This window comes from Aegilops tauschii, chromosome 3, assembly GCF_002575655.3.
Source record: "Aegilops tauschii subsp. strangulata cultivar AL8/78 chromosome 3, Aet v6.0, whole genome shotgun sequence".
Taxonomy (NCBI): Eukaryota; Viridiplantae; Streptophyta; class Magnoliopsida; order Poales; family Poaceae; genus Aegilops; species Aegilops tauschii.
The window spans coordinates 519,651,038-519,723,126 of record NC_053037.3 but is presented as its reverse complement, the minus strand read 5'-3'; positions in this window follow the sequence as shown (position 1 = coordinate 519,723,126).

Sequence of the window (72,089 nt, the reverse complement as noted above, 5' to 3'; positions counted from 1 at the left end):
ACAGTAAGTGAGACAACGGTCATGCACGTGTTGACGAGGCACTCCCTCTACTCTACTCAACGCAAGTACTGTATAAAATCAAGTTATGGGACAAAGCCAACAACCGTTTGTTTTTTCAGGCTATCGACTTACGCTTTGTAGTCCAGGTTGCCAGTTCGAATCTCGTCTTTCAGATTTGTTAGTTTTAGGTCCAAATTTGATTAATGACAAGTGGGACCCCCGTGTGTTGTTCCGATATTTCAATGTAGGATGGTTTTTTTGAACAAACACTTTGCGCGGTTAGACAAGTAACGGCATGAGTTACACGTATTTTGCAAGTTTATGAACAAAAATGACAGCGGCATAGAATATCACATCCACCCCGCAGCTTAGATACTATGGTGATACGAGTTTTTACACCGTTGGAAGTGAGATCCAATTGCTTGGGAGTAGTCTTTGTAATTATGCGCAATTTCCAAACTCTCCAAATGTTTTTTTGCAAATAAAACATTCAGGCCTCGTGTGTGCCGCTGCATCTTCGATCCAACGGCTCCCCGGTGCTCATATTAGGTGCTCCCCGTAGCTTAATTACCCGCTACGGTGATATGAGCATCTAGGTCGTATGATCAGTGATCAGATGGCACATGAGTAGTACTTGTACTTTCTGCGCATTTCCCAAACTCTATCAGCCGTATATTGCAAAAACATTCAAACCTCCTACTGTGGGCCGTTAGATCTCAGTGAACTCGTATCACCATAGAATCTACGGTGCGGGAGCACCTCATACTCTCCCGTGCGAGAAAACATAAGGTGCTATCGCAGCTTGGATGCTACGGTGATACGAGCTTGGAGGTCGTTTGATCTGAGATCCAATGGCATCTGAGTAGTCTTTGTGCTTGTAAGCAGTGGCCGAACTCTTTTGGGGCTTTTCTGCAAAAAACCATTCGAACCACCGAGGAGGTGTTGGGTCACAAATCCAACGCCTCCGAAGAGCTTGTATCACCAAAGCATCTAAGGTGTGGTAGCACATGATATTCTTACATACAGGAGAATATGATGTCCTCCTTCATCTTAGATGCTACGGTGATATGAGCTTCGAGGTCGTTGGATATGGGATCAAAGGGCATCTAAGTAGTTTTTGTACAAATTGTGTGTAGTTCTCAAACTCATCAAGGTTTCCTGCAAAAATATTAAGACACATCATGTGAGCTGCTATATCTCAGATCTACAAGCTCCAAGCAACTCGTATCGGCATATAGCATCTAAGGTATGGGGGCACATGATATTCTCCCAGGGAGGAGGGGTGGGGGTGCACAACCAATCGATGGTTGGGAGGGTGGGGACAAATATAATCTAAACAACCCCAAACAGAGCTCCACAATTTTATCTAAGGTCGAGGGGTTGACCCCCAACAATCATAGCTCCGCCTAAACACAACATTTGCATGTACTGTAGTACTAGACTTAATATTCATGTTTTAGTTTCATGTTCATTTTAAATATTGAACTGAGGACCATGGATGTCTTACATTTTACTCCTTTCGTTCCTAAATATTAGTCTTTTTAGAGGCTTCAAATGGACCGGCACATACGGATGTATATAGACATATTTTAGAGTCTAGATTCACTCATTTTGCTCCGTATGTAGTCACTTGTTGAACTCTCTAAAAGACTAATATTTAGGAATAGAAGGAGTATTTTTGAATTCGTGTCATACATGCATGGTTTGGAAAAATAGATGCACTATACTTATTGGATTGTTGTTGTGTTCGTGCGTGTGTGTCTGTGTGTGTGTGTGTGGTCATATGCTTGATACATACAAAGTTTTCTCACCTCCATATTGTTCATCTTTTAAATTTGAATTTGCATTGGAAAACTTACTAGGGATACCATGAAATGTGAAATCCACGTTGAGATCACTATATCACGAACTCACTCTAATTCAACAACTCGTCATAAATCAATTACCATGTTGAGATTAGTATTTGCCAGGAAAATACGGGTATTGTAATACACATAGATTCGTTCGGCAATTTAAAAGGTTACTTTCGTATTTTCGAATGGTAGGACCCAACGGCGTACCAGCCAGACCTTGGCTCGTGTTGATCCTAAAAAAACGGGCTCGTGTCCTTCGGTGGCGTGCGTGGTACGCACATTAGGCAACCCCAACCAGTCGAGCCTCAGCGTTTCAAGTCGAAATATCTGGCGGCCAGAATTCCAGCCCTAGGAAATTCCCCTCATGTCCCCGGTCCATAATGACTACCGATGAACAACAGAGGGATGCTTTAGTAACTAGACAATGTTACCTACCGTGCCGAGCACGGTTCAATTGCCTCGGTCGCCGCTCGTCAAGGTCAACCGTCAACTGCATTGCCTAGTACTACTACTACCCCGGGATGAGCACAGAATTGAGCCCGTTTGTTCGTGCCTAGTACTTGAGTTAATATATCAGGCAATGCACTAGTACCACAGGATTATCCTTTTACTCTGCATATATAACTTGTCTGAAGTCTAACCAAGCAAAATGTTTGACCAAATCCTTTCTTAAGAAATACAACAGGGCAGATGTACGGCTTGAAAATTTATTGCATGATGCAGGTTATGATATTGTTTCGAATCCTGGATCTTAAATTTCAGAAAATCCAAATGTGAGCATAAATTCTTGAAACTAAGCATGGTCACGTGATATGGCACAAATATTACTTCGTAAGTTTTTTCTTCAATTTGAGACAAGCTGCTTATGACAAGTTGCACAAATGAAGAACCAAGGTATTTTGGAACAAAGACCTGTCACGTTAAGGCGAACGCTTTAACTATTGAAAATGTGGGCGTTTACGTGCCGCCACGAGTCCCCGTTTCTCATCGGCAGGTGTCGTCCGAGCAAGCGTGTGAGTCGACCGGAGGCGTGCGAGCAGACCGCTGCTCCGGCTGTCAAGGAGGCGTGCGAGCAGACCGCGGTGTAGGCTCACCCGGGAGGTGAGCCCTTTGACCAGGCTCCGCCGCCCACCATCGTCCCAACTGCTCCCACTTTTAATGTCACCGGCACCGCAGTTTAAAATCAACCCCGCACTACCCAGTATCGCTACAATCCTCTCTCTTCCTCTCCGATTCTCCTGTCGTCTACCTCCAACTAGCCTGACCTAAACGTACGCCATGCCGCATCACGATGGTCTGCCCTTAGTGTTCCAGTTTCCTGAGGAAGACACCCAGCCGGAGTCTCAAGAACATAAGGCGCTTTGGGACGAGCTTGAACTGGCCTTGCGGGAAGACGTCGCGCCTGTCCCCGCTCCCTTTCTGGCTCCCGTCGCCCTGACTGAGCCAGCGCCCATCCCCGTGGCATTGATGGGCTGGGAGCCGCACATTGTCGCCGAGCTTGATCCCACAGGGTTCCACGAGGTCCCCGCCGACTTTCACGCGCCCGTAAACCTGCCCGCGCATGAGCCTGCGCGTGCACTGACGCGCACGCCCGTGCCGGTGCCCGAGCATCTGCCAGCACATGCGCCTACATGTGCACTGACGTGCGCGCCCGTGCCGGTGCCCGTGCAGATGAATGTCTCCGCCGCGCCGTTGACAGCGCCTGTCCCCGCGCGGGTGCTAGTGCCCCCCTCAGCGGCATGGATGGCCGCCATCGACCGCTTCCTTGCACCAACGCCAGTCGCCACCTCCCGCCAGTTGACTCGCTCTGAAGTCCTGAACATTTTGGCCTTCCTTGAAGCTAGGCCAACGTCCAGGAGTACGCCAACAACGGCACAAGACGCCGCCGTCGCCGTCGGTCAGTGGCCCGACGACACACAGTGCACAGCGGAGGAGCCGCTTCCCACCGCGAGACGCCCCCGCCGCCGCCGCGTAATCTAAATTTGCCATGAAAAACATTCGGATTGCCATGCTTAAAATCCGAACGTTTATCATTTTTGTTTATTTTATATCGATCGTCGTATAATTTAAAGTCGGAGTCAGACTGAACGAAATGTATGGTTTGATCGATTGAATGTTCTGCTAGAGCCGTATCAAATTAAATATAAAACGTCATCAAGCCACATGTATTCCTTGTCATCCAACGACCTAGACTGCTTCAATGTCGAGCGCTCAACACGTTTAGCGTGCAGTTAATTTCATGCCAAAAATAGTGCTAATCACATGACAACACGCAAATAATATCCTAGTAGTTAATATCCGCATGCACTTAATATACTTCAAAATTAACGTGCATTGCACTTACACACTGACTAGTGCTGCTAGTACGTGAAACTGGTACCGTGACTTTTGAACGCGTCCAGATATGGTCAACGACAACATTGCCCGCGAGTTCTTCCTGTTTGCCCGTGCATCTAAACGCAGAATGGGAGGAGAGAGAGAGCACACATGGAACCCACCAGTAAGTGAAGGTGAATAGTACTAAAAATAATATTACATGTTATCCATTAATTAGTTTGTGGTAATATAAAAACATTATGTGAACAAAGGGGGTACAACAAATATTGCTATTCTACGTATGTTGCCTATTAACGTGCGGCTTGAAGGCCCGGTCGCATGTTCGATCCTCGTCCTTTATTTTTTAATTTGTATATGCGTCCAAATTTGTTTCATGACATGTGGGCCCCTCGGTGTGTAGTTTGTAGCACTTTAATTTGTGGGTTGAAATTTGTTCCATTCCAAGTGGACTATCGGTGTGTAGTTTTGTAGCCTATTTATAATAATTAAAGAGAACAACATAGTTTTTTCAATAATACCATGGTGCGACGTTGAAGGCGAGAAACGACGTGCGAGAGAGCGATGACCGAGCCAGAGGGAAATCAACTAGGGGAGTTGCGTGGGTTGCAACGGTGTTTGGAGTAGTTGTAGGCCGAATGCTACGAAAATATAATCTAAACCGACCGGAATAAGTGCCTACACAAATTAATCTAAGGTTGGAGTGCCCCTCGCAATGTAAATAGCTTCGGCTTTGCGAGGGATGGAGAGGTAGTAGCTTCAACGCGTGGAAGATACGGTGTGAGAAAGCGAGGTCAATCGAGAGACATATAGATAGAGAGACAAAGTGAGTGTGGTCCGACATTCATTGAACAAATACATATGCTCTGGAGAGATATTGTCCGATTGAGCTTTTTGGCAAGGGTGAGGGCTGTAAGATAGAGCTTGAGAGATGATCCAGTCACAGACGTGTAGATATATTTTGTGCGTGGGAGCAAGCAAGGTCAACCGATCACATAGGGTCGCCGTGCGATCGAAAGAGTGAGACGGGTTGGAGAGAGTGACCTAGATAGACGATGTGCGTGAGAGAGTATACAATGTGAATAGGTCGAATTGGGCTCAAACATGGTGATATATCGTTTTTGTCCGAGAAAGAGCGAGGTCAATCGAGACATACGGAGAGAGAGAGAGAGAGAGATTGAGTTTGATCCAACGGTCATGTTGCGCCGAGACATGGACATGCCCATGCAGATGGCGCCTAAACACCACCGAAGTCCCTCTACTTCTCGAGGCACACGACGTTGGTGATGCAGGGTGCAACCGCCCGCAGAGCCTGCTCCTAGTCGATGGGAGCCAGCTCGTCAAAGGCGGCGTCCAATGGCACGAATGGATTCCGATGACGGAGCCCTGAAAGGATTCGCTCGGCAACGGCGTCGGCAACCTGCAACCCCTCCTTGTCCAGCTCAGCCCCCACCATCGCGCGGAGATGGCTCAGCTCCTCGGAGATATAGGTGAAGAAGGAGACCAGGTCAGGAAGCCGCAGCTCGTTGAAGTCGACCGGGTGGTCGAACGGGTTTAGCCCGACGGCCAGCATCGTCGCGCTGGCACGACGGTAGGCATCGCGCAGCCGCAACACATGCGTGGCAACTTGGTTCACCAAGTGGCTGAGGCGATCCTGGACCTCATCATGATCGGCCCGCTCGCGCTCCAGCCAGCTCCCCTGACGGCCTATCGTATCTCCCGCTTTCTGCAGCAACGCCGCCGACGCCTCGAGCATCTTTGTGGTGGACGCCTGCCGCTTTTGTAGCTCCGTGAACCCCCGCACATAACGGAGCAGCATGGCACTCCTCTCCTCCTTGAGCTCACGGAGCTCCACGTCCTTGGCCCTGAGCTCCGCATCCTTGGCATGGAGCTCCTGTGTCAAGTGCCTCACCTCGGACTACGTGATCTGCTGCGCCGCCATGGCACCAGGTAGAAGCAATGGGGAGAGGAAGCAAAGGGGGCGAAACGGCTGCAAGGCAATGCAATCTACGGGAAGGCGGAGGGAGCGGGGAATATTTTGGTTTTCACCACGGTAAAACACCAGTCGACGACTTCTCATATCAGGGAGCAGTGGGTTTTTACAGGCGGAGTCATCGTGACTAATTGCCGCCGCGCCTGCTCCCGTCAATCAAAAATTAAAAATCCTGCCGTGCCTGCTCCCGTCAATCAAAAAATTAAAAATCTTGCCGCACCCAAACACCAGAGCAACGCCGCGGTGGATATTTAAATTTACCTGCCGGCAAGTAGATAAAAAAGGGGTGAAAAACAAATGTGGCAGCGGCCTAGCTAGTCGGTCGAACTAGCCCAACTAGCTAGCCACCGTGCTTCACTGATGTACTCGGCGGGAAAGGTGGTCTTTCGTGATTTGACGACTCATTTACTTGCTTCGGCGCTACGACCGAGGAGGACCCAGAAAACGCGCGGTAGGGCGTCCCACGTGAGGAAGAATATATGCGTGCACCACCCGGGAGGACCCCGAAACCGCGCGGTAGGGTGTGCCACGTCTCGGCACGGAGGAAAAATGTGCTTGTAAAAATATACTGTATCAGACGTAGTACCAATGGTTCGACCTCGGGACCCAGCCAGTCGGTCGAAAACACCCCACTAGCCACACAGCTTCATCATGCAAACGTGGCACGGAGGATACATGTGGTTAGCTCCGTCTCGACCAGCCACAACGTCTCTTGTTCTAGGCGATTCTTCTATTTTCCAAGCTTTTTTTAGTTGTAATAACACCACGGCAAGCTAGCGCCGCTCTTCGTGTGTGCCCGTGCAAAGGGTAGACGATGGAGAGAAGAGAGATTGAGATCTCAGACCTGGGACCCACCAGTAAGTGAGACAACGGTCATGCACGTGTTGACGAGGCACTCCCTCTACTCTACTCAACGCAAGTACTGTATAAAATCAAGTTATGGGACAAAGCCAACAACCGTTTGTTTTTTCAGGCTATCGACTTATGCTTTGTAGTCCAGGTTGCCAGTTCGAATCTCGTCTTTCAGATTTGTTAGTTTTAGGTCCAAATTTGATTAATGACAAGTGGGACCCCCGTGTGTTGTTCCGATATTTCAGTGTAGGATGGTTTTTTTGAACAAACAGTTTGCGCTGTTAGACAAGTAACGGCATGAGTTACACGTATTTTGCAAGTTTATGAACAAAAATGACAGCGACATAGAATATCACATCCACCCCGCAGCTTAGATACTATGGTGATACGAGTTTTTACACCGTTGGAAGTGAGATCCAATTGCTTGGGAGTAGTCTTTGTAATTATGCGCAATTTCCAAACTCTCCAAATGTTTTTGTGCAAATAAAACATTCAGGCCTCGTGTGTGCCGCTGCATCTTCGATCCAACGGCTCCCCGGTGCTCATATTAGGTGCTCCCCGTAGCTTAATTACCCGCTACGGTGATATGAGCATCTAGGTCGTATGATCAGTGATCAGATGGCACATGAGTAGTACTTGTACTTTCTGCGCATTTCCCAAACTCTATCAGCCGTATATTGCAAATACATTCAAACCTCCTACTGTGGGCCGTTAGATCTCAGTGAACTCGTATCACCATAGAATCTACGGTGCGGGAGCACCTCATACTCTCCCGTGCGAGAAAACATAAGGTGCTATCGCAGCTTGGATGCTACGGTGATACGAGCTTGGAGGTCGTTTGATCTGAGATCCAATGGCATCTGAGTAGTCTTTGTGCTTGTAAGCAGTGGCCGAACTCTTTTGGGGCTTTTCTGCAAAAAACCATTCGAACCACCGAGGAGGTGTTGGGTCACAAATCCAACGCCTCCGAAGAGCTTGTATCACCAAAGCATCTAAGGTGTGGTAGCACATGATATTCTTACATACAGGAGAATATGATGTCCTCCTTCATCTTAGATGCTACGGTGATATGAGCTTCGAGGTCGTTGGATATGGGATCAAAGGGCATCTAAGTAGTTTTTGTACAAATTGTGTGCAATTCTCAAACTCATCAAGGTTTCCTGCAAAACTATTAAGACACATCATGGGGGCACATGATATTCTCCCGGGGAGGAGCGGTGGGGGTGCACAACCAATCGATGGTTGGGAGGGTGGGGACAAATATAATCTAAACAACCCTAAACAGAGCTCCACAATTTTATCTAAGGTCGACGGGTTGACCCCCGACAATCATAGCTCCGCCTAAACACAACATTTGCATGTACTGTAGTACTAGACTTAATATTCATGTTTTAGTTTCATGTTCATTTTAAATATTGAACTGAGGACCATGGATGTCTTACATTTTACACCCTTCGTTCCTAAATATTAGTCTTTTTAGAGGCTTCAAATGGACTGGCACATACGGATGTATATAGACATATTTTAGAGTCTAGATTCACTCATTTTGCTCCATATGTAGTCACTTGTTGAACTCTCTAAAGGACTAATATTTAGGAATAGAAGGAGTGTTTTTGAATTCGTGTCATACATGCATCGTTTGGAAAAATAGATGCACTATACTTATTGGATTGTTGTTGTGTTCGTGCGTGTGTGTCTCTGTGTGTGTGTGTGTTTGTGTGGTCATATGCTTGATACATACAAAGTTTTCTCACCTCCGTATTGTTCATCTTTTAAATTTGAATTTGCATTGGAAAACTTACTAGGGATACCATGAAATGTGAAATCCACGTTGAGATCACTATATCACAAACTCACTCTAATTCAACAACTCGTCATAAATCAATTAACACGTTGAGATTAGTATTTGCAAGGAAAATACGGTTATTGTAATACACATAGATTCGTTCGGCAATTTAAAAGGTTCCTTTCGTATTTTCGAATGGTAGGACCCAACGGCGTACCATCCAGACCTTCGCTCGTGTTGATCCTAAAAAAACGGGCTCGTGTCCTTCGGTGGCGTGCGTGGTATGCACATTAGGCAACCCCAACCAGTCGAGCCTCAGCGCTTCAAGTCGAAATATCTGGCGGCCAGAATTCCAGCCCTAGGAAATTCCCCTCATGTCCCCGGTCCATAATGACTACCGATGAACAACAGAGGGATGCTTTAGTAACTAGACAATGTTACCTACCGTGCCGAGCACGGTTCAATTCCCTCGGTCGCCGCTCGTCAAGGTCACCCGTCAACTGCATTGCATAGTACTACTACTACTACACCAGGATGAGCACAGAATTGAGCCCGTTTGTTCGTGCCTAGTACTTGAGTTAATATATCAGGCAATGCACTAGTACGGAGGGATTATCCTTTTACTCTGCATATATAACTTGTCTGAAGTCTAACTAAGCAAAATGTTTGACCAAAATCCTTTCTTAAGAAATACAACAGGGCAGATGTACGGCTTGAAAATTTATTGCATGATGCAGGTTATGATATTGTTTCGAATCCTGGATCTTAAATTTCAGAAAATCCAAAAGTGAGCATAAATTCTTGAAACTAAGCATGGTCACGTGATATGGCACAAATATTACTTCGTAAGATTTTTCTTCAATTTGAGACAAACTACTTATGACAAGTTGCACAAATGAAGAGCCAAGGTATTTTGGAACAAAGACCTGTCACGTTAAGGCGAACGCTTTCACTATTGAAACCATGGGCGTTAACGTGCCGCCACGAGTCCCCGCTTCTCATCAGCAGGTGTCGTCCGAGCAAGCGTGTGAGTCGACCGGAGGCGTGCGAGCAGACCGCTGCGCCGGCTGTCAAGGAGGCGTGCGAGCAGACCGCGGTGCAGGCTCACCGGGAGGTGAGCCCTTTGACCAGGCTCCGCCGCCCACCATCGTCCCAACTGCTCCCACTTTTAATGTCACCGGCGCCGCAGTTTAAAATCAACCCCGCACTACCCGTTATCGCTACAATCCTCTCTCTTCCTCTCCGATTCTCCTGTCGTCTACCTCCAACTAGCCTGACCTAAACGTACGCCATGCTGCATCACGATGGTCTGCCCTTAGTGTTCCAGTTTCCTGAGGAAGACACCCAGCCGGAGTCTCAAGAACATAAGGCGCTTTGGGACGAGCTTCAACTGGCCTTGCGGGAAGACGTCGCGCCTATCCCCGCTCCCGTTCCGGCTCCCGTCGCCCCGACTGCGCCAGCGCCCATCCCCGTGGCATTGATGGGCTAGGAGCCGCATATTGTCGCCGAGCTTGATCCCACAGGGTTCCACGAGGTCCCCGCCGACTTTCACGCGCCCGTGCACCTGCCAGCGCATGCGCCTGCGCGTGCACTGACGCGCACCCCCGTGCCGGTGCCAGTGCACCAGCCAACGCATGCCCCTGTGCGTGCACTAACGTGCGCGCTCGTGCCGGTGCCCGTGCACACGAATGTCTCCGCCGCGCGGTTGACAGCGCCTGTCCCCGCGCGGGTGCCAGTGCCCCCCTCAGTGGCATGGATGGCCGCCGTCGACCACTTCATTACACCAACACCAGTCGCCTCCTCCCGCCAGTTGACTCGCTCTGAAGTCCTGAACATTTTGGCCTTCCTTGAAACTAGGCCAACGTCCAGGAGTACGCCAACAACGGCGCAAGACGCCGCCGTCGCCGTCGGTCAGTGGCCCAACGACACACAGAGCACGGCAGAGGATCCGCTTCCCACCGTGTGACGCCCCCGCCGCCGCCGCGTAATCTAAATTTGCCATGAAAAACATTCGGATTGCCATGCTTAAAATCCGAACGTTTATCATTTTCGTTTATTTTATATCGATCGTCGTATAATTTAAAGTCGGAGTCAGACTGAACGAAATGTATGGTTTGATCGATTGAATGTTCTGCTAGAGCCGTATCAAATTAAATATAAAACGTCATCAAGCCACATGTATTCCTTGTCTTCCAACGACCTAAACTGCTTCAATGTCGAGCGCTCAACACGTTTAGCGTGCAGTTAATTTCATGCCAAAAATAGTGCTAATCACATGACAACACGCAAATAATATCCTAGTAGTTAATATCCGCATGCACTTAATATACTTCAAAATTAACGTGCATTGCACGTACACACTGACTAGTGCTGCTAGTACGTGAAACTGGTGCCGTGACTTGTGAACGCGTCAAGATATGGTCAACGGCAACATCGCCCGCGAGTTCTTCCTGTTTGCCCGTGCATCTAAACGCGGAAGGGGAGGAGAGAGAGAGAGCACACATGGAACCCACCAGTAAGTGAAGGCGAATAGTACTAAAAATAATATTACATGTTATCCATTAATTAGGTTGTGGTAATATAAAAACATTATGTGAACAAAGGGGGTACAACAAATATTGCTATTCTACGTATGTTGCCTATTAACGTGCGGCTTGAAGGCCCGGTCGCATGTTCGATCCTCGTCCTTTATATTTTAATTTGTATATGGGTCCAAATTTGTTTCATGACATGTGGGCCCCTCGGTGTGTAGTTTGTAGCACTTTAATTTGTGGGTTGAAATTTGTTCCATTCCAAGTGGACTATCGGTGTGTAGTTTTGTAGCTTATTTATAATAATTAAAGAGAACAACATAGTTTTTTCAATAATACCATGGTGCGACGTTGAAGGCGAGAAACGACGTGCGAGAGAGCGATGACCGAGCCAGAGGGAAATCAACTAGGGGAGTTGCGTGGGTTGCAACGGTGTTTGGAGCAGTTGTAGGCCGAATGCTACGAAAATATAATCTAAACCGACCGGAATAAATGCCTACACGAATTAATCCAAGGTTGGAGTGCCCCTCGCAATGTAAATAGCTCCGGCTTTGCGAGGGATGGAGAGGTAGTAGCTTCAACGCGTGGAAGATACGGTCTGAGAAAGCGAGGTCAATCGAGAGACATATAGATAGAGAGACAAAGTGAGTGTGGTCCGACATTCATTGAACAAATACATATGCTCTGGAGAGATATTGTCCGATTGAGCTTTTTGGCAAGGGTGAGGGCTGTAAGATAGAGCTTGAGAGATGATCCAGTCACAGACGTGTAGATATATTTTGTGCGTGGGAGCAAGCAAGGTCAACCGATCACATAGGGTCGCCGTGCGATCGAAAGAGTGAGACGGGTTGGAGAGAGTGACCTAGATAGACGATGTGCGTGAGAGAGTATACAATGTGAATAGGTCGAATTGGGCTCAAACATGGTGATATATCGTTTTTGTCCGAAAGAGCGAGGTCAATCGAGACATACGGAGAGAGAGAGAGAGAGAGAGAGAGAGAGAGAGAGAGAGAGATTGAGTTTGATCCAACGGTCATGTTGCGCCGAGACATGGACATGCCCATGCAGATGGCGCCTAAACACCACCGAAGTCCCTCTGCTTCTCGAGGCGCACGACGCTGGTGATGCAGGGTGCAACCGCCCGCAGAGCCTGCTCCCAGTCGACGGGATCCAGCTCGTCAAAGGCGGCGTCCAATGGCACGAATGGATTCCGATGACGGAGCCTTGAAAGGATTCGCTCGGCAACGGCGACGGCAACCTGCAACCCCTCCTTGTCCAGCTCAGCCCCCACCATCGCGCGGAGATGGCTCAGCTCCTCGGAGATATAGGTGAAGGAGACCAGGTCAGGAAGCCGCAGCTCGTTGAAGTCGACCGGGTGGTCGAACGGGTTTAGCCCGACGGCCAGCATCGTCGCGCTGGCTAGGCATCGCGCAGCCGCAACACGTGCGTGGCAACTTGGTTCACCAAATGGCTGAGGCGATCCTGGACCTCGTCATGATCGGCCCGCTCGCGCTCCAGCCAGCTCCCCTGACGGCCTATCGTATCTCATGCTTTCTGCAGCAACGCCGCCGACGCCTCGAGCATCTTTGTGGTGGACGCCTGCCGCTTTTGTAGCTCCGTGAAACCCCGCACATAACGGAGCAGCATGGCACTCCTCTCCTCCTTGAGCTCACGGAGCTCCACGTCCTTGGCCCTGAGCTCCGCATCCTTGCCATGGAGCTCCTGTGTCAGGTGCCTCACCTCGGACTCCGTGATCTGCTGCGCCGCCATGGCACCAGGTAGAAGCAATGGGGAGAGGAAGCAAAGGGGGCGAAACGGCTGCAAGGCAATGCAATCTACGGGAAGGCGGAGGGAGCGGGGAATCTTTTGGTTTTCACCACGGTAAAACACCAGTCGACGACTTCTCATATCAGGGAGCAGTGGGTTTTTACAGGCGGAGTCATCGTGACTAATTGCCGCCGCGCCTGCTCCCGTCAATCAAAAAATTAAAAATCCTGCCATGCCTGCTCCCGTCAATCAAAAAATTAAAAATCTTGCCGCACCCAAACACCAGAGCAACGCCGCGGTGGATATTTAAATTTACCTGCCGGCAAGTAGATAAAAAAGGGGTGAAAAACAAATGTGGCAGCGGCCTAGCTTGTCGGTCGAACTAGCCCAACTAGCTAGCCACCGTGCTTCACTGATGTACTCGGCGGGAAAGGTGGTCTTTCGTGATTTGACGACTCATTTACTTGCTTCGGCGCTACGACCGAGGAGGACCCAGAAAACGCGCGGTAGGGCGTCCCACGTGAGGAAGAATATATGCGTGCACCACCCGGGAGGACCCCGATACCGCGCGGTAGGGTGTGCCACGTCTCGGCACGGAGGAAAAATGTGCGTGTAAAAATATACTATATCAGACGTAGTACCAATGGTTCGACCTCGGGACCCAGCCACTCGGTCGAAAACACCCCACTAGCCACACAGCTTCATCATGCAAACGTGGCACGGAGGATACATGGGGTTAGCTCCGTCTCGACCAGCCACAACGTCTCTTGTTCTAGGCGATTCTTCTATTTTCCAAGCTTTTTTTAGTTGTAATAACACCACGGCAAGCTAGCGCCGCTCTTCGTGTGTGCCCGTGCAAAGGGTAGACGATGGAGAGACGAGAGATTGACATCTCAGACCTGGGACCCACCAGTAAGTGAGACAACGGTCATGCACGTGTTGACGAGGCACTCCCTCTACTCTACTCAACGCAAGTACTGTATAAAATCAAGTTATGGGACAAAGCCAACAACCGTTTGTTTTTTCAGGCTATCGACTTACGCTTTGTAGTCCAGGTTGCCAGTTCGAATCTCGTCTTTCAGATTTGTTAGTTTTAGGTCCAAATTTGATTAATGACAAGTGGGAACCCCGTGTGTTGTTTCGATATTTCAGTGTAGGATGGTTTTTTTGAACAAACACTTTGCGCGGTTAGACAAGTAACGGCATGAGTTACACGTATTTTGCAAGTTTATGAACAAAAATGACAGCAGCATAGAATATCACATCCACCCCGCAGCTTAGATACTATGGTGATATGAGTTTTTACACCGTTGGAAGTGAGGTCCAATTGCTTGGGAGTAGTCTTTGTAATTATGCGCAATTTCCAATCTCTCCAAATGTTTTTTTGCAAATAAAACATTCAGGCCTCGTGTGTGCCGCTGCATCTTCGATCCAACGGCTCCCCGGTGCTCATATTAGGTGCTCCCCGTAGCTTAATTACCCGCTACGGTGATATGAGCATCTAGGTCGTATGATCAGTGATCAGATGGCACATGAGTAGTACTTGTACTTTCTGCGCATTTCCCAAACTCTATCAGCCGTATATTGCAAAAACATTCAAACCTCCTACTGTGGGCCGTTAGATCTCAGTGAACTCGTATCACCATAGAATCTATGGTGCGGGAGCACCTCATACTCTCCCGTGCGAGAAAACATAAGGTGCTATCGCAGCTTGGATGCTACGGTGATACGAGCTTGGAGGTCATTTGATCTGAGATCCAATGGCATCTGAGTAGTCTTTGTGCTTGTAAGCAGTGGCCGAACTCTTTTGGGGCTTTTCTGCAAAAAACCATTCGAACCACCGAGGAGGTGTTGGGTCACAAATCCAACGCCTCCGAAGAGCTTGTATCACCAAAGCATCTAAGGTGTGGTAGCACATGATATTCTTACATACAGGAGAATATGATGTCCTCCTTCATCTTAGATGCTACGGTGATATGAGCTTCGAGGTCGTTGGATATGGGATCAAAGGGCATCTAAGTAGTTTTTGTACAAATTGTGTGCAGTTCTCAAACTCATCAAGGTTTCCTACAAAAATATTAAGACACATCATGTGAGCTGCTATATCTCAGATCTACAAGCTCCAAGCAACTCGTATTGGCATATAGCATCTAAGGTATGGGGGCACATGATATTCTCCCGGGGAGGAGGGGTGGGGGTGCACAACCAATCAATGGTTGGGAGGGTGGGGACAAATATAATCTAAACAACCCCAAACGGAGCTCCACAATTTTATCTAAGGTCGAGGGGTTGACCCCCAACAATCATAGCTCCGCCTAAACACAACATTTGCATGTACTGTAGTACTAGACTTAATATTCATGTTTTAGTTTCATGTTCATTTTAAATACTGAACTGAGGACCATGGATGTCTTACATTTTACTCCTTTCGTTCCTAAATATTAGTCTTTTTACAGGCTTCAAATGGACTGGCACATACGGATGTATATAGACATATTTTAGAGTCTAGATTCACTCATTTTGCTCCGTATGTAGTCACTTGTTGAACTCTCTAAAAGACTAATATTTAGGAATAGAAGGAGTATTTTTGAATTCGTGTCATACATGCATGGTTTGGAAAAATAGATGCACTATACTTATTGGATTGTTGTTGTGTTCGTGCGTGTGTGTCTGTGTGTGTGTGTGTGTGTGTGGTCATATGCTTGATACATACAAAGTTTTCTCACCTCCATATTGTTCATCTTTTAAATTTGAATTTGCATTGGAAAACTTACTAGGGATACCATGAAATGTGAAATCCACGTTGAGATCACTATATCACGAACTCACTCTAATTCAACAACTCGTCATAAATCAATTACCACGTTGAGATTAGTATTTGCAAGGAAAATACGGGTATTGTAATACACATAGATTCGTTCGGCAATTTAAAAGGTTCCTTTCGTATTTTCGAATGGTAGGACCCAACGGCGTACCAGCCAGACCTTGGCTCGTGTTGATCCTAAAAAAACGGGCTCGTGTCCTTCGGTGGCGTGCGTGGTACGCACATTAGGCAACCCCAACCAGTCGAGCCTCAGCGTTTCAAGTCGAAACATCTGGCGGCCAGAATTCCAGCCCTAGGAAATTCCCCTCATGTCCCCGGTCCATAATGACTACCGATGAACAACAGAGGGATGCTTTAGTAACTAGACAATGTTACCTACCGTGCCGAGCACGGTTCAATTGCCTCGGTCGCCGCTCGTCAAGGTCACCCGTCAACTGCATTGCCTAGTACTACTACTACTACCCCAGGATGAGCACAGAATTGAGCCCGTTTGTTCGTGCCTAGTACTTGAGTTAATATATCAGGCAATGCACTAGTACGGAGGGATTATCCTTTTACTCTGCATATATAACTTGTCTGAAGTCTAACTAAGCAAAATGTTTGACCAAATCCTTTCTTAAGAAATACAACAGGGCAGATGTACGGCTTGAAAATTTATTGCATGATGCAGGTTATGATATTGTTTCGAATCCTGGATCTTAAATTTCAGAAAATCCAAAAGTGAGCATAAATTCTTGAAACTAAGCATGGTCACGTGATATGGCACAAATATTACTTCGTAAGTTTTTTCTTCAATTTGACACAAGCTGCTTATGACAAGTTGCACAAATGAAGAGCCAAGGTATTTTGGAACAAAGACCTGTCACGTTACGGCGAACGCTTTCACTATTGAAACCGTGGGCGTTTACGTGCCGCCACGAGTCCCCGCTTCTCATCGGCAGGTGTCGTCCGAGCAAGCGTGTGAGTCGACCGGAGGCATGCGAGCAGACCGCTGCGCCGGCTGTCAAGGAGGCGTGCGAGCAGACCGCGGTGCAGGCTCACCCGGGAGGTGAGCCCTTTGACCAGGCTCCGCCGCCCACCATCGTCCCAACTGCTCCCACTTTTAATGTCACCGGCGCCGCAGTTTAAAATCAACCCCGCACTACCCGGTATCGCTACAATCCTCTCTCTTCCTCTCCGATTCTCCTGTCGTCTACCTCCAACTAGCCTGACCTAAACGTACGCCATGCCGCATCACGATGGTTTGCCCTTAGTGTTCCAGTTTCCTGAGGAAGACACCCAGCCGGAGTCTCAAGAACATAAGGCGCTTTGGGACGAGCTTGAACTGGCCTTGCGGGAAGACGTCGCGCCTGTCCCCGCTCCCGTTCTGGCTCCCGTCGCCCCGACTCCCCGTGGCATTGATGGGCTAGGAGCCGCACATTGTCGCCGAGCTTGATCCCACAGGGTTCCACGAGGTCCCCGCCGACATTCACGCGCCCGTGCACCTGCCAGCGCATGCGCCTGCGCGTGCACTGACGCGCATGCCCGTGCCGGTGCCCGTGCACCTGCCAGCACATGCGCCTGCATGTGCACTGACGTGCGCGCCCGTGCCGGTGCCCGTGCACACGAATGTCTCTGTCGCGCCGTTGACAGCGCCTGTCCCCGCGCGGGTGTTAGTGCCCCCCTCAGCGGCATGGATGGCCCCCGTAGACCGCTTCCTTGCACCAACGTCAGTCGCCACCTCCCGCCAGTTGACTCGCTCTGAAGTCCTGAACATTTTGGCCTTCCTTGAAGCTAGGCCAACGTCCAGGAGTACGCCAACAACGGTGCAAGACGCCGCCGTCACCGTCGGTCAGTGGCCCGACGACACATAGAGCACAGCAGAGGAGCCGCTTCCCACCGCGAGACGCCCCCGCCGCCGCCGCGTAATCTAAATTTTCCATGAAAAACATTCGGATTGCCATGCTTAAAATCCGAACGTTTATCATTTTCGTTTATTTTATATCGATCGTCGTATAATTTAAAGTCGGAGTCAGACTGAACGAAATGTATGGTTTGATCGATTGAATGTTCTGCTAGAGCCGTATCAAATTAAATATAAAACGTCATCAAGCCACATGTATTCCTTGTCATCCAACGACCTAGACTGCTTCAATGTCGAGCGCTCAACACGTTTAGCGTGCAGTTAATTTCATGCCAAAAATAGTGCTAATCACATGACAACACGCAAATAATATCCTAGTAGTTAATATCCGCATGCACTTAATATACTTCAAAATTAACGTGCATTGCACGTACACACTGACTAGTGCTGCTAGTACGTGAAGCTGGTGCTGTGACTTTTGAACGCGTCCAGATATGGTCAACGACAACATTGCCCGCGAGTTCTTCCTGTTTGCCCGTGCATCTAAACGCAGAAGGGGAGGATAGAGAGAGCACACATGGAACCCACCAGTAAGTGAAGGTGAATAGTACTAAAAATAATATTACATGTTATCCATTAATTAGGTTGTGGTAATATAAAAACATTATGTGAACAAAGGGGGTACAACAAATATTGCTATTCTACGTATGTTGCCTATTAACGTGCGGCTTGAAGGCCCGGTCGCATGTTCGATCCTCGTCCTTTATTTTTTAATTTGTATATGCGTCCAAATTTGTTTCATGACATGTGGGCCCCTCGGTGTGTAGTTTGTAGCACTTTAATTTGTGGGTTGAAATTTGTTCCATTCCAAGTGGACTATCGGTGTGTAGTTTTGTAGCTTATTTATAATAATTAAAGAGAACAACATAGTTTTTCAATAATACCATGGTGCGACGTTGAAGGCGAGAAACGACGTGCGAGAGAGCGATGACCGAGCCAGAGGGAAATCAACTAGGGGTGTTGCGTGGGTTGCAATGGTGTTTGGAGTAGTTGTAGGCCGAATGCTACGAAAATATAATCTAAACCGACCGGAATAAATGCCTACACAAATTAATCCAAGGTTGGAGTGCCCCTCGCAATGTAAATAGCTCCGGCTTTGCGAGGGATGGAGGGGTAGTAGCTTCAACGCGTGGAAGATACGGTGTGAGAAAGCGAGGTCAATCGAGAGACATATAGATAGAGAGACAAAGTGAGTGTGGTCCGACATTCATTGAACAAATACATATGCTCTGGAGAGATATTGTCCGATTGAGCTTTTTGGCAAGGGTGAGGGCTGTAAGATAGAGCTTGAGAGATGATCGAGTCACAGACGTGTAGATATATTTTGTGCGTGGGAGCAAGCAAGGTCAACCGATCACATAGGGTCGCCGTGCGATCGAAAGAGTGAGATGGGTTGGAGAGAGTGACCTAGATAGATGATGTGCGTGAGAGAGTATACAATGTGAATAGGTCGAATTGGGCTCAAACATGGTGATATATCGTTTTTGTCCGAGAAAGAGCGAGGTCAATCGAGACATACGGAGAGAGAGAGAGAGATTGAGTTTGATCCAACGGTCATGTTGCGCCGAGACATGGACATGCCCATGCAGATGGCGCCTAAACACCACCGAAGTCCCTCTGCTTCTCGAGGCACACGACGTTGGTGATGCAGGGTGCAACCGCCCGCAGAGCCTGCTCCTAGTCGACGGGAGCCAGCTCGTCAAAGGTGGCGTCCAATGGCACGAATGGATTCCGATGACGGAGCCCTGAAAGGATTCGCTCGGCAACGGCGACGGCAACCTGCAACCCCTCCTTGTCCAGCTCAGCCCCCACCATCGCGCGGAGATGGCTCAGCTCCTCGGAGATATAGGTGAAGAAGGAGACCAGGTCAGGAAGCCGCAGCTCGTTGAAGTCGACCGGGTGGTCGAACGGGTTTAGCCCGACGGCCAGCATCGTCGCGCTGGCACGACGGTAGGCATCGCGCAGCCACAACACATGCGTGGCAACTTGGTTCACCAAGTGGCTGAGGCGATCCTGGACCTCGTCATGATCGGCCCGCTCGCGCTCCAGCCAACTCCCCTGACGGCCTATCGTATCTCCCGCTTTCTGCAGCAACACCGCCGACGCCTCGAGCATCTTTGTGGTGGACGCCTGCCGCTTTTGTAGCTCCGTGAACCCCCGCACATAACGGAGCAGCATGGCACTCCTCTCCTCCTTGAGCTCACGGAGCTCCACGTCCTTGGCCCTGAGCTCCGCATCCTTGGCATGGAGCTCCTGTGTCAAGTGCCTCACCTCGGGCTACGTGATCTGCTGCGCCGCCATGGCACCAGGTAGAAGCAATGGGGAGAGGAAGCAAAGGGGGCGAAACGGCTACAAGGCAATGCAATCTACGGGAAGGCGGAGGGAGCGGGGAATCTTTTGGTTTTCACCACGGTAAAACACCAGTCGACGACTTCTCGTATCAGGGAGCAGTGGGTTTTTACAGGCGGAGTCATCGTGACTAATTGCCGCCGCGCCTGCTCCCGTCAATCAAAAAATTAAAAATCCTGCCGTGCCTGCTCCCGTCAATCAAAAAATTAAAAATCTTGCCGCACCCAAACACCAGAGCAACGCCGCGGTGGATATTTAAATTTACCTGCCGGCAAGTAGATAAAAAAAGGGGTGAAAAACAAATGTGGCAGCGGCCTAGCTAGTCGGTCGAACTAGCCCAACTAGCTAGCCACCGTGCTTCACTGATGTACTCGGCAGGAAAGGTGGTCTTTCATGATTTGACGACTCATTTACTTGCTTCGGCGCTACGACCGAGGAGGACCCAAAAAACGCGCGGTAGGGCGTCCCACGTGAGGAAGAATATATGCGTGCACCACCCGGGAGGACCCCGAAACCGCGCGGTAGGGTGTGCCACGTCTCGGCACGGAGGAAAAATGGGCGTGTAAAAATATACTGTATCAGACGTAGTACCAATGGTTCGACCTCGGGACCCAGCCACTCGGTCGAAAACACCCCACTAGCCACATAGCTTCATCATGCAAACGTGGCACGGAGGATACATATGGTTAGCTCCGTCTCGACCAGCCACAACGTCTCTTGTTCTAGGCGATTCTTCTATTTTCCAAGCTTTTTTTAGTTGTAATAACACCACGGCAAGCTAGCGACGCTCTTCGTGTGTGCCCGTGCAAAGGGTAGACGATGAAGAGACGAGAGATTGAGATCTCAGACCTGGGACCCACCAGTAAGTGAGACAACGTTCATGCACGTGTTGACGAGGCACTCCCTCTACTCTACTCAACGCAAGTACTGTATAAAATCAAGTTATGGGACAAAGCCAACAACCGTTTGTTTTTTCAGGCTATCGACTTACGCTTTGTAGTCCAGGTTGCCAGTTCGAATCTCGTCTTTCAGATTTGTTAGTTTTAGGTCCAAATTTGATTAATGACAAGTGGGACCCCCGTGTGTTGTTTCGATATTTCAGTGTAGGATGGTTTTTTTGAACAAACACTTTGCGCGGTTAGACAAGTAACGGCATGAGTTACACGTATTTTGCAAGTTTATGAACAAAAATGATAGCGGCATAGAATATCACATCCACCCCGCAGCTTAGATACTATGGTGATACGAGTTTTTACACCGTTGGAAGTGAGGTCCAATTGCTTGGGAGTAGTCTTTGTAATTATGCGCAATGTCCAAACTCTCCAAATGTTTTTTTGCAAATAAAACATTCAGGCCTCGTGTGTGCCGCTGCATCTTCGATCCAACGGCTCCCCGGTGCTCATATTAGGTGCTCCCCGTAGCTTAATTACCCGCTACGGTGATATGAGCATCTAGGTCGTATGATCAGTGATCAGATGGCACATGAGTAGTACTTGTACTTTCTGCGCATTTCCCAAACTCTATCAGCCGTATATTGCAAAAACATTCAAACCTCCTACTGTGGGCCGTTAGATCTCAGTGAACTCGTATCACCATAGAATCTACGGTGCGGGAGCACCTCATACTCTCCCGTGCGAGAAAACATAAGGTGCTATCGCAGCTTGGATGCTACGGTGATACGAGCTTGGAGGTCGTTTGATCTGAGATCCAATGGCATCTGAGTAGTCTTTGTGCTTGTAAGCAGTGGCCGAACTCTTTTGGGGCTTTTCTGCAAAAAACCATTCGAACCACCGAGGAGGTGTTGGGTCACAAATCCAACGCCTCCGAAGAGCTTGTATCACCAAAGCATCTAAGGTGTGGTAGCACATGATATTCTTACATACAGGAGAATATGATGTCCTCCTTCATCTTAGATGCTACGGTGATATGAGCTTCGAGGTCGTTGGATATGGGATCAAAGGGCATCTAAGTAGTTTTTGTACAAATTGTGTGCAGTTCTCAAACTCATCAAGGTTTCCTGCAAAAATATTAAGACACATCATGTGAGCTGCTATATCTCAGATCTACAAGCTCCAAGCAACTCGTATCGGCATATAGCATCTAAGGTATGGGGGCACATGATATTCTCCCGGGGAGGAGGGGTGGGGGTGCACAACCAATCAATGGTTGGGAGGGTGGGGACAAATATAATCTAAACAACCCCAAACGGAGCTCCACAATTTTATCTAAGGTCGAGGGGTTGACCCCCAACAATCATAGCTCCGCCTAAACACAACATTTGCATGTACTGTAGTACTAGACTTAATATTCATGTTTTAGTTTCATGTTCATTTTAAATATTGAACTGAGGACCATGGATGTCTTACATTTTACTCCTTTCGTTCCTAAATATTAGTCTTTTTAGAGGCTTCAAATGGACTGGCACATACGGATGTATATAGACATATTTTAGAGTCTAGATTCACTCATTTTGCTCCGTATGTAGTCACTTGTTGAACTCTCTAAAAGACTAATATTTAGGAATAGAAGGAGTATTTTTGAATTCGTGTCATACATGCATGGTTTGGAAAAATAGATGCACTATACTTATTGGATTGTTGTTGTGTTCGTGCGTGTGTGTCTGTGTGTGTGTGTGTGTGTGTGGTCATATGCTTGATACATACAAAGTTTTCTCACCTCCATATTGTTCATCTTTTAAATTTGAATTTGCATTGGAAAACTTACTAGGGATACCATGAAATGTGAAATCCACGTTGAGATCACTATATCACGAACTCACTCTAATTCAACAACTCGTCATAAATCAATTACCACGTTGAGATTAGTATTTGCAAGGAAAATACGGGTATTGTAATACACATAGATTCGTTCGGCAATTTAAAAGGTTCCTTTCGTATTTTCGAATGGTAGGACCCAACGGCGTACCAGCCAGACCTTGGCTCGTGTTGATCCTAAAAAAAACGGGCTCGTGTCCTTCGGTGGCGTGCGTGGTACGCACATTAGGCAACCCCAACCAGTCGAGCCTCAGCGTTTCAAGTCGAAACATCTGGCGGCCAGAATTCCAGCCCTAGGAAATTCCCCTCATGTCCCCGGTCCATAATGACTACCGATGAACAACAGAGGGATGCTTTAGTAACTAGACAATGTTACCTACCGTGCCGAGCACGGTTCAATTGCCTCGGTCGCCGCTCGTCAAGGTCACCCGTCAACTGCATTGCCTAGTACTACTACTACTACCCCGGGATGAGCACAGAATTGAGCCCGTTTGTTCATGCCTAGTACTTGAGTTAATATATCAGGCAATGCACTAGTACGGAGGGATTATCCTTTTACTCTGCATATATAACTTGTCTGAAGTCTAACTAAGCAAAATGTTTGACCAAATCCTTTCTTAAGAAATACAACAGGGCAGATGTACGGCTTGAAAATTTATTGCATGATGCAGGTTATGATATTGTTTCGAATCCTGGATCTTAAATTTCAGAAAATCCAAAAGTGAGCATAAATTCTTGAAACTAAGCATGGTCACGTGATATGGCACAAATATTACTTCGTAAGTTTTTTCTTCAATTTGAGACAAGCTGCTTATGACAAGTTGCACAAATGAAGAGCCAAGGTATTTTGGAACAAAGACCTGTCACGTTAAGGCGAACGCTTTCACTATTGAAACCGTGGGCGTTTACGTGCCACCACGAGTCCCCGCTTCTCATCGGCAGGTGTCGTCCGAGCAAGCGTGTGAGTCGACCGGAGGCGTGCGAGCAGACCGCTGCGCCGGCTGTCAAGGAGGCGTGCGAGCAGACCGCGGTGCAGGCTCACCCGGGAGGTGAGCCCTTTGACCAGGCTCCGCCGTCCACCGTCGTCCCAACTGCTCCCACTTTTAATGTCACCGGCGCCGCAGTTTAAAATCAACCCCGCACTACCCGGTATCGCTACAATCCTCTCTCTTCCTCTCCGATTCTCCTGTCGTCTACCTCCAACTAGCCTGACCTAAACGTACGCCATGCCGCATCACGATGGTCTGCCCTTAGTGTTCCAGTTTCCTGAGGAAGACACCCAGCTGGAGTCTCAAGAACATAAGGCGCTTTGGGACGAGCTTGAACTGGCCTTGCGGGAAGACGTCGCGCCTGTCCCCGCTCCCGTTCTGGCTCCCGTCGCCCCGACTGCGCCAGCTCCCATCCCCATGGCATTGATGGGCTGGGAGCCACACATTGTCGCCGAGCTTGATCCCACAGGGTTCCACGAGGTCCCCGCCGACTTTCACGCGCCCGTGCGCCTGCCAGCGCATGCGCCTGCGCGTGCACTGACGCGCACGCCCGTGCCGGTGCCCGTGCACCTGCCAGCACATGCGCCTGCATGTGCACTGACGTGCGCGCCCGTGCCGGTGCCCGTGCACACGAATGTCTCCGCCGCGCCGTTGACAGCGCCTGTCCCCGCGCGGGTGCTAGTGCCCCCCTCAGCGGCATGGATGGCCGCCGTCGACCGCTTCCTTGCACCAACGCCAGTCGCCACCTCCCGCCAATTGACTCGCTCTGAAGTCCTGAACATTTTGGCCTTCCTTGAAGCTAGGCCAACGTCCAGGAGTACGCCAACAACAGCGCAAGACGCCGCCGTCGCCGTCGGTCAGTGGCCCGACGACACACAGAGCACAGCAGAGGAGCCGCTTCCCACCGCGAGACGCCCCCGCCGCCGCCGCGTAATCTAAATTTGCCATGAAAAACATTCGGATTGCCATGCTTAAAATCCGAACGTTTATCATTTTCGTTTATTTTATATCGATCGTCGTATAATTTAAAGTCGGAGTCAGACTGAACGAAATGTATGGTTTGATCGATTGAATGTTCTGCTAGAGCCGTATCAAATTAAATATAAAACGTCATCAAGCCACATGTATTCCTTGTCATCCAACGACCTAGACTGCTTCAATGTCGAGCGCTCAACACGTTTAGCGTGCAGTTAATTTCATGCCAAAAATAGTGCTAATCACATGACAACACGCAAATAATATCCTAGTAGTTAATATCCGCATGCACTTAATATACTTCAAAATTAACGTGCATTGCACGTACACACTGACTAGTGCTGCTAGTACGTGAAGCTGGTGCTGTGACTTTTGAACGCGTCCAGATATGGTCAACGACAACATTGCCCGCGAGTTCTTCCTGTTTGCCCGTGCATCTAAACGCAGAAGGGGAGGAGAGAGAGAGCACACATGGAACCCACCAGTAAGTGAAGGTGAATAGTACTAAAAATAATATTACATGTTATCCATTAATTAGGTTGTGGTAATATAAAAACATTATGTGAACAAAGGGGGTACAACAAATATTGCTATTCTACGTATGTTGCCTATTAACGTGCGGCTTGAAGGCCCGGTCGCATGTTCGATCCTCGTCCTTTATTTTTTAATTTTTATATGCGTCCAAATTTGTTTCATGACATGTGGGCCCCTCGGTGTGTAGTTTGTAGCACTTTAATGTGTGGGTTGAAATTTGTTCCATTCCAAGTGGACTATCGGTGTGTAGTTTTGTAGCTTATTTATAATAATTAAAGAGAACAACATAGTTTTTTCAATAATACCATGGTGCGACGTTGAAGGCGAGAAACGACGTGCGAGAGAGCGATGACCGAGCCAGAGGGAAATCAACTAGGGGAGTTGCGTGGGTTGCAACGGTGTTTGGAGTAGTTGTAGGCCGAATGCTACGAAAATATAATCTAAACCGGCCGGAATAAATGCCTAGACAAATTAATCCAAGGTTGGAGTACCCCTCGCAATGTAAATAGCTCCGGCTTTGCGAGGGATGGAGAGGTAGTAGCTTCAACGCGTGGAAGATACGGTGTGAGAAAGCGAGGTCAATCGAGAGACATATAGATAGAGAGACAAAGTGAGTGTGGTCCGACATTCATTGAACAAATACATATGCTCTGGAGAGATATTGTCCGATTGAGCTTTTTGGCAAGGGTGAGGGCTGTAAGATAGAGCTTGAGAGATGATCCAGTCACAAACGTGTAGATATATTTTGTGCGTGGGAGCAAGCAAGGTCAACCGATCACATAGGGTCGCCGTGCGATCGAAAGAGTGAGACGGGTTGGAGAGAGTGACCTAGATAGACGATGTGCGTGAGAGAGTATACAATGTGAATAGGTCGAATTGGGCTCAAACATGGTGATATATCGTTTTTGTCCGAGAAAGAGTGAGGTCAATCGAGACATACTGATAGAGAGAGAGAGATTGAGTGAGCGTGGCCCACCATGAGGTCAAAAGCGTGGCGGCGGCTTGGATGGACTGACCTAGATAGACAATCTGCGTGAGAGAGTATAGAGTGTGTCGATCGAGGCCCGAACAGGGAGATATATCATTTGTGCGTGAAAGAAAACGAGGTTAAACGAGACTCAGATAAAGAGAGCGAGATTGAGCAAGTGTGGCCCGCCGTGCGGAAGAAAGAGTGAGACAGTCTCGAGGGAGTGACCTAGATATACAACGTGCGTGCGTGCGCACGAGAGGTTGGGGGGCTAGATAGGCAATGCATGTATTTAGCGCGAGAGGGTGAGAGGGAGAGGGGGGAGAGAGAGAGAGAGAGCTCGGCATGGGGTGCAATGGCGGGTGTGTGAGGTAAATACATTTGGTAACAGAGTGGAAAAAGGGGTTGTGTAGTTGAGAGACTTAGAGATCGAACCATGGAGAGAAAGAATGAACGTGTGTTGGAAACCAATAGCTTCCTAAGGTCGTTAGGAGAGGAAGATTGACCGATACAGGAAGTATGTAGCGTTTGTGTGGGGGGGGGCTAAAAACAACATTTGAATGTACATAGTACGAGACTTAATATCGATGTTTCAATTCGGTGTACATTGTAAGATTTGAACCGAGGACCAGGCATACGGGTAATTATTTCAAATTCGTGCCATACTAAGTTTTGAAAAGTTGACATCGACTCAGTTTGTTGTGCTATTTTGTAGGTCATATGTTTGAATCCATCCAAAAGTTTTCTCACTACCATGGTGTTCATCATATACATATGTATTTGTATTAAAAAAGTAGCGTGGATACAGTGAAATGTGAAATCCACGTTAGAATTGGAGATCGCTACATGACACACACTCTAATTCAAATAACTAACTACGTGACACACACTCTAATTCAAGTAACTAATTATGTGACACACACTCTAATCCACGTTAGCGTGGGTACCGTTTCGATTTTTTTCAAATAACTCCTCATTAATTAATTTATAGTACTCCCTCTGTTCACTTTTATAAGACCATGAAGACATTTCAGACAATGTGCAAAACAGTTCATTTTAAGTTGTCTGAAACGACTTACAAAAGTGAACGGATGGAGTATCTCGTTTCGAATGACTAATTATTGCAAGGAAAACACGGGCATGGTAATACATGCAGATTCGTTTGCAAATGAAAGAAGATTTGTTTGCATTCTCAAATATAGGCGCACCAGGCAGACCAAGGTCGTGTCAGGGTGGACGCTGCTTCTGTGCCTTAAAGGCAACTGCCTTTCGGTCACTGACATGTGGGCCAGCCACCTGTTGGGCCCACATGTCATGGACACAAAGGTAGGTGCCTTAAGGCACCGAAGCATAGTCCTGTCGGGGTGGTCGCGTGTGTCGGACGGACGCGTAGCACCCAGCCACCCACCCCCCTCCCCCCCCCAAAAGGACGACGACAATATAAGTTCGCGCTTCCACGTTTCGGATTGAAATATCTGGTGGCCCCAATTCCAGGCCTGCAAAATCTCTCTTCTCCACCGTCCCCTTCCGCGCCCAGATTGCTCAAATCCCTGATTCGCCGCCAACCCTCGAATCGCCCCTCGTCTCGTCTCCTTCCCCACCGTTCCCTACCTCTGTGCCGGACGACGACAACGAAGACGACGGTCGCGCTTCACCACCGCACCGGAGCTACCTCATCTACGCCCTCGTCCACCGCATCGGGTGGTCCACCGACAACGTCGGCCGCCGCAACCGACGTGCCTCACAGACACCAAGTTCCACCGCATCATGTGCGCTTCACCGACGCCGTCTCCTAGCTCAACGAGGCTACTTCACCGAGCACATCGTCGCACCTCCGCCCCCCGAGGCCGTTGGGGCTTCACCAACGGTCTCGTCCACCGCATCGTAGCGCTCCGCTGCCACTCAAGATCTGCATCCGTGCGCGGCCAGCCAACTCCAGCGCATCACCCTCAACGGCTCTGAAGTGACCCGCACTCTAGCTAGGCGAGCATGCCCAAACGCCGGCCCGAACTAGGTATCCACAAATCACTCCCTTGTGCACTGTTCCGACGATGTTTGGATATCCTTTCACTGCTCTCTTAGCTTACACGCCTATGCAACTCTGACTTTAACTCTTATTTCTTCTGGAGATATCATCTGAAACAAGCAAATCCATTTTTTAGCGACGCATGACGGTGCTACGGGATCTGGTACACATCCTGCACACCCGTATAACCTTGTACGTATCTGTCCTCCAGTACAACATCAAGGTCGATTCCTCTTATTTGATCAACCATGCGCCGTGTCAAAAATGCAGAGGGGGATGCAAGGAGCACAAGGCCTGCACATCCAAGCAAGTGGTAACATGGACTTGTACATAGAACATCCCAAGCACAAGCACGGCTGCAGTGAGCCTGTACAATGAGCTAGCGTAAGTCCCTGCATTTCATTTAATTCGTACTGGCATTCGTGTATGATTTGTGTGCAGTGGCTGATCCAAAAATTCAAGTTACCAGGGGCGAACATTTAACTTAAAAAATACGAAGGCACTTGCACTCCGGAAATCAACATAACTTGAGAAATGTGAAGCTACATGCACTTTGAAAACCAGCTAATGATCCAAAGTAGTTCAGATTATAAACACTAAATGATGCAAGCACCAAAAAACACAAAATGCAACATGGTGTACAAGGACTACAAACATGGTCTGTACCTGCTTGAATTATTCGTTCTCCCGCTGAAAATATCGAAGTGTAATTGCACGTATAACCAGTGCGCAAACTGCATATCAATATATCTATCCTGCACAAGTATGCCAATAGTTTCGAACAACAGATTAGAAAAGTATTTATGCTATGTTGTCATGATACGGGGACTTTCTGGTAGATGGCCTCGACGTTTCCTCAAGCTATGAAAATGCACTATAATTTGCTTGTCATCAATGCCTGCAAATCTCTGTCTCTCTCAACATAGTAGATCATCATTAGACACTAAATCCTTCAATGAGCTTGCAAAATGCTTGCATTAGATCCCTCATTAGACACTATATGTTCATCACCGGGAGCATGTAAAATGTTTGCATCAAATCCTTCATTAGCAGTCTGTTCATTAAACACTTCAGGCTCAAGAACAACATGAGCTTGTATGTTTGCACCGGAAACTTGATTAGATACATCAGATTCAGTCAGTTCAGTATTGATTGGGGGAGTTATAAAATAAGTAGAAATTGGTTTCATTTTCTCATAGATTCCCTACATACAAGCAGTTTTACAACACCGTCAGGTTTAACTATTGGCCAGAAATTGAAGAGTTGAATTAGATATAATCAGGGATATGATGTACTTGCTCGTTGCGCATGCTACTCTTGCAAGCTGTGACTGTCCGTTTGCGCAAGCTCGATGCCATGCCCGTGCAGCCGCCGCTGCCTCCCACGCAGGCTACACCCAAGGTTGGATCTTCATCTTCTTTTCCTTCCGTTTGCTTGAAGCCCGGCGACCGCCCTCCAACGAGGGCGCGAGGAAGTGATGTGTCGGTCTGTCCAGCGGCGGCTAGGTTAGGAGCAAACCAGACTGGAGGCTGGAGCGAATGAATTGGGATTTTTCCTGCTGTCGATCGATATGGGAGGTGCTCGTTTGGGCCGCGAGCCGGCTATAGGGCCTACCTTGCACTTATGTTATTGGCCCATCCAAATTGAAACATTTTTCTTCATTTTTTACATTGCCTGCTCATGTGTTGGGACGAACAAAACTAGCATGGGCCAACCTGGACGACTCAAACTAGGTGCACACTTTCCAGCCACCTAAGGCGGCCGCCCATACCAGCCCCTATGGTGGCGTCGCCCCTTTTTGCGTGTATGATTGGATAGTGAAAAATATTCCAGTGGCGCTTTTGATTTACCCACAGAATGGTTGAATTGCTTGTTTCTATGAACTGAGTTCGCCAATAATGTGAAGGATGCCAGTCTTTTCATCCTATTGTAGATTGCTTAGATCTCGATATGCCAAAAGTAATCGCATGAAATATACAGTAAAAGCCAGTGTGATGTGTTTGGCTACAACTAGTCTGACTACACGTCCTCATATAACATATCAAGGATGCACCATCTTACCAGATTAACCATTCGACTTACCCATGCAGTGTGGGAAGAAAGAAGTATTGGGACTGCGTATCCAAGCAATTGATGCCATGGACTCCTTCGTACAACCTTGTAAGCGAAAAAGAAGTTGCAGTGTGCCTGTACAAAGAAAAAGCGTAAGTTTAGTTACCTGCTTCTCGGAATTTTAGTTAGCCACTTATTGCAAAATTGTTCAATTATGTTGCTTGGCTTAATTTAGTTTGCTACTGATTACATAATGGCACAGCCTATTAATCATATTGTAGACTGCACCTATCTATGTGTTTGATACTTACTGTTAAGAATTACCTGTTTGCCTTAACTTAAATATCTACTTGTTTGTTTAACTGCTTTGCTGCTGCAACAGCGGGTTACAATGATGTTAATAACTACTTTTCAGCATCCAATTGAAACTCTTTAATTCCTTGTTTGTTTAACTGGTTTGCATTTATAACTCCCAGTTGAGATGTTTTGCTAACTTCAACTTTTTTGAATCCAATCGGAACTTTAATGGCAAAACAGGTTAGCCCAAGATGAAAGAGCGAGGTCCCCATGGACGTTGCATCATCCCATAGCAGTGGCACCGGCCCAATCGTGCATTATGAATTGCCAACTGCTGGTGCTCTAGAGGCTAAACTAGTGGTAGAAAGAGATTCTGCTTCTGCACTTAGAGATGAAGTTGACATGTTGAGGAAGCAAACAGCACAATCACAAGCAGTACTCAAGACAAACATTAAATATTTGGTGGATTTCAAAACAAAGCAAGCCGAGACTGACCAGATTGTTAAGGTCCTGAAGGAAAAAAAGGAAATTAAATTCCTACTTGGTAAATCATAGGTGAAATGTTCTTTCCATAGTTAAATAACCTTTGTGTTGTCTGTTCATGTAATCAATCAAACCATTTGTTTTAGAGATCATGTAATAATTGTTTTTTTGTTTTTTGGTTTGTAATTTTATTTGAGCACAAGTCTGTATTAATTGATAAGACTCAGAGACATTTCATTTGGATTGCTGTGCCAGACCTACAAATATGCCAATCGGGATGAATGTGCATTCAGCAATAGTAGTAGTATAGATGGACCATAAGTGGCACGCATCGGAAAGGGCCAAGATGTTGGCTAAAAAAAGGATGCCGTTGTAGCCAAAAAAAAGTACAGCGGCCTGGCTTATGTATGTTAGTTGATATTATTGATCCATATACTCTATAAGTGTTTATATGTCTGTTAGTTCTGTACATTCTTGGTTGATTGACTCAGTATTTGAATCTTGATACATCGCTTGTGTACATATCTAAATGGGAGTACACATTATGCTGCGTGTGACATTTGAGTTGGACATGAAGTGTTCCAAATATTCGAATTCACCTTAAACTGGATTCTAGTTTCTGAATTTGAGTATCAGTATTTGTAAACCATATTCATATATGACAGTGGAATACATCTTTGTCGTCCTTTTGAAGATATATAAAAACACATAGAATGATTTATAAAGATTCATATAGGAATACAAAATGGATTCGAATTTAGTTGCCAGGGTAAACGTGGATGCTTATTGTCCCAAAATTCGAAAGAAGCAGCAAAATGTCCACTCCGACGTCGGCTGCCCGAAGCCAAGTGTTTGGGAGATGGAAATTACTGTCTACCCATTACACGGACAATCCATCGGCCCGATTTCCACTGCTCTAAATAGGGGTAGGTTAGTAACTTCAATTAGACGTGACACGACCGCCTATGATCCCATTCCGACACGGTGGGCGTCAAAGGCGGCAAAACTCATTTGATTCAAGCTCGTCCGAAAGACCTCTGTTTCTCCCTCCATTCCCCATTCATACACGGTGGGCGGCAAAACAAACTCGACTCAGCCGAAATCGATGTAGGCAAATATTTTCAATAGGGGCAGGTTTGTAACTTCACTCAGACGTGACACAACCGCCCTACCTGTCAGCCCCGTTCATACACCGTCAATAGGGGCAGGTTTGTAACTACACTCAGACGTGACACAACCGCCCTACTTGTCAGCCCCGTTCATACACCGTCAATAGGGACAGGTTTGTAACTTCACTCAGACGTGACACAACCGCCCTACTTGTCAGCCCCGTTCATACACCGTGGGCGCCAACCACCCTCTCCTGGCCCGAAATCGCTCTGGGCAAATATTGGCGAGATGCGAGATTACCATCCTATCCCCAACCGACGAGACGTCCATATTTTAAACGGGGGCTAAGTTCATAACATTTCCCATATTTCAGACAAGCGCGTCCCAAAAACATGGTTCCCCGTACCTCTCCCTCCATTTTCCCATTCATACACCGTCCGCGCTAGAACACCCCATCCCCACACCAGCCTCCGTCCGCCACCCCATCCATCGCCGTCGTCCTCCACGACATCCATCGCCACCGTCCTCCACCATGCCGGAGCGCCTACCAAGACCGCGTCGTCCACTGCTAGAGATGGACGTTTCTCATCCACGGCGACGGCCCAATAGCCTTGCATCGCGTCCTCTCACTTCATCGGCGCCGTCGACCTCTTTGTCGGGGCCGCTCACACGACCTTCTCTTCCACCGCAACGGGACTTATCCCCCGATGCACCCGTCTACCGTCGCAGATCTGCTTCAACGCCACCGACAGCCATCGCACCCCCGATGCCTACACGGCGCCGCAAGAGAGGTGGTACTTCAATCTCCTCAACTTTTTGATCTCAACCAGAAAACAGATCTTAACTTGGTTACTCTACTTTCTTTTCAGCTCTTAGAATTTAGTTCTTAGTTCGAAGCAAACAATGGATGCTAAATATCATTTCTCCGGTTTGCAGCTTCAAATCTGCCATGGCACAACCATAATACGGTTTAATTGATCATGCTTAGGGTTTAATTGATCATGTTGGTTCCGTGGTGGTTTCTTTAATAGAAATCGGAGGGGAAACCCTCTTTTGCTAAAAAAAATATGCTTAGAGTTTCCCCCTTTTATGATCACTATACGATCAGAATACGTGCTTCGTGTCATAATAACACTGCTCCACCCATCAAGCTAAACAAGCTTAGTTGTTCAAATACGAATCTGATATTATTAAAACAGAGTTGTTTAATTGGTCAGCTAAATGTTCCTAAATTAGTTTCAAAAATGCATGTTCGCCGCTCGGGTGTGTATCTCTACAGGGTGCCCAAGGTGGGCCGGCCCACCCTAGGATTTTGGGTCGTCCCAGGCCCCGATTCCCCTCTATTCTGCTGCGCGCTTCCGATCTCTACTCGCCCCCAGCCGCCTACCTCGCCGGCGACTTGCCGTCCCCGGACGGCATGACTCTAGGAGGAGACGCCGGACTAACAGGAGGCCAGGAGCCGCTCGCCCAACAGCGTCACCGCTGCCCGGGCGCGCCGCCGTGCCTACCTTCCCAGTCTATTCAGGGCTCAGGCGTGCAGCACCCACCAAGCCAACCCGATTTATCCTGAGATACATCCTCAACACTCAGCAGCCACTCCTCATCACCCATTTTCTAATTGATTCATTACTCATTAGGTAGGACTGTCATTACGGTTTGTTGTGTGCTCAGTGCTACCTACACTTAATGGTTCAGATGTATTTCGGTAATCTTTAGTACCTCTAAAGTTCACAGGGTTTTCAAAATTCCGGCCCTCGGAACAGAAACCAGTCATTTTGGATTGTTGGTCGTAGTGACATTGACCCAGATTACTACTGCAAGCCAGGTTTGTTGACAATTTTACTTGTCTTTCTTACTCATTCGATATAATATCCAATTATTCACATCGATTAGTTGCAAACAATAAGTGCTAGACAAACTTCTTCATTCAGATTTTGGACGGTCTCTTACTGCAGTTACAATTCTGCATACTTGTCCTAGCGAGCTCACAAGTAAATGATTGATTCACTACATCTATGCTTGCCTTATCATATTTGTTGTCAATATTCTTTTAGGGTGGACCACCCTATTTCTAAATACTAGAACCGTAGACATGAGTGAATAGTATTTCTCCATGTGATCTCTTCCATCATGTGTGGGTAACGAACACTGCATTGTATAGAAAGAAAGTGTCATTTCCAGCTTTTACATAGGTTTCGATCTTTTACATGGAATACAATCTGCCTACTTGCTTTGTGTCGCACTACCAACACTCGACCCTTGAAGCTAAACATTACGCCACTCATAATTGCTTAGTTTATTTGTTCAAATACGAATTTCATATGATTCTAATGTTCCTACTTCGGTTTTGAAATGTGTGCCTGCCTGTTATAGAGACATAAGGGGTTTGTATTTCTATGTGTGGTCTAGTCAGCACGGTTGGGGAGGTGAACTTTGCATATGCAGGGGTTTATAGGGAGACACTCTCCGAGTCGAATCTGCAATGCATTCCATAGATAATCTGACTACTTTTTATGTTTTCATGAATCTCAGATTCTGAACAGCATCATAATGATTATGAGCTTGCGCGCATGAAACGAATAAAGCAGAATAATGCCATGGCTGTCAAACTTGGCATTAAGGGACTAAAATCAAGTCTAGATGCAATGCAATGCAAACGCTCTCCACCTACAGATTCATGCTCAGAATATGATCCTAACAGTGATTCTGAGCTAGAGGGAGACCTAAGTCAATGTAGCTCCCTAGTGGAGGAGTCAGAGGAAGATGCCCTATCTTATTCACCCATCAAGGTACTTGCTCTAACTTTCCAAGGTTACATTGCTTGCACATATCTTGCAACTGATGCTTTGCATTGCTTCTACTTTGTTGAACTGCCATTAGCTTAGTTTACACATCGTGTATGTGAATACGCCCTGCCTATCCATTTTCAGTACATATTCCATCTGTCATCATACCATATTTATCCATTCAAATGATGTTCTTGTGTATCAGACGTTCAAAAGGAAGAGGGCGATTGTTGATCGTGGAGGAGCACAAGCAAAGTATTTGGAAAAGGTAGTGGCACCTGATAAATCAAATAGCCCATTAGGTGTAGTTGCAATATCACCTGACCCACAAAATACCCCAACTCTAGCAGACTCTAGCCCTACTACACTAGTCATTTCTGATGCCCCAACTCAGCAGACCCCAACTGCAGCAAACAGTATGATTATGCCAGTTGACATAGCACCAGCTGTACGACGCGAAGCCCCCATTCCAGCAAAGAGTACACCAAATCCAGTTGCCAAAACCCTTTTCGAACCAGAGAAAGCCCCAATTGCAGCAAATAGGACCCCTGTTCCATTTCTTCCCAGTTTAGAAGACGAAGCTTATGTTGTTGTCAAGAACTTTGTGCGCATCTTTCCTTCATGGAAAGATTATACCGCAGACACAGAACAATTTCCAGTCTTCCTCCGCAACTTACGCGTAAGTAATGTACTAATGTTATTCATGGTCATTACTGCATATGTTTCTGCTGACAGAAGACACAAGATTTCATTCTTTTAAATAGGCGAGGAGCAAACTGGATTGTGATGACGAGCAAGGGTTGGTTGCGCTTTTCAAGCACTCGTTGATGAAGTATCGTTCCTACCTGAGGCAAGCGCACTTCGATGGCAAGCCTCTGAACGAAATTTCTGTAAAGTCTCCGGTGCTACATTTATCCGACGGTGACTGGAATAATCTTGTTACACATTGGTCTCGGCTGCAGCGTAAGGTACTGTCTATGATATCACATCACAATTTGAACTACATTTCTGCATTTGCCTTAATGTCTCACTTGTACGAAAACTGTTAGCAGAAGAACATTTGTTCTCAAGGGACCACAGAATCTGGCAACTATACTGCACACTGCATTGCTCTTGTGAGTACCTCTTGCCCTGTATGACCATACTTACTTTCATAGTTGTTTGATTATGTAGCATCACTGCACATGTTAGCCTCGTAATCGTCCATTTGGTGGACATTATAAGATCCGTATGGACTCTTACATAAATTTAGAATCAACCCAATGCTTTTGAAGAGGTTTAGCTCTGCAGTCCTCTTGTAAGGACTGAACGTGGTCTATCACTGTACTTACATTAACAGCTACTCCCTCCGTCCCATAATATAAGAACGTTTTGTACAGTACACCAGTGTTCAAAACACTCTTGTATTATGGGAAGAGGGATTGGTTCATTTTGTAGCATTCTGCATCTTATCTCCCTCGCCCACCATTTACTAAAAAAGATCAGATCTATATTTAATCTTACCAACAAGTAGAATACACAGACAATGCTAGTGCAGAAGTGTAGCCCATTGCTCTTGTCAGTACATTTTGTCCTGTAACGCTTGTATTTCTAGGGATTGGTAGTTGATTATGTAGCATCAATCTGCATCTTATCTTCATTATCCTCTATCCCTTCCAGTATTATCATATCTATAATTACTCTCTACAAAATGTAGAGTACAGGCAATGCTTATGAAGAAGATTCTGTGCTGAAATTCTTGAGTTATCCTTCCCTTGGCATGGAGAAGGGCATTATAAAGCCGGTGTTAACTGTTAATGTAAGTCAGTCCTTCTAAAGCCTTTATCCTCAACTGTTGTTTAATTTGCTCATACTCCCTATCGTTTACTGCTGTTTAGTTTGCTGTTTCTACCAAAATGCATGTTCGTAAGAACCGTAAGTTCTAAGTTTTACTTGTAAAACCAAATTCCTTATTCATACCATGCACATTACTTAATACTCCCTATATGTATGCTTGTTTTTGTGGATCTATAATCCAGTGTGTGGTGAAGCAGCCCACGTTTGCACCTTGTCATCTCCTGTTTTATCTTACTGATGTGGCTGATGATATGAACAACATGCCATGCACATTGTCCAAAATAGATACAATGATTTTCTTTGCCCTTCATCTATGCTTGTTATGTTGACATGGTAATCCAGTAGTGTGGTGAAGCTCCCCGCATTATGAACAATGCCAAATTGTGCTATTGATATTTTGAACTTACTCTTTATTTTTTAATTTGAAATTGGATGGAATTGACAGAACAGTTATCATCTTTGTTTATACATGTGCAAAACCTGTCATCTCTCTGCTTTGTTTCAGGGTGATATGCCTGATGGCATGCACAAGTGTGCTGAAGGCTGTGAGACAAACCCAACATATATTGCAGTAAAGAAGGCAAAACATCTTGAAGATAGCGAGACAACCCCAAAGTCATGTCTTGATGCAGTGTTCAAGTTACTTGAGACTAACAGTCAGACAAGCTCACAGAATTCGTTGTCTGAATCAGTTCAACTTCTTCAGTCCCAAGTTCTAGCAGAAAGGCATTCTGCAACTCAACTTCGACTTGAAGTCCTATCTCTAAGAAAGATTGCGGAGAACACCAATGAGAACCTCATCGCTAAACAGCTACACCTGGAAGCTATGACCGACATGCTAGGCCGGTCTCACAGCCTTGCTTAGCAGCTTGCGCAGCAGTTTCCCCGCAAGGCTAACCTTTCTTGAACTGTCTTGGAAGTGGTCTCGGTTCAGTATAATTTTGTTACACTACAATGGTGCCCAGTTTTTGTAATCTGCTTCTTCGTTGCACTTTATGATCACTGGTGGCGAACTTCGATGCCCAGTGGATGTAATATACCTTAAGTCCTTTATTGTATAGTGTAGGTTTATTCTTAGTTACTATGCCATAATTTCTTCACTGTATAGAGTAGGTTTGTTCTTAATTCCTACTAGTTACTGCCATCATTCGCTATCTGAAAAAAATATCAGATGTAGTCGACCGGACCGAAACATTCAACTCTAATGGGCTAGGTTTTTAGCGGGCCACAATTGGGTCGGTCTGCGTCTTTCTTGGGCCCGAGTGATTGGGGCCTTCACACATTGCGCCAGGCCCAAACTTACACCAGCCTATATTTTAGTTGGGCCTTTTTGTCGACCCAGCGCTTAGTTTGGCCCAGGTAGCGTTGGGCCATTAACAGGCTGAATATTGTACTGGCCTGTTACGGCCGAGATGAAACCACGGGCCTTTAGCAGGCCAAAATGCATGTTGGGCCTCAATTTTCACTAGTCGTCGACGGGCCTTCAGCAGGCCGAAATGTAGACCGGGCCGTTCTGGGCCCAGTTAGCTCACGGGCCGTTACCAGGCCGAAACATATCTCGGGCCTTAGTTGGCCCACTGATATCATGGGCCTTTAAGAGGCCGAAAGCTTAGCACAGGCATCAACGGGCCGAATTACGCGACAGGCCTTTAACAGGCCCAAAGTCACGTTGCGCTTAACTGTTGCCACCTTTAGCACGGGCCGTTAGTGGGCCCGATGTCCCGTCGGACCATATATGGCCCATGGGCAGCACGGGCCATTCCCAAGCCGAAAGTCACACCGGGCTGAAATGGGCCCATGTCTACATCAGGCCTCTAACAGGCCGAAAGTCACTGGGCTGTAGTTGGGCCGAAATATTCGGCGAACAATTAATGGGCCAGATCTGGCTTCGGGCCGCAAATGGGACCAAATATTGGGCGAACAATTGATGGGCCAGATCTGGCTTCGGGCCGTAAATGGGCCCAAATATTGGGCGAACAATTAATAGGCCAGATCTGGCTTCGGGCCGTAAATGGGCCTTTATTAAGAAGGCCGTTATTGGGCTGGCCCACTAGTACCTGATTAAGTTCTACGGGCCTTTGACTGGGCCGGCCTTTTTAACCTATATGGGCCTCTGTTGGGCCTAGCCACGTGTCGACGTATCATAGCCATGTCTCCTCCAATGGACGGGCTACATCTGGCCCACTGACGAGCTGACAGGTGTTCCCTTCGGCCAATCAGAATTTTACACGTGGAAATTTCCCATTGGTCAGGGCTGTTAACGGGTTATCGGATCCAAAATCCGACCCGATAGCTTAACGGTGTTCCGTTACGGTGGATGCCACGTGTCGGTCACCCTTGCCGAAAGCACTTCTGTGACGCGCGATTTATCGTCATGGATGTCACGCCCAATATGCGACCCTATCCGAGAGGAACTCGAAGGTCCCACCAAGGATAGACCCGCATATTGAAACGCTTTTGCAAGGTGAATATCATTACATCAACATTACATAATCTATGGGGATACAGACAAGGCATACAAATGCCGCAAGAATACATCAATACATCATTCATAAGATAAACATCCGACTATGGATGAAACACAAACAGAAGCTCAAACGACATCCACCCTGCTAGCCCAGGCTGCCGACCCGGAACCTAACCCAAGATCGACGAAGAAGAAGAAGAACTCCAACACAAATAAACATCGCTCTCGCGTCATGATCATCGCATAACCTATACCTGCAACTGTTGTTGTAGTAATCTGTGAGCCACGAGGACTCAGCAATCCCATTACCATGGGTATCAAGACTAGCAAAGCTTAATGGGTAAGAAAGGGGTAAAGTGGTGAGGTTGCAGCAGCGACTAAGCAAGTATGGTGGCTAACATACGCAAATAAGAGCGAGAAGAGAAGCAACGGAACGGTCGTGAAACTAGCAATGATCAAGAAGTGATCCTGAACTCCTACTTACGTCAAACATAACCCAAAAACCGTGTTCACTTCCCGGACTCCGCCGAAAAGAGACCATCACGGTTACACACGCGGTTGATGCGTTTTAGTTAAATCAAGTGTCAAGTTCTCTACAACCGGACATTAACAAATTCCCATCTGCCACATAACCACGGGCACGGCTTTCGAAAGATAATACCCTGCAGGGGTGTCCCAACTTAGCCCATTATAAGCTCTCACGGTCAACGAAGGATATTCCTTCTCCCGGGAAGACCCGATCAGTCTCGGAATCCCGGTTTACAAGACATTTCGACAATGGTAAAACAAGACCAGCAAAGCCGCCCGATGCGCCGACAATCCCGATAGGAGCTGCACATATCTCGTTCTCAGGGCAACACCGGATGAGACTAGCTACGAGTAAAAAACCAGCCCTCAAGTTTCCCCGAGGTGGCCCCGTAGGCAGCTCGGTTCGGACCAACACTTAGAGAAGCACTGCCCCGGGGGGGTTAAAATAAAGATGACCCTCGGGAGCGCGACTCCCAAGGGAAAAGAAATAGGTGATAGGCAAATGGTAAAACCAAGGTTGGGCCTTGCTGGAGGAGTTTTATTCAAAGCAAACTATCAAGGGGTCCGCATAACACCCAACCGCGTTAGGAATGCAAAATCAAGGAACATAACACCGGTATGACAAAAAACTAGGGCGACAAGAGTGGAACAACACACCAGGCATAAGGCCGAGCCTTCCACCCTTTACCAAGTATATAGATGCATTAATTAAATAAGAGATATTGTGATATCCCAACATAAACATAATCCGACATGGAGCAAACTTCATCTTCACCTGCAACTAACGACGCTATAAGAGGGGCTGAGCAAAAAGCGGTAACATAGCCAAACAATGGTTTGCTAGGAAGGGTGACAAAGGTTAGAGGTGGTTTCATGGCAATTTGGGAGGCTTGAAGAGCAAGTGATAGGTAGTGCAGCATAGCGATAGAACGAAGCAACTAGCATAGCAATGATAGTAATGAGATCCAAGGTTACGGTCATCTTGCCTGAAATCCCACTAGGAAGAAGAACGAGTCCATGAAGAAGATGAAGCCACGAAGACGAACGAATCCTCACGATCGCAACGAAACAGGAACTAACGAGAAGGAGCACAACCGGAAAGAAGCAAACAACACAGTAAACACTCAACACATAAACAAGACATGATGCTCAACGAAGTATGATGCAAGACAAGGCTACATGAAGCTACTCATGACAAGAGATGATGCATGCAAGAACAACAGATCAAAGCAAGTTTAAATGAGGCCGGAAACAACATATGACAATTGCGGTAAGTCCCCATATGCAAATTTCGAAATTGGTCCAGATCTGAATAAACCTTAAGTTCAAGTTGTTAAACAGCAAGTTAAAATGCACCAAGATGATCTACACGAAATTCTAGTCAAGTTACATATAAAGTTCATTTAGTTCGGAACTACGGCCTAGAAGATATGAGCAAAACAAGTTAAACATGGCATTGCACGGATTTCAAGGCGAGGCGGATCTCGCCGGAGAGCACGCCGGAGAGGAGGGAGACGTAGGCCGGAGCAGCGGGGGAGGGTTACCGGCAAGGCGGGGGCGGCGGATCCAGCCGGCGGGGTCCTCCCCGGCCGGGATCTCGCTGGATCTGGGCGCGGGCGGCCGAGGAGGCAGGTCGGCGGCGATGAGACGGGCAGCGCCGGCGAGCGGCGGCGTGCTCGGCGGCGGGCGTCGGCACTGGAGGCGGCGGTCGGGGTGAGGCGCGGGCGCGGAGCGCTCGGGGCTCGCGCGCCCGCAGGAATAGGCGGCGGCGGACGACGAACGGGCGGCGGCGAGCGAAGGCGAGGCGCGGGAGGAGCGCGGGCCAGCGGCCGGCGGCGGACGGGCCCCGCGGGCCCGACTCGGGCCCCGCGGGCTGGCGGCGGCGGGAGGAAGCAGAGGGCCACGTGGCGCGATGCCACTGGCTCGGGGCGGCGGCGGGCTGACGTGTCGCCACCCGATTGGACGGGGCGACGTGTCCGGCGGACCCGTCCGGCGGCGGGGATTTCGTCCGGCGGCGGAGAGGGGAAAAAGCTAGGGTTAGGGTAGGATTTGATCCAAAATTTCGGGGGAGGGGGTGTTTATATAGGCATAGGGAGCTAGGAGAGTCCAAACGAGGTGCGGTTTTCGCCCACACGATCGTGATTGAACGGCGGAGAGCATGGAGGGGGTTTTGCTAGGTTAGTGGGCTGATTTGGAGGGGTGTTGGGCTGCAAGACAAAGGGGCTTTCGGGGTACGCGGTTAACCGTTGGGGCATCAAACGACCTCCAAATGAAACAAAATTTGACGGGCGGTATACCGGTGATTGTAAGTGCATCTAGTGCCCCTTAGTGATTTTGGTGTATTGAAGACTTATAGGTTAAGGGACTAATGCGTGTGTGAGTGTCCACAGATCTATAAGTCTATGAGGAGTTTGATATTTACAGAGAAAGTCGACGCCTAAAAATAAAGTTCTTCTTCTAAAGACTTTGGAATTCTGAAGACTTTCTGAAGACTTTGAAAGTGAAGAAATTGGTGTGACCTTGAAGACTTAGTATTCATTTGAGGAATATCAAGCATGAAGACTTTTGTTTTCGTAGTTTTCATTTTCTCTTTCTTGAGTCATAGGAAACACCGTACTGTTAAAGGGGGTCGAGGAAATACTAAGGAAAATTTTCCATGTGATGCTCAACTCAAAATCCTACACCTACCAATCCCTTCGAGTGAAGCCATTGGAAATCTCATACAGTTCAGACATATTCTTCAGTGACAGAGACGAAGTTCTTCTGGTCTCTGAGGAATTTGTTTTGACTAAGGAGTTAGGAATTCGCCAGTGCGGATTGCCTACACAGTGAGGAACATGATAGCCCGGAGGAATTTGATACTCAAATTTCCGACCATTGTTGTGCTATGCGCTAGCTCTCCCAAAATATCTACCCACCTAATGGTCATATCATTGAAGGGCATTTATGTCTTATCATGTTGGGCTGCTCCCTAGGCTATAAATAGCCGCCCCCTACAACCACTAGCTAGTTGGCTGCTCCGAGAGAAACTGACACTTGTCAATTGAGAGCATCCCATCCTCCGAGGAATTTGAGTGAAAATCATCAAGTGAGGAAATACCCCAAACCCAAACACCTACAAACCCAAAGTGATTGAGCATCACTGAAGAGACTGATCCTGCGTGGATCCGACGCTTGTTATGTTAGAAGACGGTGCTTCTTCCAGACGGTTAGGCGTCATGGTCTAGAGCATCCAAGAGGAAATTGTGGATCGCCGAGTGACCGAGTTTGTGAAGGTTTGGAAGTCACCTGAAGACTTACCACGAGTGATTGGACGAGGGCTGTGTGACCTCAGTTCAAGGAGAATACGGTGAGGACTGTGTGTTCGGGACTGGGTGTCCTCAGGTTTAAATACCTAGCCGCTCCAACCAGACGTACAACTGAGACGGCAGTTGGAACTGGTCTACCAAATCATTGTCTTCACCAAGCCAACTGGTGCTATTTCCTCAACTCTTTCATTTCCTCATTATTTTGTTGTATGCTTGTTCATATCTGTGTTTGAAGACTTTGACTGAAGACTTTCTCAATTTCCTCAATTCAATTTCTTCAGTCTGTTTGTCTTCATCCTGTGTTATCCTGTGTTTTCGCTTTCTGTACTTTGTGCTTGTTTTCATTTCATCATGATGACTAAGCTTGTGTTCTGCTATGCATACTTCTGAGTACTTATTCCACTGCAAGTAGTTCTTATCTAAGTAATTTCCTCACCCACAAATTCCTCAGTGAAGAATTTCTAAAAATCGCCTATTCACCCCCCCTCTAGTCGATATAACGCACTTTCAATTGGTATCAGAGCGAGGTACTCCCTTGTTCTGTGTGATTTTGGTTTAACCACTTGGAGTTTTAGTTATGTCGACCGCAGGTATGATCAAGGTTTCTGCTGGGTGTCCTACCTTCGATGGGACGGACTACCCCTACTGGAAGAATAAGATGCGAATGCATCTTGAGGCAATTGATAACGATCTCTGGTATGTTGTGGAAAAAGGTGTTCCCTCTGTCTCACCCTCACTGAACGTTGCCGATGTGAAGAAATTCAAGCAACTCGATTCTCAAGCGAAGAATATCATATGTGGCCATCTGAGCAAAGGACAGTATGGAAGAGTGAGTGCTTTGGAAACTGCTAAGCTTATCTGGGATAGGTTGTCCAAAGTAAATGAAGGAGTCTCAACACAACGTGACTCTCGAGTTGATGTTCTTCGCAATCTCTTCAACCGCTTCAAAAGACTCGACAATGAAAATGTTCAACAAACCTTCGATCGCCTCACTGACATCTCAAATGGGCTTCAAGCACTTGGTGCCAATGACATCACCGACCACGAAGTGGTGAAGAAACTGCTGAGATCGCTTGACTCTTCATTTGATACTCTGGCATTGATGATACAAGAGCGTGCCGATTACAAGTCACTTGACCCCGCTGATATCCTCGAAAGGCTAAACACTCATGAGTTCGAACTTGCTGAAAAGAGAGATCTTTATGGTTCGAGCTATGGCAGATCACGTGCACTGAAGGCCAAGGCAGTTTCTGAGTCTGAAGATGAAGACTCTGACGGCAGCCTTGGTGATCCTGAAGAACTGAGTAATCATCTAGCACTGCTCGTGAAGAAATTCCAGAAGTTCTCGAGACGTGGTCGCTTTGGAAGACCCTCAAGGAGCAATGATTCCTCATCCAGTGACTACAAGAAGAGGCTTTGTCACAAATGCAAGAAACCAGGACACTACATTCAAGATTGTCCTCAGTGGGAAAAGGAATCAAAGAAGAAGAAATACAAGGATTACAGTTCTGATGATGCTAAGAAAAAGAAGAAATCCTCAAAATCTTCATCATCAAAATCCTCAAAGTCTTCATCTCACAAGAAGAGCAACTCCAAGAAGGCTCAGGCATTCATTGGCAAGGAAATGGACTCTGAAGCTGAATCTGAAGAAAATGAGGAAGAGGAGGCATCTGAGGATTTCGAATCCGGTGTGGCGAGCCTAGCCCTCGCTACTGCATTCGTCAGCAAGTCTATCTTCAACACTGAAGAAAATGACCTCACCAACAAGGCTGATGAAGGCAATGATGACTACGCTCCCACCTATTGCTTCATGGCAAAGGGTGCCAAGGTACTCAAATATTCCTCATCTGAATCAAGTGAAAATGAATCTGATGAAAACCTTCAGCCCAGTTATTCTAAACTTGCTAAGATTGCTGTGAAACAATAAAGGGCTCTTGAAAAGGTTCAAAACATGCTAGACAAAAGTGATGATATGTTGGGTGAAGAAATGGATCGCAATAAAACCTTGACTGAAAATCTTCAGAAAATTCAGACTAGGTTTGACAACCTTCAAGGTCATCATAACACTCTCTTGTCAGATCATGAGAAGCTTTCTTATGAATTTCTTCAAAGAAAGCAAGATCTTGAAAAGCTAAGAGTGAGTTATGAAGATCTTCAGAAGGAGCGCGATTCATTACTTGCTCAACAAATCAGCGCTGCTCAGGAAGAATTTGTTCCTCCATGTTTGAAATGCATTGAACGTGAATCTGCTAATTCTTCACCTGAATGTTCAGATTCTTCTAATGCTACAAATTCCTCAACTGTCTCTGCTATCATTAATTCCTCATCTAAGGACATTGCTAGTATCACTGACGATGCAGGGCTGAAGGAATTGTACATGACAGGCATGTACAAAAGCCTCAAAGGGCATCATACTCTTTGTGATGTGCTTAAAAAGCAGATCCTCAACAGGAACCCTAGGAAAGAGGGTATTGCCTTTGAGAGGAAACTCAATGCTGATGGTACATATTGGAAGCCTGAGCAGTACCCCAAAACCTCATGGGTTGCTGCAAAGGGACCTCCAGTTGATCCATCTAACTTATCTGGCTTTACATGTGAATCTCCTCATTCTTCTGATGAGTCATTTGACTCCAACTATAAACTGTTCAAAAATCAGAATGGTGAAGTATTTGCTAGGTATGTTGGCACTAACTGCAGGAACGGTTCCCCTATGAAGAAAATCTAGGTTCCCAAAAGATGCCTTGAAAGTCTTCAGGTGAATGTCCTCATGACACCACCTGTGAAGAATAGGAACCCAGATCAAATTCTTCTTATGGACCAAATTCTTCATATGGATCCAAGTCCTCATACGGACCAAATTCCTCACATGGATCAAATTCCTCAAGAGGATCAAAGTCCTCAGATGAACATCATCGTGCTAACAACTCTGTTTCGCAGGGAAGTGCCAAGGGCTATGAATATGAGCATTATTCTTCTAATTATTATGTTCATAAGTCCTCGAAGAATTTCTCTGCTTATTCATATGCTTACCCTAACTTCTCTTATGTGAAACGAAATGGATTGGCTGCTATGCCACCTTTCTCATATGGAGCTCACAGAGTGATGAACTCTTTGCCACCCCTTCAGATGTGGGTGGTGAAGAAAAAGAACTAATCTTTTATGCAGGGTCAGGTCTCCAGACGTGCCCAAATGTCTGAAGAATTTGCTGGAGACCTGAAGTGTGCCTGAAAGGACGCAAGCTAATCATGAAGAAATGAACTTTCATTTCTCACGTCCTCATACTGCTTTATCTGTTCTATTGTTTGATGAAATTGATCTGATGAATTGATGTCATATTCTTCACTGATGAAGTATATGAAGTTCGTAAGCTGCACTAATTCATCTGCAGGATGATCAACCCAAAGCCACTGAGTGGGTCCTCGATAGTGGATGTACAAATCACATGACTGGTGATAAGAATCTACTGATTGATGCTCCATTATCACCATCGCATCTGAAGCATATCATCTTCGCTGACAAAGGCAAAAGTCAGGTATTGGGTCTAGGTAAGGTTGCGATCACAAAGGATCGACACATGGACAAAGTCATGCTTGTCGAGTCCTTAGGGTACAACCTCATGTCTGTCTCAATGTTTTGTGATCTTGATATGGTAGTTGTCTTTGGCAAGTATCGTTGTGTTGTGGTTATGGAAGCTGACAATTCTAAAGTCTTCGAAGGCTTTAGGAGAGGAGACTTGTATATTGTTGATTTCTCTACAGGACCGCAACCAGACGTGTGCCTACTTGCAAAAGCTTCAGAAGGATGGCTATGGCATTGACGACTTGGTCATGCAGGCGTGAGGAATTTGCACACGCTTGCGAACAAGAAGCATGTCATTGGCATTGAGAATGTCAAATTCCTCAAGGATCACTTGTGTGGAGCTTGTGAAGCTGGAAAAATGATGAAGGCTAAGCATCCAGCGAAGACTATCATGACCACTACTCGACCATTCGAATTGCTTCACATGTACCTCTTTGGTCCTAACCATTACTCTACTATCACAAATGACGCATCTCTCTATGGTTTTGTTATTGTTGATGATTACTCTCGTTACACATGGGTACACATTGTTACTTACAAACATGAAGTGCAGGAAGTCTTCAAACGATTTTCCTCGAGGGCTTCAACCAACTTTGGTGTCAAGATCAAGCACATCAGAAGTGACAATGGAACTGAGTTCAAGAATTTTGGTCTTGATGACTATCTTGATGAACTTGGTATTACTCATGAGTTATCTGTTCCTTACACTCCTCAGCAGAATGGCATCGTGGAGCGCAAGAACAGAACTCTTGTTGAGATGGCTCGCACTATGCTTGATGAGTACAAGACGCCTCGTCACTTCTGGATTGAGGCAATTTATACTGCGTGCCACATCATCAACAGGGTATATCTTCACAAATTCTTCAAGAAAACTGCCTATGAACTCCTCACTGACAAGAAACCCAATGTGAGTTATTTCAAAGTCTTCGGTGCAAAATGTTGGATTAGAGATCCTCATCACAATGTTAAATTTGCACCGAAAGCACATGAAGGTTTTATGCTTGGTTATGGAAAGAACTCGCACACCTACAGAGTCTTCAACACCGTTCTTCACAAGGTTGCTGAAATTGTGGATGTGCGGTTCGATGAAACTAATGGCTCGCAAAGAGAGCACCTACCCTCTGTGATAGATGAACCAGCACCTGAGGAAACTATCAAGTTCAAGGCAACTGAGGATGTCATTCCTACTGAAGAATTCATTCTAGAACGTGAAGAACGTCAAGCTAATGCACCTGGAGAAATTGTTGAAGAAAATGGTGCTGAAGAAAATGCTGATCAAATTCCTCGACGACAACCAACTCATCCTCGCGTTGCAAAAGAAGTGCAAGTTGAGAAGATCATCGATGACATTGAAGCACCAGGTCCTCTCACACGCTCAAAAGATTCACATTTATCTAACTTTTGTGGGCACTATGCTTTTGTCTCTATCTCAGAGCCCACTAAGGTAGATGAAGCATTTCTGGAGCCTGAGTGGATTCAGGCCATGCAAGAAGAATTACATCAGTTCAAGCTCAACAACGTTTGGGAACTAGTCAATCGTCCAGATCCTCGCAAACACAATATCATTGGCACAAAGTGGATCTACCGCAGCAAGCAAGATGAAAATGGCCTTGTGGTAAGGAATAAGGAACGGCTAGTAGCTCAAGGCTACACGCAGGTTGAAGGAATTGATTTCGATGAAACTTTTGCACCTGTTGCTAGACTTGAAGCTATTCGCATATTACTTGCTTATGCTAACCATCATGATATCACTTTATATCAAATGGATGTGAAAAGTGCATTCCTCAATGGTAATCTTGAGGAAGAAGTATATGTTGCTCAACCCCTAGGTTTTGAAGATCCTAAGCATCCTGACAAAGTCTTCAGACTAAATAAGGCCCTCTATGGCCTCAAGCAGGCCCCTCGGGCGTGGTATGATACTTCGAAGGAATTCCTCATGAAGAAAGGCTTCAAACCCGGTTCACTCGACCCTACTCTTTTCACTAAATCATATGATGATGAATTGTTTGTATGCCAAATATATGTTGATGATATCATCTTTGGCTGTACTGACCAACGTTATAGTGATGAATTTGCCTATATGATGAGTGAAGAATATCAAATGTTTATGATGGGAGAGTTGAAATTCTTCTTAGGTCTTCAAATTCGTCAACGGTGCAATGGCATATTCATATCTCAGGAGAAATACCTCAAGGATGTTATGAGGAAATTCGGCATGCAAGATTGTAAAGGCGTCAAAATTCCAATGCCCACAAATGGCCATTTGTGCACTGATGAAAATGGTATTGACTTCGATCAAAAGGTATACCACTCCATGATTGGTTATTTATTGTACTTATGTGCATCTAGGCCAGATATTATGCTTAGTGTTTGCATGTGTGCCCAATTTCAAGCTACACCGAAGGAATCACACCATAAGGCTGTGAAGCATATTCTTCGATATCTAGCTCACACACCAACACTAGGATTATGGTACCCCAAGGGCTCGGCTTTTGATCTCGTTGGATATTCTGACTTTGACTATGCTGGTGATCGTGTGGATCGCAAGTCAACATCTGGTACATGTCATTTCCTCAGAAGATCTTTGGTCTGTTGGTCCTCGAAGAAACAGAGCCGCGTATCACTGTCTACTGCTGAAGCTGAGTACATTGCTGCTAGTTCATGTTGTGCTCCATTGCTATGGATGAAGCAAACTCTCAAGGACTACGGCGTCAACGTGAAGAATATGCCTCTCTTCTGTGACAATGAGAGTGCCATCAAGATTGCTCCCAACCCAGTTCAGCACTCGAAGACAAAGCACATTCAGATTCGTCATCATTTTCTTCGCGGTCATGTGTTGAAGGGCGACATTTATATTGAGCATGTGAAGACTGAAGAACAGCTAGCCGATATCTTCACAAAGCCCTTGGATGAGAAGAGATTTAGCAAGTTGCGGTGTGAGCTAAATATCTTAGAATCTTCGAATGTTCTTTGAAAAGGACACTCATCCTAACACTTATGCAAAATTGATGACTTAGATGTGCAACACATGAAGAAACGTTTTTCTTCAATCAATGAAGAATAACACTCTAAGTGTGAAGAAATTAATGAAGAATTTGATTCTCAGAACCCTACGACAATTGTACGCGGTGTCTGAAATCATCATTCTTACATGGTGGGTCACGCCACCACAAAAGTTGAAAATCTTCAATTTGAGTTTTTCCTCAGTTTTGAAATTCCTCAGTTGTTCATATTCTTCAACTTTGCAAAATCTTCACTGTTTCCGTGGTTTTTCTTCATTGGCTATATATATATATATATATATATATATATATATATATATATATATATATATATGAGTTTATGTCCTCTACAGCATTCACTTATGGCTAATTCTTCAAGTTGGTTTTTCTGCTAAGTGAATGTGATCGGACTCTTCCCCCTCTATGCTATACTCAACCCAATCTATTCACAAATTCTTCATGTGCGTTCTATTTGAAACTCGTTCAAAATCTTCATTGTGTCCTTGTCAGCTGAAGAATTTGCGAACGGAACTTTTAACTTATCTTATACAAAATTTTCGGCTTTGCCGCTCAAACCGTTCCACTTCCCACGATATACTTATCTATTCACCCACGATCTAACATGATCTCCACTCCTCAGTACGTGGGTGACACATGTCATGCGGATGAGAAGGGTCAGGGGCACGTTCGTCCAATTTCTTCGGGCGAACCGTTTTTCACCATGGCTATAAATACCCCCTCTTCCCTTCCTCACTTCTTTTACTCCTCTCGACCTCTCTCCCGCTCAAGCTTCTCAAACCCTAGCACCGCTACATCATCGTCGCCGGTGAGGAAGAGCTTCACTGCCTCGACCTCGTCGCCGTCGTACTCACGCTGGCCGCGGAAATCTTCACTCCGCCGCCGCCGTAGCCATCTTCCTCCGCCAAGTTAGGGCGTGCAAGATCTGCACAGACGAGCTTCACTTCTCCACACCTCAGTTCATCATGTTCTTCGTTCAGGGTAATTAAAAGTTACTTTTACTGCCCTCTTTGATCCAAATGACTTCTACAAAATCTTCAAAGGTGTTTATTCCTCAAATTTTTCACACACTAAACACCTCACATGTAATCTGTCTTGATTCGTTTCTCTAAGCATCATTTTTCTTAAGGATTCCTCAATTGTGTGGATCTTCGATCTATAAAACTCTGGAACCTAAGACAAAGAACGCTTAGTGAAATTCTTCAAGACTCATCTGGTCAAATTCCTCAAACTTGTTCTTATTAAAAACCTTCTGAGAACGCATATGACCTCTCCAAATTCCTCGCAACTATACTCTGTTCACAGGTACTCATGTTCGCTGCTGAATCACTAGGTTCTCATCAACTTAACTCATTTGCAGCGTTCCTTGAAGAAAAGTTGCATACTTCTTCAGAGAGTTCAATTGTTCAAATTCCTCAACTGAAGAAAATGGCTAGTGAAAAGAGGCCACAGAAAGGAGGAAAGAGGCCTGAGGTCAATACTGTTTTTGAAATACCTGAGGACATTTATGCTGGGTACTGCACACCCCCTGAGGAAGATAAAAACCAGCGCAAGGTGCACATTTAGAGGATAGAACAGACATGGGAAAAAGAGTGGAAGGAGTACAGATATGTGACTCCAAAATACATGAAGAAATTCGTTGTTACTCCTCCATGCTCAAGACCTCACCTGGCCAAGAGGCGGATCCCACAAGCATTAAGCGCGGTGAGGAATTTCCTGAAGAATGGGCCAAGCGCCAGGCCAAGTTGCCAAACAGGCTAAAGATGCAGTGAGGAAATTCAATGAAGATTCCACTGCTGCTGCTGCTGAGGCCTCTGTAAGGCCGAAGAAATCCATGGCAAAGAAGCCTGCACACAAGCCAAGTGCCTCGTCTTCAATGCCCTCACGGCCAATTTCCTCAGCCAAGCCCTCACGGCCAATTCCTCAAGCCGCTCCTGCTCCTCCAAAGTCCTCAGCTGCTCCGACAAAATCCTCAGCACCTGTGCATCTTGCCATGTGCCAAAGGACCACAGGCATCTCCATTGCCTCAGGAGCTTCAGCTAGTTCCTTAGCTGCACCACATTCTTCAACAGGACCCTCTCTGCTGAAGACTAAGACCACTGCTGGACGAGGCACTCGCCCAAGTCCTAAGAAGAAGCAGGTCGGCTTCCAAGTACCGTTTGAAGAAGACAAAGCTGATGATGAAGAACTTGCTGAGATCATCAGAGACAGACAAGTCAGGGCCGCTAGAGCCAAGGGCACAGAAGTGCCATTGCTTTTGGATCCAAAGTTGATCCTCGACTATATTGATCTCTGTCAGAAGGACCCAAACACTCCTATGCCTGATTTCAAGTTGACTCCTGGCCAAAGTCACATGCTGACCCATTTCATCAGTGAAGAAAAATGGAAATATGAGAAGGCCAGGCAGCTCAAGAAAGCACAATACAGGAAGGAGAAGTTCCTGAAAAACAACGTTGTCTCTATGACAACTGATGAACTTGTAAAGCTCCAGTCTGAAATCAAAGTCCTCAGCGATGATTTCAATGCTTACTATGCTGATTGGAAAGGAGCCAAGGTCAGGTTCGTCAATCTGACGAAGACACTCACTTCAAGTGCCGCTGCCCCTGTGCACATTGAAGTCACTCAGGCTGAAGCATCTGCTCAGCAAACTGAAGAACATGCCAGCACCGCTGATGAAAATCAGGCTGCTGATGAAAATGTGAGTTCCAAGGCTGATGACTGCATTCCAGCCACTGAAGAAATTCCCAGGGCACCCACTAGTGGTGCACCTGAAGAAAATGAAGAGGTCAGGGCAACTGCATCAGTTATGCCTGAAGAAACTGCACCAAATTCCTCTGCTCCTCCTGCGCCTACTCCAACTCCAATCCTTCCATCTGCATCAGATGCGAAGAAGACCAAGGCTGCAGAGCGTGCAGGTGTGAAGAAAAGGAAAGCATCATCTCCTTCAGATTCTTCAGCACCGAAGAAAATGAAGCCTATGACCAGCTCTTTTGCAGACCCGATTGATGCTGTTCCAGTCTCAACCATGCCATCAAAGGACCTTGTTCCTTTTGATGAAGAATATGTGATCCCTAACGAATGTGATGAAGAAACTCCATCTGCTGCTACGTCAGAGCAGATGGATGAAGAAATTGAAGTGGATGAAATCCTTTCAACCCTAGTGGTTTCCTCGCCTATGCCTCAGTTTACTGCAGAAGAGGCAGGCATTGAAGAAATTGAAGATGAAGATGTGGACATTGGTTGTACCACACCTGTAATAAATGATGACTTTTGGGAAAGTCAGCACCCCAATCCTCCACTCTTACCTCCAGTGCAGCAAATTCCTCAGTCCCCAGTCACTACAGTTCATTTGGGATCTGATGAAGCTCATGAAGACATTCCAGCCGCTAGTGCTGAAGAAAATGAAAATGAAGAAATGAAGGACCAGGCTGCCACTGAAGAGGAACCAAAAATTCCTCAGCCTGAAGAACCTGAGATTGCGATTCCTGAGGTTGTGATGCCACTCACTGACACTCCTCTGCCCAAGCCAAAGGATCCATTCTCCAGGAAGCAGAAATTCAAAACGGATGCCTTCTTTGGCGAGCATGTATTCTTCACGGATTACAACCCTTATGACTCTGCTCGCATAAGGAAGAGGTGTTTCTGGACTGCCAGCCAGGCAAATTTCTATTCCTCGGTGTTGTTCGACAAAGACAAAGTCTTCGATCATGAGCACATTCCTCACGTGGACATGGAATCCCTGCCGTGCTTCGAGCCAGTCCTCAGTGTTCTTCACGACGCTAGATTGCTAAACCTCTGCACTAACATCTGTGATTGGAATGAAGAACTAATTCTTCAATTCTATGCAACACTGCACATCACTGGAAATTCTAAAGATGTGAATTCATGGGTGCTGGACTGGATGTCTGAAAACACTCATTACAAGGCACCAGCTTTTGAATTGCTTCATGCCTTACCTCTCAGTCTGCCCCTTGAAGGTGCTTGTTGCGTCTACAATGAACCTGAGCTTACTGATCATTACATGCAAGTGCTGATGAAGCCTTTGAAGCCAGGTCAGACCCCAAGAACAAGATTCCTTGTGAAGGAATTGTTGTATGTGCCTCGGACTATCTATCGCATTCTGACGAAGACATTGAGTCCAATCAAGGGCCACGACTCAAATGAAGAAGAAGTCGTTGGCATCATGAAGAATCTGCTTCTCAATATCATTCATGGCATTCCCATCAACTTCCATGATTTCTTCATGAGGACTCTGGCCAACGTCGCCATGTCACCGTTTGAGCTGAAGCCTTATGCACCTTGGATTATGAGATTCATCAGGACAAGGTCTTCACTCAACTATAAAGCTGATACACTAAACCATTGCAGCTACTTGCCCCCAATTGAAGTCCTCAAACGGACATTTTCCTCGGCTGATGAAAAGGGCAAGGCTACCGCTGTAATTGATGAAGGCATTCGTCCATTGGATGGAAAGTTTCGCAAGGCTGCATCCTACTCCACCAATGATGACTCTGCCACCCATGACTCTGCCGCCAATGCTCCCAAGCAAAATCCTCAAGGCACAGCACCCAGGGTGATGACTGACCGTGAGCTTCTCCACAGTCTTCACCAGAAGGTTGATCGCAATCATAAATGGGTCAAGCGTCAGTTTGGTTCAATTCTTCACAACATGACTGCTACCCACAATGCAATGAAGAAAAACCACTACTACCTTCATGAAATCCTCAACCACACCTGGGCTGTTCTGTCTCAAGTCTACAGTGAAGAAGATCTGAAGACAATGGGTCTCAAGGACGATCTTCACTGGGCTGCACCTCCTCCGAAGAAGTACAAGAAGGTCAAGGTTCCTTCCTTGGTGGCCAGCTCCTATTCTTCATCACGTGACACTGATGAACATGAAAATTTGGACGACACTGCGGCAGGACCTACTCCAACAAACGACCCCAACAACGTTGACGCTCCTTCATCAACTTGATATTCTTCAGGGGCGTTAGTCCTCATTTAACCCTTTTGGTCATTTGATGACAAAGAGGAGAAATTTGAGTTAGTCTTCAAGCGGGCCTATCTTATGGGCGTGTTTTTTCTAAGTTGCAACTCTCGTTCTTTTGAAGACTTTGCTGGATCGAGTTGAAAACTTAAACTCTATGGTGACCTGATACTTTCGTTGTGTTCTTCTGCATGCTTATTCCTCGTTAATATTATTGCACGCATGCTGAATTACATCAGTCACCATATTTCATCATGCATTTCAAATTCTTCATATATTATGTCAAATGTGTGTATGAATTACAAGATATAGGGGGAGATCTCCATGATTCAACTCTTCAAGTGTGCATTGCTTCAAAAGCAAATTCCTCACTATGCACATCTTTAGGGGGAGTTCTTCTATATCTTGCAATCAAATTCCTCAATATCAGTATTTACACTTCATATGTTTATCCCCGTTGAAAACTTAACCTATATTGTCATCAATCACCAAAAAGGGGGAGATTGTAAGTGCATCTAGTGCCCCTTAGTGATTTTGGTGTATTGAAGACTTATAGGTTAAGGGACTAATGCGTTTGTGAGTGTCCACAGATCTATAAGTCTATGAGGAGTTTGATATTTACAGGGAAAGTCGACCCCTAAAAATGAAGTTCTTCTTCTAAAGACTTTGGATTTCTGAAGACTTTCTGAAGACTTTGAAAGTTAAGAAATTGGTGTGACCTTGAAGACTTAGTATTCATTTGAGGAATATGAAGCGTGAAGACTTTTGTTTTCGTAGTTTACATTTTCTCTTTCTTGAGTCATAGGAAACACCGTACTGTTAAAGGGGGTCGAGGAAATACTAAGGAAAAATTTCCATGTGATGCTCAACTCAAAATCCTACACCTACCAATCCCTTCGAGTGAAGCCATTGGAAATCTCATACAGTTCAGACATATTCTTCAGTGACAGAGACGAAGTTCTTCTGGTCTGTGAGGAATTTGTTCTGACTGAGGAGTTAGGAATTCGCCAGTGCGGATTTCCTACATAGTGAGGAACATGATAGCCCTGAGGAATTTGCTACTCAAATTTCCGACCGTTGTTGTGCTATGCGCCAGCTGTCCCAAAATATCTACCCACCTAAGGGTCATATTATTGAAGGGCATTTATGTCTTATCATGTCGGGCTGCTCCCTAGGCTATAAATAGTCGCCCCTACAACCACTAGCTGGTTGGCTACTCCGAGAGAAACTGACACTTGTCAATTGAGAGCATCCCATCCTCCGAGGAATTTGAGTGAAAATCATCAAGTGAGGAAATACCCCAAACCCAAACACCTACAAACCCAAAGTGATTGAGCATCACTGAAGAGATTGATCCTGCGTGGATCCGACGCTTGTTACCTTTGAAGACTGTGCTTCTTCCAGACGGTTAGGCGTCATGGTCTAGAGCATCCAAGAGGAAATTGTGGATCGCCGAGTGACCGAGTTTGTGAAGGTTTGGAAGTCACCTGAAGACTTACCATGAGTGATTGGACGAGGTCTGTGTGACCTTAGTTCAAGGAGAATACGGTGAGGACTGTGTGTCCGGGACTGGGTGTCCTCAGGTTTAAATACCTAGCCGCTCCAACCAGACGTACAACTGAGACAGCAGTTGGAACTGGTCTACCAAATCATTGTCTTCACCAAGCCAACTGGTTCTATTTCCTCAGCTCTTTCATTTCCTCATTACTGTGTTGTATGCTTGTTCATATCTGTGTTTGAAGACTTTGACTGAAGACTTTCTCAATTTCCTCAGTTCAATTTCTTCAGTCTGTTTGTCTTCATCCTGTGTTATCCTGTGTTTTCGCTTTCTGCACTCTTTGCTTGTTTTCATTTCATCATGATGACTAAGCTTGTGTTCTGCTATGCATACTTTTTAGTACTTATTCCGCTGCAAGTAGTTCTTCGCTAAGGAATTTCCTCTCCCACAAATTCCTCAGTGAAGAATTTCTAAAAATCGCCTATTCACCCCCCCCCCTCTAGTCGATATAACGCACTTTCAGTGATATACCAAGGCCACTCGGCAAATCTCGGCCCATTCCGAGAACGTTTTTCTCCCGCTCACGAAACAAGGTCTGAGAGTGGCGACGGGTGCGTCGGATCGCGGAACGGACAACGCAGAAAAAGAACCGGATGCAAGTTTTGAAAAACATGCAGATGAAATGCAGATCATGACATGGCAAAATGCAACACGCAAGCAAATGACATGGCAACAACAACGAATAACTGGAAGACACCTGGCGCATCGAATCCGGGGCGTTACAATGGAAGTGGACACTTCCGTGATGATAATTTTGGAAATGTCATGGAACACTTCTACGACAGCACAGGTATGACTATCTTAATTCTGTCATAAATTTCTCATGGATGTACATGCATGACTGAAAACGCGACCTACTGTGACAAACACGTATCATCACGGAAGTGTATTTTTTTGTAGTGTAATGACCCAGTTACGTTGTGACGTTTGGTAGCACACTAAGTGTTCCTCCGGTATTTGGGAGTTGCATAATGTCATAGTCATAGGAACAGGTATAAGTCATGAAGAAAGCAATAGCAACATACTAAACGATCAAGTGCTAAGCTAACGGAATGGGTCAAGTCAATCACATCATTCTCTAATGATGTGATCCCGTTAATCAAATGACAACTCATGTCTATGGCTAGGAAACTTAACCATCTTTGATTCAACGAGCTAGTCAAGTAGTGGCATACTAGTGACACTCTGTTTGTCTATGTATTTACACATGTACTAAGTTTCTGGTTAATACAATTCTAGCATGAATAATAAAAAATTATCATGATATAAGGAAATATAAATAACAACTTTATTATTGCCTCTAGGGCATATTTCCTTCAGTCTCCCACTTGCACTAGAGTCAATAATCTAGATTACATAGTAATGATTCTAACACCCATGGAGTCTTAGTGCTGATCATGTTTTGCTCGTGAGAGAGGCTTAGTCAACGGGTCTGCAACATTCAAATCCGTTTGTATCTTGCAAATCTCTATGTCTCCCTCCTTGACTTGATCGTGGATGGAATTGAAGCGTCCCTTGATGTGCTTGGTTCTCTTGTCATCCGGATCAGTGTCAAAGCTTGCATCGACGTAACCATTTACGACGAGCTCTTTGTCACCTCGATAAACGAGAAACATATCCTCAGTCCTTTTCAGGTATTTCAGGATGTTCTTGACCGCTGTCCAGTGATCCACTCCTGGATTACTTTGGTACCTCCCTCCTAAACTAATAGCAAGGCACACATCAGGTCTGGTACACAGCATTGCATACATGATAGAGCCTATGGCTGAAGCATAGGGAACAACTTTCATTTTCTCTCTATCTTCTGCAGTGGTCGGGCATTGAGTCAGACTCAACTTCACACCATGTAACACAGGCAAGAACCCTTTCTTTGCTTGAGCCATTTTGAACTTCTTCAAAACTTTATCAAGGTATGTGCTTTGTGAAAGTCCAATTAAGCGTCTCGATCTATCTCTATAGATCTTGATGCCCAATATATAAGCATCTTCACCGAGGACTTTCATTGAAAAACTCTTGTTCAAGTATCCTTTTATGCTATCCAGAAATTCTATATCATTTCCAATCAACAATATGTCATCCACATATAATATTAGAAATGCTACAGAGCTCCCACTCATTTTTTTTAAATACAGGGTTCTCCAAAAGTCTGTATAAAACCATATGCTTTGATCACACTATCAAAACGTTTATTCCAACTCCGAGTTGCTTGCATGATACGTCTCCAATGTATCTACTTTTCCAAACACTTTTGCCCTTGTTTTGGACTCTAACTTGCATGATTTGAATGGAACTAACCCGGACTGGCGCTGTTTTCAGCAGAATTGCCATGGTGTTATCTTTATGCAGAAACAAAACTTCTCGGAATGACCTGAAACTTCACGAAGATTATTTTTGGAAATAATTAAAAATACTGGTGAAAGAATCAAGGCCAGGGGGGCCACACCCTATCCACGAGGGTGGGAGGCGTGCCTGCCCCCCAGGGTGCGCCCCCTGCCTCGTGGGCCCCCTGGAGCTCCACCGACCTCAACTCCAACTCCATACATTCGTGTTCGGGGAGAAAAAACAGAGAAAAAGATTCATCGCACTTAACGATACAGAGCCGCCGCCAAGCCCTAAACTCTCTCGGGAGGGCTGATCTGGAGTCCGTTCGGGGCTCCGGAGAGGGGAATCCGTCGCCGTCGTCATCATCAACCATCCTCCATCACCAATTTCATGATGCGCACCGCCGTGCGTGAGTAATTCCATCGTAGGCTTGCTGGACGGTGATAGGTTGGATGAGATTTATCATGTAATCGAGTTAGTTTTGTTAGGGTTTGATCCCTAGTATCCACTATGTTCTGAGATTGATGCTGCTATGACTTTGTTATGCTTAATGCTTGTCACTAGGGCCCGAGTGCCATGATTTCAGATCTGAACCTATTATGTTTTCATGAATATATGTGAGTTCTTGATCCTATCTTGCAGGTCTATAGTCACCTACTATGTGTTATGATCCGGCAACCCCGAAATGACAATAATCGGGACCACTCCCGGTGATGACCGTAGTTTGAGGAGTTCATGTATTCACTATGTGTTATTGCTTTGGTCCGGTACTCTATTAAAAGGAGGACTTAATATCCCTTAGTTTCCGCTAGGACCCCGCTGCCACGGGAGGGTAGGACAAAAGGTGTCATGCAAGTTCTTTTCCATAAGCACGTATGACTATATTCGGAATACATGCCTACATTACATTGATGAATTGGACCTAGTTCTGTGTCACCCTATGTTATGACTGTTACATGATGAACCGCATCCGGCATAATTCTCCATCACCGATCCAACGCCTACGAGCTTTTCACATATTGTTCTTCGCTTATTTACTGTACCGTTGCTACTGTTACAATCACTACAAAACTATCACTGTTACTTTTGCCACTGTTACCGTTACTTCCATATTACTTTGCTACTAAATACTTTGTTGCAGATACTAAGTTATCTAGGTGTGGTTGAATTGACAACTCAACTTCTAATACTTGAGAATATTCTTTGGCTCCCCTTGTGTCGAATCAATAAATTTGGGTTGAATACTCTACCCTCGAAAACTGTTGCGATCCCCTATACTTGTGGGTTATCAAGACTATTTTCCGGCGCCGTTGCCGGGGAGCATAGCTCTATTCTTTGAGTCACTTGGGATTTATATATGCTGGTCACTATGAAGAACTTGAAAGACGAGAAAACTAAAATTTATCCCTCAACTACGAGGGGAGGTAAGCAACTGCCATCTAGCTCTGCACTTGATTCACCTTCTGTTTGAGTAAGCTTGCGACACCTAAACCTGCTTTTGCTATTAATTCTGATATGTCGCATGTTATTGATGATGCCACTTCTGCTATGCATGATACTTATGATGAAACTACTTCTATGCTTGATACTACTGTGCCACTTAGTGAATTTCTTGATGAACAACTTGCTAGAGCTAGAGAGAATGAAATTATTGAAACTGATAATATTGATGAAAGTGATAATGAAGACTCCCCCCCTAGATATGAATTGCCTGTTGTGCCTGAGGGCTATGTTATGGATGAAGAAACTGCTAGAGACTTTCTTGCTTGCAATGATAGAAGTGATCTTAAGAAATTATTAGCTAAGCTAAAACAAAAATCTCTGAATGCTAGAATGAAATATGATCCTGCTTGTGCTACTTCACCTATCTTTGTTACTGATAAGGATTATGAATTCTCTGTTGATCCCGATATAATTACTTTGGTTGAATCTGATCCTTTTTATGGCTATGAATCTGAAACTGTTGTGGCACATCTTACTAAATTAAATGATATAGCCACCCTGTTCACTAATGATGAGAAAACTCGCTACTATTATATCCTTAAGATATTTCCGTTCTCATTAAAGGGTGATGCTAAGATATGGTTAAATTATCTTGATCCTGGTTGTGTGCGTAGTCCCTAGGATATGATTTATTACTTCTCTGCTAAATATTTCCCTGCTCATAAGAAACAAGCTGCTTTAAGGCAAATATATAATTTTGTGCAAATTGAAGAAAAGAGTCTCCCACAAGCTTGGGGGAGGCTTCTCCAATTACTTAATGCTTTGCCTGATCATCCTCTCAAGAAAAATGAAAGACTTGATATTTTTTATAATGGACTAACCGATGCTTCCAGAGACCACCTGGATAGTTGTGCTGGTTGTGTTTTCAGGGAAAGAACTGTTGAACAAGCTGAATTGCTATTGAATAATATGTTGACTAATGAAAATAATTGGACACTTCCTGAACCAACTCCTAAGCCAACTCCGAAGAAAAGGGGTATTCTCTTTCTCAGTCCCGAAGATATGCAAGAGGCAAAGAAATCTATGAAAGAAAAAGGTATAAAAGCTGAAGATGTTAAGAATTTACCTCCTCTTGAAGAAAGACATGGTCTTAATTTACCGCGTGTTGAAGAAATACATGGTTTTAATCCATCACCTATTGAAGAAACACATGGTCTTAATAACCCGACACAGGTAGTAAAGGTAAATTCTCTCTATAGATACGATAAAGCTGAAATCCCTCCTACTAAGTTTGCTAGCCAATGCCTAGATGAGTTTGATAATTTTATGTTTAATGCTTATTTTGGTAGAGAATTAAAACGCAATGCTTATATGATTTCTTGAGTGATTATATGTCTAGAGTTAAAGAGGAACTTAAACTCATTAGTAAACATGTTTCTATGGTTACCACTCAAGTAGAACAAGTACTTAAAGCTCAGAATGATTTGCTCAATGAATTGAATAGTAAGAATAATGATTTTGTTGTTAGAGTTGCAACTAGAGGGGGTAAAATGACTCAGGAACCTTTGTATCCTGAAGGCCATCCTAAGAGAATTGAGCAAGATTCTCAAAGAAATAATGTAGATGCACCTAGTCCTTCTAAAAAGAAGAAAAGGAAAAATGATAGGACTTTGCATGCTTCTAGTGAACCTGTTGTTGACACACCTGAGAATCCCAATAATATTTCTATTTCTGATGCTGAAACTCAATCTGGTGATGAACATGAACCTAATGATAATGTTAATAATGATGTTCATGTTGATGCTCAACCTAGCAATGATAATGATGTAGAAATTGAACCTGTTGTTGATCTTGATAACCCACAATGAAAGAATCAATGTTATGATAAGAGGGACTATGTTGCTAGGAAGCATGGTAAAGAAAGAGAACCATGGGTTCAGAATCCCATGCCTTTTCCTCCTAAGCCATCCAAGAAAAAGGACGATGAGGATTTTGAGCGCTTTGCTGAAATGATTAGACCTATCTTTTTGCATATGCGTTTAACTGATATGCTTAAAATGAATCCTTATGCCAAGTATATGAAGGATATTGTTACAAATAAAAGAAAGATACCGGAAGCTGAAATTTCCACCATGCTTGCTAATTATACTTTTAAGGGTGGAATACCAAAGAAGTTAGGAGATCCAGGAGTACCCACTATACCATGCTCCATTAAAAGAAATTATGTTAGGACTGCTTTATGTGATCTTGGAGCCGGTGTTAGTGTTATGCCTCTCTCTTTATATCGTAGACTTGATTTGAATAAGTTGGCACCTACTGAAATATCTTTGCAAATGGCTGATAAATCAACTGCTATACCTGTCGGTATTTGTGAGGATGTGCCTGTTGTGGTTGCAAACGTTACTATTTTAACGGACTTTGTTATTCTTGATATTCCCGAGGATGATAGTATGTCTATTATTCTTGGAAGACCCTTTTTGAATCAACAAAGGCAATGTCACTTTTCATGTTAATGGTAATGAGCATACGGTACACTTTCCGAGGAAACAACCTCAAGTCCACAGTATCAATTCTATTGGAAAACTTCATCGATTATTTTTGGAGGTTTTGAATTTCCTCTTCCTACTGCCAAGAAGAAATATGGTATTCTTATTATTGGGGACCTGCATATCCTCGTTGAGGTAACCTAGTGCTATTCGCAATTTCTCCGGTTTCATGCGATTCGGAATGAGTTTGTTAACAAGACCTGATCAACCTTGTTAGTGGATTCCTTTTGATGAGCATGAGATGGATGAAGTTAGAAAGCACAACCTTCTGTACCCTCCTTTTACCTTCTGCTATTTAGTTGAAATAAAGTAAAAATAGTATTTTCTGTCAGTTTTCTGAATTATCCGTGCAATAAAAAATACCCCGAAAATAAAATTTCTCCAAATGCCCCGAAATTGAAATATGATTTTTTCTGGAATATTTGAGAATATCTGGCATTGAGAACATAGCAGGGGGAGCAAGTACCTGGCCACAAGGGTCCAGGGCGCGCCCACCCCTACAGGGCACGCCCCCTGCCTTGTGGGCCCATGGTGGCTCCCCTCCACTTATTCCTGCACCCACACACTCCTTCCTCCCAAAAAATCACCAACTAGCTCAAGCACGAGTTCTAGCTCATTTTGTTGCCATTTTCGATCTCCTTGATCAAAGCACCTCTCACAAAACTGCTTTGGGGGATTGTTCCTTGGTATGTGACTCCTCCAATGGTCCAATTAGTTTTTGTTCTAGTGCTTTATTCATTGCAAATTTGTGCTACCTAGGTGACCATGTTCTTGAGCTTGCATGTCAAATTTATATGGTCCCAAGTTGTTTTAATGCATAATATAGTCTCTAGGCACTTGCGGGAGTAGTTACTATCAATTTTGTTGAGTTTGGTTCACTTTGATTTGAAGTTACTAAAATTTTCAGAAATTTTTCAGAGGAAGAAATATGTTTAGGAAAATGTACCAAGGTGGCCCTTCAAGGAAGCAAGGACCCAGGCTCGCAATGCGCGATGCCGACGATGAACCACCAAGGGACGCTCAAGTGCGGGCTTGTGAATGGCCTTCAGAGGACTTCATGGATCGAGCAGGAATTAAGGGAGAATTTAACGCATACGTGCGTAACGCTGATCTTGTGAGCTTTGAGGCAGATAAGTGCCGTCAGTACTACTATCTCACTAATTCCTTTGTGAGGAGGTTTGAATTTTCATCATCACGCAATTCTCAAACTGTGTGTTTGATCTTTATGAAAATTCTTATACTATGGACTTAGAGGATTTTAATACTGCTTGCAAACTTCCACAATGGGGTAGTCCTAGTGAACCTCGCAAATCTGAATTTAGAGATTCTCTTGCTAGTATAACTGTGGGGGAATCTAGAGACATAACACAAGCTACCACAGGGAGCATTCATTTTCCTGCTATACATTATTTTGCTCTCTTCATAGGTAGGTGCATAAATGGTAAGGATGAAGCATGTCACATGTGTGTCCCTGACCTCAGTGTTCTCAGGAGTGCTGTATTAGGAGATAAACATTATAATTTGGGAGCCATTGTTGCACGTAGGTTGCATAACAATAGATGTAATGGAGATTTTTTTGGTGGAATTTATGCAACCCGTTTAGATAATTTTCTTAATATACCCATTCATGATTATGATATGGAATTGCCTCCTTCTTATCTAGATTTTAATGCCATGGTTCACCATCGATTTGTTGAGAGGAATGAACCGCCTCTCTAGTACCGACTAATCTTTGACAGGCGTCACGCCGTCAATATTGTCCTCCCTGCTCCTACTCTCTTTGACTTTCAGGCAAAGGGGAGATATGTCATAACGAGGGAGGAGGCAAATGAGTATGAGAGGACGACGAGGGCAGCTCGCCTCCAAGCTGCAGCCCACGATGCAATAGCCGCTGCATCTCAGTACGACCCCAGTTATAACTTTGGTTATCCGCCAGGCCAGCCGTGGCCATAGACCAACTTAGGCCAAAAGCCTAAGCTTGGGGGAGTACGTCTTTCTCATCGACATTACATTTATGTTCACACGCTCATGCTAGTTGTCGGTGCTCATACTTTTTCACTGTAATATCCATGCTAGTTTATTTTCCTTTTTATGCTTTCTTCTTGTGTGTTTGAAAAACCTTAAGAAAAACCAAAAAAAATAGTAGTAGCCTTTAGCTAGTTTACTTTTCTTGTTGTAGTAGTAATTAAAAAGAAAACCCAAAAAGATTTCCCGTTCTTCTTTTGCTTGTTGGGAGCTTTCCCGTGTAAATAGCTTTATTTCTTTTCTTTTCTTTGGGGTTGATAGGACAAGACCATGATGAAAATGTTGAAGTTGCTCTTATATGCATCATTGTTGATTTAACCAAGAGCCCATATTACCTTGTCTTCTCCTGTTTATTGAATGCTTGTAGATTCCAGCTTAGTCCAATGCACGTGCACTATTATTATTATACACATCATTCGGTCATGCAAGTGAAAGGCAATTATGATGATTTATGATGGACTAGTTGAGATGAGAGAAGCTGGTATGAACTCGACCTCTCTTGTTTTTGTAAATGTGATTAGTTCATCGTCCCTGATTCAGCCTATTATGAATGAAACATGTTTGCAATGAAAATTAGAGATTATAGTTACTTATGCCATGCTTAATTAGCTAGGAGTTTATAATGGTTTATCTTGCTTGCCAACATGCTATTAAAATGGTTGTGATGTGGTATGATAGGGTGGTATCCTCCTTTGAATGACTTAACTGACTTGACTTGGCACATGTTCATGCATGTAGTTGAAACAAAATCAACATAGCCTTCACGATATTTATGTTCATGGTGGATTATATCCTACTCATGCTTGCACTCAATGTTCATTAATTTTAATGCATGTTCATGACTGTTGTCGCTCTCTAGTTGGTCGCTTCCCAGTCTTTTTCTAGCCTTCACTTGTACTAAGCGGGAATACTGCTTGTGCATCCAATCCCTTAAACCCCAAAGTTATTCCATATGAGTCCACCATACCTTCCTATATGCGGTATCTACCTGCCGTTCCAAGTAAATTTGTATGTGCCAAACTCTAAACCTTCAAATGAAATTCTGTTGTGTATGCTCGAATAGCTCATGTATCAACTAGGGCTGTCTGTATCTTCCATGCTAGGCGGGTTATTCTCAAGAGGAGTGGACTCCGCTCCTCACTCACGAGAAAATGGCTGGTCACCGGGATGCCCAATCCCATGCTTTATGCAACTCAAATCAAAATAATTGCAAACAAAACTCCCCAAGGACTGTTGTTAGTTGGAGGCACCCGTTGTTTCAGACAAGCCATGGATTTATGTTTGTTGGTGGAGGGGGAGTATAAACTTTACCATTCTGTTTGGGAACCGCCTATAATGTGTGTAGCATGGAAGATATCGACATTTCTTGGTTGTTATGTTGACAATGAAAGTATGCCGCTCAAAATATTATTTATCTCTATTTCAAAATTGAGCTCTGGCACCTCTACAAATCCCTGCTTCCCTCTGCGAAGGGCCTATCTATTTACTTTTATGTCGAGTCATCACCCTCTTATTAAAAAGCACCAGCTGGAGAGCACCGCTGTCATTTGCATCCATTACTATTAATTTATATTGGGTATGACTATGACTGGATCTCTTTTACCATGAATTACAATGTTTAGTCAGTCCTTGATGTTTAAAGGTGCTCTGCATTTATGTTTTGCGGTCTCAGAAAGGGCTAGCGAGATACCATCTTGTTATATCATATTATGATTATTTTGAGAAAGTGTTGTCATCCGAGATTTATTATTATTGCTCGCTAGTTGATTATGCCATAGATATGAGTAAACATGAGACCTAAATGTTGTTGTGAATATGATTAGTCATAATCTTTGCTGAAAACTTGAATACTGGCTTTACATATTTACAACAACAAGAGCAAACAGAGTTTGTAAAATATTTTCTTTATCACTTTCAGTTTATCAACTGAATTGCTTGAGGACAAGCAAAGGTTTAAGCTTGGGGGAGTTGATACGTCTCCAACGTATCTACTTTTCCAAACAATTTTGCCCTTGTTTTGGACTCTAACTTGCATGATTTGAATGGAACTAACCCGGTCTGACGCTGTTTTCAGCAGAATTGCCATGGTGTTATCTTTGTGCAGAAACAAAAGTTCTCGGAATGACCTGAAACTTCACGGAGATTATTTTTGGAAATAATTAAAAATACTGGCAAAAGAATCAAGGCCAGGGGGCCCACACCCTGTCCACGAGGGTGGGAGGCGCGCCTGCCCCCCCCCCAGGGCGCGCCCCTGCCTCGTGGGCCCCCTGGAGCTCCACCGACCTCAACTCCAACTCCATATATTCGTGTTCGGGGAGAAAAAAACCAGAGAGAAAGATTCATCGCATTTTACGATACGGAGCCGCCGCCAAGGCCTAAACTCTCTCGGGAGGGCTGATCAGGAGTCCGTTCGGGGCTCCGGAGAGGGGAATCCGTCGCCGTCGTCATCATCAACCATCCTCCATCACCAATTTCATGATGCTCACCACCGTGCGTGAGTAATTCCATCGTAGGCTTGCTGGACGGTGATGGGTTGGATGAGATTTATCATGTAATCGAGTTAGTTTTGTTAGGGTTTGATCCCTAGTATCCACTATGTTCTGAGATTGATGCTGCTATGACTTTGCTATGCTTAATGCTTGTCACTAGGGCCCGAGTGCCATGATTTCAGATCTGAACCTATTATGTTTTCATGAATATATGTGAGTTCTTGATCCTATCTTGCAAGTCTATAGTCACCTACTATGTGTTATGATCCGGCAACCCCGAAGTGACAATAATCGGGACCACTCCCGGTGATGACCGTAGTTTGCGGAGTTCATGTATTCGCTATGTGTTAATGCTTTGGTCTGGTACTCTATTAAAAGGAGGCCTTAATATCCCTTAGTTTCCGCTAGGACCCCGCTGCCACGGGAGGGTAGGACAAAAGATGTCATGCAAGTTCTTTTCCATAAGCACCTATGACTATATTCGGAATACATGCCTACATTACATTGATGAATTGGAGCTAGTTCTGTGTCACCCTATGTTATGACTGTTACATGATGAACCACATCCGGCATAATTCTCCATCACCGATCCAATGCCTACGAGCTTTTCACATATTGTTCTTCGCTTATTTACTTTATTGTTGCTACTGTTACAATCACTACAAAACTATCACTGTTACTTTTGCCACTGTTACCGTTACTTCCATATTACTTTGCTACTAAATACTTTGCTGCAGATACTAAGTTATCCAGGTGTGGTTGAATTGACAACTCAAGTGCTAATACTTGAGAATATTCTTTGGCTCCCCTTGTGTCGAATCAATAAATTTGGGTTGAATACTCTACCCTCGAAAACTGTTGCGATCCCCTATACTTGTGGGTTATCATTGCACTAGTCCATAAATGGATCGCTGGAGCTTGCACACTTTGTTAGCATCCTTTGGATCGATAAAACCTTCAGGTTGCATCATATACAACTCTTCTTCCAGAAATCCACTCAGGAATGCAGTCTTTACATCCATTTGCCAAATTTCATAATCATAAAATGCAGCAATTGCTAACATGATTCGGACGGACTTAAGCATCGCTATGGGTGAGAAGGTCTCATCATAGTCAACTCCTTGAACTTGTCGAAAACCTTTTGCAACAAGTCAAGCTTTGTAGACAGTAACATTACCATCAGCGCCAGTCTTCCTCTTGAAGATCCATTTATTCTCGATGGCTTGCCGATCATCGGGAAAGTCAACCAACGTCCACACTTTGTTCTCATACATGGATCCCATCTCAGATTTCATGGCCTCAAGCCATTTCATGAAATCTGGGCTCATCATCGCATCCTCATAGTTCGTAGGTTCGCCATGGTCAAGTAACATGACCTCCAGAACTGGATTACCGTACCACTCTGGTGCGGATCTTACTCTGGTTGACTTACGAGGTTCGGTAGTAACTTGATCTGAAGTTACATGATCATCATCATTAGCTTCCTCACTAATTGGTGTAGGAGTCACAGAAACAGATTTCTGTGAAGAACTACTTTCCAATAAGGGAGCAGGTACACTTACCTCATCAAGATCTACTTTCCTCCCACTCACTTCTTTCTAGAGAAACTCCTTCTCTAGAAAGGATCCATTCTTAGCAACGAATGTCTTGCCCTCGGATCTGTGATAGAAGGTGTACCCAACAGTCTCCTTTGGGTATCCTATGAAGACACATTTCTCTGATTTGGGTTTGAGCTTATTAGGTTGAAGCTTTTTCACATAAGCATCGCAGCCCCAAATTTTAAGAAACGACAACTTGGGTTTCTTGCCAAACCATAGTTCATAAGGTGCCGTCTCAATGGATTTAGATGGTGCCCTATTTAATGTGAATGCAGCTGTCTCTAAAGCATAACCCCAAAATTATAGCGGTAAATCAGCAAGAGACATCATAGATCGCACCATATCTAGAAAAGTACGATTACGACGTTCGGACACACTATTACGCTATGGTGTTCCGGGTGGCGTAAGTTGCGAAACAATTCCGTATTGTTTCAAATGAAGACCAAACTCGTAACTCAAATATTCTCCTCCACGATCAGATCGTAGAAACTTTATTTTCTTGTTACGATGATTTTCTACTTCACTCTGAAATTCTTTGAACTTTTCAAATGTTTCAGACATATGCTTCATCAAGTAGATATACCCATATATGCTCAAATCATCTGTGAAGATGAGAAAATAACGATACCCGCCGCGAGCCTCAACATTCATCGGACCACATACATCAGTATGTATGATTTCTAACAAATCTGTTGCTCGCTCCATTGTTCCGAAGAACTGCGTTTTAGTCATCTTGCCCATGAGGCATGGTTCGCAAGTACCAAGTGATTCATAATCAAGTGATTCCAAAAGTCCATCAGAATGGAGTTTCTTCATGCGCTTTAGACCAATATGACCAAACGGCAGTGCCACAAATATGTTGCACTATCATTATAACCTCTGCATCTTTTGGCTTCAATATTATGAATATGTGTGTCACTACTATGGAGATTCAACAAAAATAGACCACTCTTCAAGGGTGCATGACCATAAATGATATTACTCATATAAATAGAACAACCATTATTCTCTGATTTAAATGAATAACTGTCTCGCATCAAACAAGATCCAGATATAATGTTCATGCTTAACGCTGGCACCAAATAACAATTATTCAGGTCTAAAACGAATCCCGAAGGTAGATGTAGAGGTAGCGTGCCAACTGCGATCACATCGACTTTGGAACCATTTCCCACGCGCATCGTCACCTCGTCCTTAGCCAATCTTCGCTTAATCTGTAGTCCCTGTTTCGAGTTGCGAATATTAGCAACAGAACCAGTATCAAATACCCAGGCACTACTGCGAGCATTAGTAAGGTACACATCAATAACATGTATATCACATATACCTTTGTTCACATTGCCATCCTTCTTATCCGCTAAATACTTGGGGCAGTTCCGCTTCGAGTGACCAGTCCCTTTGCAGTAGAAGCACTCAGTCTCAGGCTTAGGTCCAGACTTGGGCTTCTTCACTTGAGCAACAACTTGCTTGCCGTTCTTCTTGAAGTTTCCCTTCTTCCCTTTACCCTTTTTCTTGAAACTGGTGGTCTTGTTGACCATCAACACTTGATGCTCTTTCTTGATTTCTACCTCTGTAGCCTTTAGCATTGCGAAGAGCTCGGGAATTGTCTTATCCATCCCTTGCATATTATAGTTCATCACGAAGCTCTTGTAGCTTGGTGGCCACGATTGAAGAATTCTGTCAATGACACTATCATCAGGAAGATTAACTCCCAGTTGAATCAAGTGATTGTTATACCCAGACATTTTGAGTATATGCTCACTGACAGAACTATTCTCCTCCATTTTGCAGCTGTAGAACTCATTGGAGACTTCATATCTCTCAATCCGGGCATTTGCTTGAAATATTAACTTCAACTCATGGAACATATCATATGCTCCATGACGTTCAAAACGTCGTTGAAGTCCCGGTTCTAAGCCGTAAAGCATGGCACACTGAACTATCGAGTAGTCATCAGCTTTGCTCTACCAGACGTTCATAACATCTGGCATTGCTCCTGCAGCAGGTTTGGCACCTAGCGGTGCTTCCAGGACATAATTCTTCTGTGCGGAAATGAGGATAATCCTCAAGTTACGGACACAGTCTATGTAGTTGCTACCATCATCTTTCAACTTAGCTTTCTCTAGGAACGCATTAAAATTCAACGGAACAACAGCACGGGCCATCTATCTACAACAACATAGACATGCAAAATACTATCAGGTACTAAGTTCATGATAAATTAAAGTTCAATTAATCAAATTACTTAAGAACTCCCACTTAGATAGACATCCCTCTAATCATCTAAGTGATCACGTGATCCATATCAACTAAACCATGTCCGATCATCACGTGAGATGGAGTAGTTTTCAATGGTGAACATCACTATGTTGATCATATCTACTATATGATTCACGCTCGACCTTTCGGTCTCAGTGTTCCGAGGCCATATCTGCATATGCTAGGCTCGTCAAGTTTAACCCGAGTATTCTGCGTGTGCAAAACTGGCTTGCACCCGTTGTATGTGAACGTAGAGCTTATCACACCCGATCATCACGTGGTGTCTCGGCACGACGAACTTTCACAACGGTGCATACTCAGGAGGAACACTTGTACCTTGAAATTTAGTGAGAGATCATCTTATAATGCTACCGCCGAACTAAGCAAAATAAGATGCATAAAGGATAAACATCACATGCAATCAATATAAGTGATATGATATGGCCATCATCATCTTGTGCCTTTAATCTTCATCTCCAAAGCACCGTCATGATCACCATCGTCACCGGCGCGACACCTTGATCTCCATCGTAGCATCGTTGTCGTCTCACTAACTATTGCTTCTACGAGTATCGCTACCGCTTAGTGATAAAGTAAAGCAATTACATGGCGATTGCATTTCATACAATAAAGCGACAACCATATGGCTCCGCCAGTTGCCGATAACTCCGATACAAAATCTCATACAATAAAATTTAGCATCATGTCTTGACCATATCACATCACAGCATGCCGTGCAAAAACAAGTTAGACATCCTCTACTTTGTTGTTGCAAGTTTTACGTGGCTGCTACGGGCTGAGCAAGAACCGTTCTTACCTACGCATCAAAACCACAACGATTTTTCGTCAAGTATGTGATGTTTTAACCTTCAACAAGGACCAGGCGTAGCCACACTCGATTCAACTAAAGTTGGAGAAACTGACACCCGCCACCCACCT